We start from the raw sequence: 72,089 nt of genomic DNA, 5'->3' as shown, positions 1-72,089 counted from the left end.
GGTAGACACATTTCTTTTCTAAGTGAAGATAACCTACTTTCCCTCACTGTTTAATTTTGAACATACACCCTGTATTTATCTTGAATGACACTTAATAAATATGTTAAATTTCCATTAATGTGTAGACCTCTCTAGACTCTATTCATCAGTCAATGTCAAACTTCCTTCATTACTAAGCTTTCCTTCATCCAAGGCCATTAATACTTCGATATTTCTGCAGAAATGGCTGGGTAATTTTGTTCTGTGTTAAGCCACTAAATTCCCCATTGGTACACACAGATGTGAACATTGTACATTGAAAAAGGCTGATGAGAAAAAGTGGATTCACTTGCAATATGACATTGGAGGAGAGCTGTATGGCCAGTCTGGGGCTCCAGAAAGAGATGTGGGTCCTAGATCAATTAAGCCTGAAACACCCTGGAGACAAAATAGTCAAAACTGAGGCTGTCCTGGTTCAAGCCCATCATGAGAAGGCAGGGTTCTTAGAAAAAGAAAATAGCGCTGGAAAATATAGAAGGCAGCTGGAAAAGTAGAAGACCAAAATGAAATGGTTTGACCCCACAAAGGGAGCCATAGGCATGAACCCCCTTTTGCTGAGCACAACGGTTGACAGGACAGTGTAGACATCACTCATTCATAGGGCCACCAGGAGTGTCTGAGCTGACCCAAGGGCATGTAGCAACAATTCCACAAAACTGTTACAGTCTGTCATTTTTATTTATTTTTTATAATTGTTCAATTATATTTATCCCAATTTTCCCCTGTTGCTTTCCGCAGCCCCACCCAGGCCCCCTTCAGTCAATCCCCACCTTTTTGTCCTTGTCTGTGGGTCCTTTTTACTTGTTCCTTGAGTAGACCTTTCCCCTCTTTCCCCTGTTATTCTTCTCCCCCGCCCCCCTGGCCCCTGTCAGTTTGTTCCTTATTTCCAAGTGTCTGGTTCTATTTTACGCTTTCATTTGTTCTGTTCATTAATAAAACTTTGTTTACAATTGTGTTTTATTTATAGATCAATTTTATAAAACAATATCTTTAAAATATTGAGTCGCCTTCATAAGCATATCGTCACTATTTGAATTATTTATTTTAAATATTTTAATTATATTTTATAACCTCCATATGTTGTGAGTATCTATGGCTAGATGGATTTTCCTGAAGGCCTGGTACATCCAAAACTTGAATTTTAAACATTCTTTACAGTGATGTGAGGAAATACAACTAATTTTCAGATTAAATATCAATCCTCCATTTCACAGCCCAGACAAGCTATATTACTAATTCTTATAATTTTTCATTTCACTTCTTTACATAGTTTATTCTTTCTACTTTTTAAGTTTTCTTTGTTTTTGTTTGTTCTTTGCTCTGCTCGCTGCAGCCTCCAATGACTTGTTACCTAAAATGGGTGACAGTAGACGTCATTGCCTTTTACATGTTTCAAAGTAAATATCACTAATCTTTTCCAATCTTAAATAGTAAGTGAAATTACTTTTAAGCCTCCAAGTGAAATGCATCTTTTACTGGCACCATTACTGACATAGAGAGAGATGGGGAAAATATAACATTTGCAATGATAAATTTTTGGAACACAGATTCAAGCAACTAAGTCATAAACTTTAACCATTAAATTGCAAAACACCAAACATTAAAAATGAATGTTCACTATTTTTTATTTTACTTGCTAATTGACAAAGTGTAATGCTAATTCTACCTTTCTATCAGACAGAAACTCCATTGAAAGTGAATACCCAATATGCCTGGTTATCAAAAATCTTTGGCAAATATTTTTAGCCTGAGTTAAAAGAGAATATGGAGCAATAATTAATGAAGGGATAAGTACCATAAATAATGATTGTCTTGAAAGAAAGAGAGACTTGATGATTGTGTGATAAAGATATGAGGATTCCTCCCCATATTGGTGCAGAGATTTTCAACTGGTGTGCCACAAGAATTTTACAACATGCAGTATCTGACTATTGAGTCAGGGGCAGTGGCTTATTTTCCTTTATATCGTCAAATAAAAGAAAAAAAAAAAAAAAAAAAAAACAAGACAACAGCCCTGGCTGGCGTAACTGAGTGTACTGAGGGCCTCACTGCAAAGCAAAGTGTCACTGGTTCTTCCCAGTCAGGGCACATGCCTGGGCTGCTGGCCAGGTCTCCAGTAGGGGGCAAGCAAGTAGAAACCACACATTGATGTTTCTTTCCTGCTCTCTCTCCCTCCCTTCCCCTCTTGATAAAAATAAATTAAAAAATCTTTAAAAAAAGTTAGTTAAAAAAAACGTCAACAGCCAACACAAAACCCCTGTTCAGTGTGAATGAATCGAAAATTACATCTATTTTTTTGTCAGATCGGTGGCAAGTATATTTTTTGGTATGCCATAGAAGTTTAGTAATCAGTTTATATGTGCCATGAGATGAAAAAGATTGAGAATAGCTGTCTTACTGTAACAAATCTTTTTTTTTAATATATTTTATTGATTATGCTATTACATTTGTCCCCTTTCCCCCCTTCTATCCCCTCCACCCTGTACCCCCCTCCCACCCACCTTTCCCCCTTTAGTTCATGTCCATGTGTCATACTTATGAGTTCTTTAGTTTCTACATTTCCCGTACTATTCTTGCCCTCCCCCTATCTATTTTCAACCTACATTCTATGCTACTTATTCTCTATACCTTTCCCCCTCTCTCCTCCTCCCACCCCCCTGCTGCTAACCCTCCATGTGCCCTCCATTTCTGCGGTTCTGTTCCTGTTCCAATTGTTTACTTAGTTTCTTTTGGTTTTGCTTTAGGTGTGGTTGTTAATATTTGTGAGTTTGCTGTCCTTTTACTATACATGTCTTTTCTTTATCTTCTTTTCTTAGATAAGTCCCTTTAGCATTTCATAAAATAAGGGCTTGGTGATGATGAACTCCTTTAACTTGACCTTATCTGAGAAGCACTTTATCTGCCCTTCCATTCTAAATGAGAGCTTTGCTGGATAGAGGAATCTGGGATGTAGGTCCTTGTCTTTCATGACTTGGAATATTTCTTTCCAGCCCCTTCTTGCCTGTAAGGTCTCTTTGGAGAAATCAGCTGACAGTCTGATGGGAACTCCTTTGTAGGTGACTGTCCCCTTACCTCTTGCTGCTTCTAGGATTCTCTCCTTCGTTTTCACCTTGGCTAATGTAATTATGATGTGCCTTGGTGTGTTTCTTCTTGGGTCCAACTTCTTTGGGGCTCTCTGAGCTTCTTGGATTTCTTGGAAGACTGTTCCCTTTGCCAGCTTGGGGAAGTTCTCCTTTATTATTTGTTCAAATACGTGCTCAATCTGTTGCTTTTCCCCTTCCAATTCTGGTACCCCTATAATTCGGATATTGGAACGTTTAAAGGTGTCTTGGATGCTCTTAATCTTTTCCTCAATTTTTTGAATTCTTATTTCATCATGCTTTCCTGCTTGGTTTATTCTATCTTCCTTCTGGTCCACTGTATTGTTTTGAGACTCATATTCCTTCCTTTCACTATTGGCTCTCCTCCGTATGTCTTCCTGCATCTGTTTTATGGTAATCTGCATTCTTTCATCTAAATTTCGACCAAAACCAACCAGTTCCGTGAGCTTTCTGATCACCAGTGTTTTGAACTGCGCATCTGATAGACTGGCTAATTCTTGGTCGCTCAAAAGGATGAGTCCTGGGGGACTGATCTGCTCTGTTGAAAACATGGTTTTTTTTCCCCCTTGTCTCTCCTTTTTTTTTTCCGGTCTGGTTGCTCTAGTTACGGTGGGGGGCGGAGCCTTAGGTGCTCACCGGGGCTGGGCACCCCAGTCGCTAGATTGTGACGTTATAAGTGGGGGCGGGGCGGTAGCGGGAGCGGGGCGGGAGAAAACAATGGCGGTAGTTCCGTTCCCCTGGACTCAGACCCTTGTCTGGGCTTCTGGGCCGCGAGCTCTGCCCTGGTCCACAATCGCTGCCCCTCTGGGTCTGCTAGCCGCAGCTTGCGTACTCCGGGATCACTGCTGCCTTCTTGCGCGCCGGATGGCTTTTGCGCCGATTTCGCGCCAAACCTTCCCCTGACCTCCGCGCGCCGCCGACCCAAGCCAGCCCCGCGCCCGCCCGGCTCGTCTTCTCCTACCAGTCCGGCTGAACTCGTCTACTTCAACTTCTTGGCTGCCCGACTTCCATTCAGATAAATCCTCTGCCAGATCTGGGTGTTATTCTGATAGTAAATTATTGTTGTAAATTATTGGTTTTCTAATCTTGGTTGTGCGAGGAGGTACGGTGCATCCACCTATTCCTCCATCTTGCCGGAAGTCTACTGTAACAAATCTTGATGAAAATTGTAAATTCTTACTTTTGGGGAAAATACGGGGCTCAGCATCAGAATACTTCTTCTTTTTTAATATATTTTATTGATTATGCTATTACACTTGTCCCATTTTCCACCCTTCACTCCCCTCCACCTTGCCCACCCCCTCCAACTCACATTCACCCCTTTAGTTCATGTCCATGTGTCCTAAGTTTTTTCACTTCTATATTTCCCATACTATTCTTGCCCCCCACCCCGTCTATTTTCTACCTATTGTCTATGCTACTTGTTCTCTATACCGTTTCCCTCTCTCTCCTCCTCCACTCCCCTGTTGCTAACCCTCCATGTGATCTCCATTTCTGTGGTTCTGTTCCTGTTCTATTTGTTTGCTTTTGTTTTAGGTGTGGTTGTTACTAACTGTGAGTTTGATGTCTTTTTTTTTTACTGTTCATATTTTTTACCTTCTTTTTCTTAGATAAGTCCCTTTAACATTTCATATAATAAGGGCTTGGTGATGATGAACTCCTTTAACTTGGCCTTATCTGAGAAGCACTGTATCTGCCCTTCCATTCTAAAAGAAAGCTTTTCTGGATAGAGGAATCTTGGATGGAGGTCCTTGCCTTTCATGACTCGGAATACTTCTTTCCAGCCCCTTCTTGCCTGCAAGGTCTCTTTTGAGAAATCAGCTGACAGTCTGATGGGAACTCCTTTGTAGGTAACTGTCCCCTTATCTCTTGATGCTTCTAGAACTCTCTCCTTCATTTTTACCTTGGGTAATGTAATTATGATGTGCCTTGGTGTGTTCCTCCTTGGGTCTAACCTCTTTGGGACTCTCTGAGCTTCCTGGACTTCCTGGAAGTCTATTTCCCTTGCCAGATTGGGGGGAGTTCTTTATTATTTGTTCAAATGACTTTTGCACTTGTTGTTTTTCCTCTTCCCCTTCTGGTACCCCTATAATTTGGATATTGGAATGTTTAAAGATGTCCTGGAGGTTCCTAAGCCTCTCCTCATTTTTTTGAATTCTTGTTTCTTCATTCTTTTCTGTTTGGTTGTTTCTTTCTTCCTTCTGGTCCATTCCATTGATTTGAAACCCAGTTTTCTTTCCATCACTATTGGTTCTGTGTGCATTTTTCTTCATTTCACTTATTGTAACCTTCATTTGTTTATCTAATTTGCAACCAAAGTCAACCAATTCTGTGAACATCCTGATCACCAGTGCTTTGAACTGTGCATCTGATAGGTTGGCTATCTCTCATTTGCTTAAAAGTACTGACCGAGGGGCTTTTAATTCTGTTTGAGCCATCTTCTCCCCCCTGCCAGCTCCACTTTGGTCTGGTTGCGCCTGTTATATATGGGGGCGGAGCCATAGGTGTTCACCAGTTTGGGGCACCCTGGTTGCTGCGCTGTGAGTTGTATGTGAGGGTGGGATCTGAGAGAGAACTATGGTGCCTGCTCTGCTCTCTCTAGGACTTCAGTCCCCTCTGCCACTTCCCACAAGCAGATCTAGGACTCTGGGTCTCCCCAAAGAGCTCTCCTGTGCAGCTGAGAGATTCTCCCAGCCTCAACCCCCACAGGTGTTTTCAATCAGTGCTTTTAGGCTTTGTTTCCCAGCGCTGGGTCCCTGGGTTGCACGATCTACATTGCTGGCCATTTTCACCTATTTTATCTGCACACGAATGTGTGACTGTGGAGAGCCAGCTGCCTTGCGCACCTCACTGGGTCTGCTTATTGCCTCCTGCGCCCAGGGTCTGCCACCAGGTCCATCAGCTGCCCCTGAGCTTCTGGGGTCCACCAAGTGCCATCTGCTCCCTGTGTACCTGCATCTGCCAGCCACCACTTTTTCCTGCTGGGACCCCTAGACCCCTGTCCATATACCTCCGACTCCGCCCCTCCTTACTGGTCTGGATGAATGGTCGTCAGACTTTCATTCAGTTCATTTCTCTGTTCTCTCAGTTCTCTCTGTTCTGGTTGTTTTTTTGTTTCTAAACTTTTGTCGTCCTTAGTTTTGGAGGAGGAACAGTGCGTCTACCTATGCCTCCATCTGGGTTGGAAGCCCCAGAATACTTCTTAATGATACTATTTCTTATTGAATCTCAAGAGAAATGAATAGGCACTATAGCTATTTAATTAATCAACATATTTTTTTCTTCAGTAAAAAAGCAACACATTTGTGTATTTCAACAACATATTTTATAAAGAAATTATTTATTGTACATTCTTATTTACATACATTTGCTTTATTAACTGGAATACAATTTTTAGAGTCATTTAAAAATATCCTAAGGTCAATTCTTAAATAAATGATATACATAAAAATATTTACAATCTAAGAAGCAATGAACCAGAAAACATAATTTTTATAACTGACATAGATCTTTACTTTTAAATTTTAAAATATAATTTAATTTTGAAATAAAATGTAAAATACAATAAAATATATTTGTTTACTTATTTATTTATTCACAAATATTTATTCAATGCTTCCAATATGGCAGGCACTGTTCTATTAACATGGTCAAAAATTGTAAAAGTTTCTGCTCTAAAATTTTATTCGCTAATTGAAAAACAGACAAATGTAAACAAGTAACAAACTGACAAGTTGTTATTAATATGTCTTATAAAACTATTTAGTAGGTTTTTATACTGACATATTTTCTTCTACATTTCTTGTTATAGTTGTAAACATTTTTAAATAACAGACTATAAAACAATCTATTTAAAAATTATTTATTTATTTTTAGAGAGGGAAGGGAAGGAGAGAGAGAGAGAGAGAGACCAATGTGCAGTTGCTAGGGGTCGTATACTGCAACCCAGGCATGTGCCCTGACTGAGAATCGAACCCGCGATGCCTGGTTCACAGCCTGTGCTCAATCTACTGAGCTACGCCAGCCAGGGGAAAAACAATCTTACCTAATGAAATCAAGATATGTGGAAATCTGAATCAACAAAAATTGAGTATCTATGTCAGGTAAGTTTATTAACAAATATGTTTAGCTCATTTAAAACTATGCACTCTGACTTCATTGTACAGAGTTTCTTTTGGTAATAGCAGAGTAAGGGGTGTGTAAAAATACAGAAGTTACTTTACGTGTCATGAACTGTAAAGTCCCTTTGATCAATAGCATATTTATTCCCAGTGAAGAGACTGTAATTGTCAGAACACTAGAGTTTATTTCCTATGCACCTTCCGTGAAAGTCAATATCTGTATTACCTCACAGGATAATCAGAAGAAAAGTACAATCAATAAATCAATCAATAAAAAATAGCAAGAAATTTGCCCAGATGTACTCAGGGGATAGCTTTAATGGCATAGTGATGGAATCTTTATGTCAAATTTTGTTACTGAATTTACTGGAGTTGCCTTGGTTAATGAAATTATATAAGTTTCAGGTGCACAATTCTATAACACATCACCTGTGTATTGTAGTGTGTGTTCACTACCCTAAATCAAGTCTCCTTCCTTCACAATTTATCCCCACTTTACATTCTTCTATCTCCTACTACCCACCCCAGGCAATACATTTCATGATGTTACAGATCTTCCTTTGGAAACACGAAAACTCCGCTCGCTCTGATGATTGAAAGATTGGCTTTATGGGAAGATACCCATATATATGTGTATACCTTTGTGCATATATGTATATATGTGTGTGCATGTGTATTATAATGTACATATGTGTATGTATGTATTTATAATATACATAAAATCTTCTAAGCCACTGAGGTAAAATGAAACTAAACAGGAAAATTAGGTAGCTAGGAATTAATGCCTTTTGTTATAATCTGAGCTCAAGACAATTCTACTTCTTAGGAATTTGTCCTTCAAGAGTCATTTATAGGTGAAAGTTTTCTTTATTCATCCACAAAGTCTGTAAAATAATAATGCTTCCCTCATAGACTGATATAGGAAACTAATTGAAGATTTAAGTGGAGAAGTGTAATACAGAACTCAATGCATTATGAGTTCTTCCTGCAAATAGACTCTCTGAGCATATGGACACCCAGTGTGTTGTATTTGACCTTGTTTGACTTGTGTATTTAGGCGTAGAAAATCTGTGCTATCACCCCCTTCTAGCATAAGAATCATAGGCAATACTTTCAATAAGGCAACACAATGCTTTAATTAAAAATAGAAGTTCAATTTCCTTAATTATTGTTCTATTTGATCAGGATATAATTTTTTAAAACACTGCACAATATATGAGTTAGTTCATCCTTCTCATTAATTTCACTCAAGAACAGAGTTGCACTGGAGTTACAGTGAGTCAGACAAAGGAAGAAACTATTCTCCTGACACCCCATCCCACCTCGCCACACAACACACACTTGGGTAAAGGGAAAAATGATAATCCGGTGGTGGGCAATGACCCTTTGGAAATAGGCTAAAAATACAAAGAGAAAGGCAATGTACATAGCCAATTAATTTTCTTTTACATCAGCAAGTGACTTTAAGGTATACAGAAATCAGGAACAATTTCATGATGCAATGTTTGATTACATGCAGCTACATGTGATTATATTTTATTTTATTTCAAGACTGGGAGTTTCTGCCCTTAGAGGATTGACTCCACAATTAAACCCCATAATTGAGTCCCCCTCATTACTCAATTTTCTCCCAGGAAAACACAATAAAAGGGCAGCAAGATGTATTTATGGAGAAGGACTCTCAAATTTTTACCAATAGACAATTCTAATATTCAGTGCATTTTATTTCATTTATGAAGTGATTTTTTTTTTTCTTTTAAGCTCCAACTAAGAGCCACTTAAAGAAAATAATAGTCTACACTGAGTAAGACATTGGGGAAGGAAGCTCAGAAGGTTTTTATGCTGTTATTTGCCATGCTGCACAGTTACCGTGTCTGATACTAAAGTGACGTTAATTCCATTGTGTACTATGTATGTAGAAGTTATTTGGTTCATGTTTAAACACTACAAAATAATTCTGTAAGTATTAACAGGTGTCAAAATATTGTTTACAAGAAATGGTCACTATTTTTGTTTCTTGGGGTACATGAGAAACTTCTGGGAGAGTATGCATAAATTTTGGGGTTGAACAAAAAAACAGTATGGTCTTGGGAAATAAACAATGCATCTGTGTTAAATTTCATACCTTTCAGAGACTGGAAAAGATGACAGCAGGACTATTGGCATCCTTTGCATTTTGGATGTCGGCTGGTAGAGAATAATATATGTATTGCATTTGCAGAAACGTAAGTAGAGGGTGTGGTTGAGACCAGTAATTTGAGGAGCCTGCCACCAGATTTCATAAGGTCAATTGCATCATAAAGTCAAAGGTTTCTCCATGTATCCACTAATTCTCCTCTCTCTTCAATCACTCTAGATGCTATGACATATTAACAGAGGGAGTTGTTTTTCCCATGTGTGAATTATTAACATTAACATTCCTATTCCTTTTTGCAACTTTTAGACAGGAAAATATCTACACACGTATATGAATTGAAGTAAACTGTATTTGTAATACATGACCAGAACAAATTATACTTTGGTGACTGAGTTCATCCTGCTGGGATTGGCAGACACACTGGAGCTACAACTTATCCTCTTCTTGCTCTTTTTTGTGATATACACACTGACAGTTTGGGGGAATATTGGGATGATCCTCTTAATCAGGAGTGATTCCCGACTCCACACACCCATGTATTTCTTCCTGGCTAACCTGTCCTTTGTGGATGTGTGTTATTCCTCCACCATCACCCCAAAGATGCTGGTGGATTTACTGTCAGAGAAGAAAACCATCTCCTTTGCTGGCTGCTTTCTGCAGATGTACTTCTTCATTGCCTTGGCCACAACTGAATGCCTCCTCTTTGGGCTGATGGCCTATGATCGCTATGTGGCCATATGCAACCCTCTGCTTTACCCAGTGGTCATGTCCAGGACAGTCTGCCTGAAAATGGCAGCAGGGGCTTTCACAGCGGGACTGTTGAACTCCATGGTGAACACGAGCTATGTGAGCAGGCTGCCATTCTGTGGTCCCAATGTCATTCACCACTTCTTCTGTGACAGCCCCCCACTCTTTAAGCTCTCATGTTCTGACACACACCTGAATGAAAACATCATTTCCACTTTTGCTGGAGTGAACTTGGTCGGAACTCTGCTGGTCATCCTTGCATCCTACTCCTACATTGTCTTCTCCATCTTTCGTATGCATTCCGGGGAGGGACGACACAAAGCTTTCTCAACCTGTGCTTCTCACCTAGCAGCTGTAATTCTGTCCTACTCCACTGCCATCTATACTTATCTGAGACCTACTTCCAGCTACTCCCTGGGTCAGGACAAAGTGGCTTCTGTCTTCTACATAGTGGTGATCCCCATGTTAAATCCTCTAATCTACAGCCTCAGGAATAACGATGTAAAGAAAGCTTTATGGGGTGTAATGACAAGGAAAAGGATCCCTGCATTCCAGTGATTGTTTGGTAAATTTCCTAAAACTTTCAGACTGTTTAATACGTTTCATAGGTTGATTCAAAGCTACAGTACTTTACTAAACTATTTTTAAGTAATTGTAATCCCCAATGTATACACACACACACACACACACGCATGTATACACATATATACATATATACGCACACATATATATACACACATATATACATATATATACACACATATACATAGTATAAGGAAAATTACCTTAAATTTACCTAACTATAAGGTAAATTACCAAACTTATATAAGACCACACACCTTCCTCTAACCATTCCATATCTTCAATGCTTCCCTGAAAATGAGGTCTGTTTATAATAATACCTTGCCTTGGAAAAGAAAACTATAGACTGTTAGCAATAAAAGTTGCAATATGATACAAAACTAGCTATTGGCAATACTTGTAGTTATTGATTTTGGGGTTAATGCTTTTCCCCAATGCATTATTATTCACCATTTATGATCTGTAACGATGTTATATGTCGCATGTATCAAACTTAATTTGAAAACTATTGAGACTTTAAATTATTATATTAATTGAGATTTTATCATGCTTTTCTGTATTGACATCTTTAGAATATTTATTAAACCCTCCTCTGTGAATGTAGAATATTTTGCCTTTTTGGCACACTATCTGAATAACTTTTTGTTTTTCCAATTCTTCCAGTGTTTTTTTCACTTGAATGATTAATGTTACCACATTCCGTAAATAAGCAAATATCAATGAATGTTTCGTTTTATTCAATTTTTTGAGCAATTTACTTATTAAAATTAGTGAAAGAAGTTTGAAATGTATGCCTTTAAAATATGTTTTGGTCAATATTTTCTTTGGTGATTAAACATCACCAAAGAGAGACTAACTTAAAGCCTGTGAATGTCACAAAGTTGGAACAGTCAGCAAACACATGGAAGGAGTGAAAAATCTCTATTCAAGAATTTCATTGATACAAGCTAACATTTCATAAACTATGACGTTATTAATAGCTGGAGTCCTGCATCAAACGTTTGCATGTATGGGCACTGTGCAGGAAAGGGTTGACTCACTGGGCCTGATCGGCCCAATCTCTGCGTATTCCTAAGGTCTTCAGGACTGGATCTGGAGTGGTTCCCCAGAGAAAACCTCTAAATCTTGGCATGTCCCGCCTGATAAGAGCATCTTTGCATCCTGGGCCCACACTGAACAGTTTATGCTAATCGTGAGAGTCATAGTGAACACCTGCTTTTGTACACCTGCAGCTTTGGGCTAGGCTGTGTCAGTTTGAAATCAGACTAGGGTAGTTGGAGACTAAGTAACCACAGACATGGATGTGAGCCCTCCATGTCTATGTACTGAGTGAAACACTGGACACCAGAACTTGGTGAAGCATTTCTGGTTGGTGACACTTCCTCTGAGCTGTCAGACAGCACAGCTGGAGCTTTAAGTGCTGCCTGTGTGATTCTGCCATGAGGTGACATGTGGAAGCTCAGTCCTGGTTTCTCCTGGGCACAGCCCTGCATACCTTTTTCCTGGGCTACTTTATCTGGTTCTTTAGCTGTAACAAACCATAAGCATAAGTACAATGTAAATGTCCTTCTGAGTTTTGTGAGTCCTGTGAATTAATGAAGCTGATGGTCATCTTGAGAACCTGAGACTCAAGCACTAAATCTAGAAACTTTTCTCAAGTTTTGTTGTTTGTTTGTCTTCATTATTATATTATTTAAAATATAAAATTTCAGCTTATTCTAAAATAAAATATGTGTAAATTAGGGAACAAAATGATTGAGCACATGTTACCTCTCCTCCCCCAGTAGATAAAACACTCAAAGCCTTGCATTGCCATAATGGAAGTCCCTGTGACCTTTCCCATCACCCTGCTTCCTTCACAGTGACAACCTCATTCTGTGTTTCTTGTAATTCCCTAGCTCTTACTTGTAAAAATAAATTGAGCTGCATTTCTATAACTGTATTTTTAGAAAACCTGCTTTTATATTAACAATGTAATATCATACAGGGTGTCTTCTCTGTTGCTTGTTTTCCTTCAGCATTGTTTCTAACATTCTACCGTGTTCACATGTATTTCTACACTATTTAATTTCACACTTTCTTTTTTTTAATAAAGATCTTTTTTTAAAAAAAAGATTTTATTTATTTATTTTTAGACAGGGAAGGGAGGGAGAGAGAGGGAGAGAGAGAGAGAGGGAAACATAAACATCAATGTGCAGTTGCTGGGGGTCATGGCCTGCAACCTAGGCATGTACCCCTAACTGGGAATCGAACCTGCGGCACTTTGGTTCACAGCCTGCACTCAATCCACTGAGCTACACCAGCCAGGGCTGAATTTCACATTTTCATGGCATTCTTTCTCTTCACTATGTCCTGATTAAGTTGTCCATTACCTTCTATTGTGACAGAGGTGATAGGAATGTTAATTTACATGTCATCCACTGCACAGGTAAAGGATTCGTACAGGTATAACTCTGGATGTTGCACCACTTACATATAAGGTATATGCACCTGTTTATGTTTAAAATATAACAAATTGTTTTCTCAATTTTTTGTTTATATTTACACTGTCAACAACAATAGCACATAAGACCTTAGTTTCCATGCTCTTACTAACACTAGCTAGAGTCAGACAATTATGTTCTTTTTCCAATAGAGTAAGCGTGACAGATAAATAAACCTTTAGCACACTTGAGATTATGGTTTCCATTGTACTAGGTAGACACATTTTTTTCCTAAGTGAAGATAACCTACTTTCCCTCACTGTTTAATTTTGAACATACGCCCTGTATTTATCTTGAATGACACTTAATAAATATGTTAAATTTCCATTAATGTGTAGACCTCTCTAGACTCTATTCATCAGTCAATGTCAAACTTCCTTCATTACTAAGCTTTCCTTCATCCAAGGCCATTAATACTTCGATATTTCTGCAGAAATGGCTGGGTAATTTTGTTCTGTGTTAAGCCACTAAATTCCCCATTGGTACACACAGATGTGAACATTGTACATTGAAAAAGGCTGATGAGAAAAAGTGGATTCACTTGCAATATGACATTGGAGGAGAGCTGTATGGCCAGTCTGGGGCTCTAGAAAGAGATGTGGGTCCTAGATCAATTAAGCTTGAAATACCCTGGAGACAAAATAGTCAAAACTGAGGCTGTCCTGGTTCAAGCCCATCATGAGAAGGCAGGGTTCTTAGAAAAAGAAAATAGCACTGGAAAATATAGAAGGCAGCTGGAAAAGAAGAAGACCAAAATGAAATGGTTTGACCCCACAAAGGGAGCCATAGGCATGAGCCTCCTTTTGCTGAGCACGACTGTTGACAGGACAGTGTAGACATCACTCATTCATAGGGCCACCAGGAGTCTGAGCTGACCCAAGGGCATGTAGCAACAATTCCACAAAACTGTTACAGTCTGTCATTTTTATTTATTTTTTATAATTGTTTAATTATATTTATCCCAATTTTTCCCCTGTTGCTTTCCACAGCCCCACCCAGGCCCCCTTCAGTCAATCCCCACCTTTTTGTCCTTGTCTGTGGGTCCTTTTTACTTGTTCCTTGAGTAGACCTTTCCCCCCTTTCCCCTGTTATTCTTCTCCCCCGCCCCCCTGGCCCCTGTCAGTTTGTTCCTTATTTCCAAGTGTCTGGTTCTATTTTACGCTTTCATTTGTTCTGTTCATTAATAAAACTTTGTTTACAATTATGTTTTATTTATAGATCAATTTTATAAAACAATATCTTTAAAATATTGAGTCGCATTCATAAGCATATCCTCAGTATTTGAATTATTTATTTTAAATATTTTAATTATATTTTATAACCTCCATATGTTGTGAGTATCTATGGCTAGATGGATATTCCTGAAGGCCTGGTACATCCAAAACTTGAATTTTAAACATTCTTTACAGTGATGTGAGGAAATGCAACTAATTTTCAGATTAAATACCCGTCTTCCATTTCACAGCCCAGACAAGCTATATTACTAATTCTTATAATTTTTCGTTTCACTTCTTTACATAGTTTATTCTTTCTACTTTTTAAGTTTTCTTTGTTTTTGTTTGTTCTTTGCTCTGCTCGCTGCAGCCTCCAATGACTTTTTACCTAAAATGGGTGACAGTAGACGTCATTGCCTTTTACATGTTTCAAAGTAAATATCACTAATCTTTTTCAATCTTAAATAGTAAGTGAAATTACTTTTAAGCCTCCAAGTGAAATGCATCTTTTACTGGCACCATTACTGACATAGAGTGACATGGGGAAAATATAACATTTGCAATGATAAATTTTTGGAACACAGATTCAAGCAACTAAGTCATAAACTTTAACCATTAAATTGCAAAACACCAAACATTAAAAATGAATGTTCACTATTTTTTATTTTACTTGCTAATTGACAAAGTGTAATGCTAATTCTACCTTTCTATCAGACAGAAACTCCATTGAAAGTGAATACCCAATATGCCTGGTTATCAAAAATCTTTGGCGAATTTTTTTAGCCTGAGTTAAAAGAGAATATGGAGCAATAATTAATGAAGAGATAAGTACCATAAATAATGATTGTCTTGAAAGAAAGAGAGACTTGATGATTGTGTGATAAAGATATGAGGATTCCTCCCCATATTGGTGCAGAGATTTTCAACTGGTGTGCCACAAGAATTTTACAACATGCAGTATCTGACTATTGAGTCAGGGGCACTGGCTTATTTTCCTTTATATCGTCAAATAAAAGAAAAAAAAAAAAAACAAGACAACAGCCCTGGCTGGCGTAACTGAGTGTACTGAGGGCCTCACTGCAAAGCAAAGTGTCGCTGGTTCTTCCCAGTCAGGGCACATGCCTGGGCTGCTGGCCAGGTCTCCAGTAGGGGGCAAGCAAGTAGAAACCACACATTGATGTTTCTTTCCTGCTCTCTCTCCCTCCCTTCCCCTCTTGATAAAAATAAATTAAAAAATCTTTAAAAAAAGTTAGTTAAAAAAACATGTCAACAGCCAACACAAAACCCCTGTTCAGTGTGAATGAATCGAAATTATACCTATTTTTTTGTCAGATCGGTGGCAAGTATAATATATTTTTTGGTGCACCATAGAAGTTTAGTAATCAGTTTATATGTGCCATGAGATGAAAAAGATTGAGAATAGCTGTCTTACTGTAACAAATCTCAATGAAAATTGTAAATTCTTACTTTTGGGGAAAATACAGGGCTCGGCATCAGAATACTTCTTTTTTTAAATATATTTTATTGATTATGCTATTACACTTGTCCCATTTTCCCACTTCACTCCCCTCCACCCTGTCCATCCCTTCCCACCCACATTCACCCTTTTAGTTCATGTCCATGTGTCATAAGTTTTTTCGCTTCTATATTTCCCATACTATTCTTGCCCTCCCCCTGTCTATTTTCTACCTATTATCTATGCTACTTGTTCTCTATACCTTTTCCCCCTCTCTCCTCCTCCCACTCCCCTGTTGCTAACCCTCCATGTGATCTCCATTTCTGTGGTTCTGTTCCTGTTCTATTTTTTTGCTTTTGTTTTAGGTGTGATTGTTACTAAGAGTTTGATGTCTTTTTCTACTGTTCATATTTTTTATCTTCTTTTTCTTAGATAAGTCCCTTTAACATTTCATATAATAAGGGCTTGGTGATGATGAACTCCTTTAACTTGGCCTTATCTGAGAAGCACTGTATCTGCCCTTCCATTCTAAATGAAAGCTTTTCTGGATAGAGGAATCTTGGATGGAGGTCCTTGCCTTTCATGACTCGGAATACTTCTTTCCAGCCCCTTCTTGCCTGCAAGGTCTCTTTTGAGAAATCAGCTGACAGTCTGATGGGAACTCCTTTGTAGGTAACTGTCCCCTTATCTCTTGATGCTTCTAGAACTCTCTCCTTCATTTTTACCTTGGGTAATGTAATTATGATGTGCCTTGGTGTGTTCCTCCTTGGGTCTAACCTCTTTGGGACTCTCTGAGCTTCCTGGACTTCCTGGAAGTCTGTTTCCCTTGCCAGATTGGGGGGAGTTCTTTATTATTTGTTCAAATGACTTTTCCACTTGTTGTTTTTCCTCTTCCCCTTCTGGTACCCCTATAGTTCGGATGTTGGAATGTTTAAAGATGTCCTGGAGGTTCCTAAGCCTCTCCTCATTTTTTTGAATTCTTGTTTCTTCATTCTTTTCTGTTTGGTTGTTTCTTCCTTCCTTCTGGTCCATTCCATTGATTTGAAACCCAGTTTTCTTTCCATCACTATTGGTTCTGTGTGCATTTTTCTTCATTTCACTTATTGTAGCCTTCATTTGTTTATCTAATTTGCAACCAAAGTCAACCAATTCTGTGAGCATCCTGATCACCAGTGCTTTGAACTGTGCATCTGATAGGTTAGCTATCTCTCATTTGCTTAAAAGTACTGACCGAGGGGCTTTTAATTCTGTTTGAGCCATCTTCTCCACCCCCACCAGCCCCACTTTGGTCTGGTTGTGCCTGTTATGTATGGGGGCGGAGCCATAGGTGTTCACCAGTTTGGGGCACCCTGGTTGCTGCGTTGTGATGTTGTATGTGAGGGTGCGGTCCGAGAGGGAACTATGGTGCCTGCTCTGCTCTCTCTAGGACTTCAGTCCCCTCTGCCACTTCCCACAAGCAGATCTAGGACTCTGTGGGTCTCCCCAAGGAGCTCTCCTGTGCAGCTGAGAGATTCTCACAGCCTCAACCCCCACAGGTGTTTTCAATCAGTGCTTTTAGGCTTTGTTTCCTGGTGCTGGGTCCCTGGGTTGCACGATCTATGTTGCTGGCCATTTTCGTCTAGTTTATCTGCACACGAATGTGTGACTGTGGACAGCCAGCTGCCTTGCGCACCTCACTGGGTCTGCTTGTTGCCTCCTGCGCCCAGGGTCTGCCACCAGGTCCATCAGCTGCCCCTGAGCTTCTGGGGTCCGCCAACTGCCATCTGCTCCCTGTGCACCTGCATCTGCCAGCCACCGCTTTTTCCTGCTGGGACCCCTCGACCCCTGTCCATACACCTCCGACTCCGCCCCTCCTTACCGGTCTGGATGAATGGTTGTCAGACTTCCATTCAGTTCATTTCTCTCTGTTCTGGTTGTTTTTTTGTTTCTAAACTTTTGTCGTCCTTAGTTTTGGTTGTGGGAGGAGGCACAGTGCGTCTACCTATGCCTCCATCTGGGCTGGAAGTCCCAGAATACTTCTTAATGATGCTATTTCTTATTGAATCTCAAGAGAAATCAATAGGCACTATAGCTATTTAATTAATCAACATATTTTTCATTCTTCAGTAAAAAAGCAACACATTTGTGTATTTCAACAAAATAATTTATAAAGAACTTATTTATTGTACATTCTTATTTACATACATTTGCTTTATTAACTGGAATAAAATTTTTAGAGTCATATAAAAATATCCTAAGGTCAATTCTTAAATAAATGATATACATAAAAATATTTACAATCTAAGAAGCAATGAACCAGAAAACATAATTTTTATAACTGACATAGATCTTTACTTTTAAATTTTAAAATATAATTTAATTTTGAAATAAAATGTAAAATACAATAAAATATATTTGTTTACTTATTTATTTATTCACAAATATTTATTCAATGCTTCCAATATGGCAGGCACTGTTCTGTTCTTCTATTAACATGGTCAATAATTGTAAAAGTTTCTGCTCTAAAATTTTATTCGCTAATTGAAAAACAGACAAATGTAACCAAGTAACAAACTGACAAGTTGTTATTAATATGCCTTATAAAACTATTTAGTAGGTTTTTATACTTACATGTTTTCTTCTACATTTCTTGTTATAGTTGTAAACATTTTTAAATAACAGACTATAAAACAATCTTTTTAAATATGTTTTACTTATTTATTTTTAGAGAGGGAAGGGAAGGAGAGAGAGAGAGAGAGAGACCAATGTGCGGTTGCTGGGGGTTGTGGCCTGCAACCCAGGCATGTGCCCTGACTGGGAATTGAACCCGCGATGCCTGGTTCACAGCCCGCGCTCAATCTACTGAGCTACGCCAGCCAGGGAAAAAACAATCTTACCTAATGAAATCAAGATATGTGGAAATCTGAATCAACAAAAATTGAGTATCTATGTCAGGTAAGTTTATTAACAAATATGTTTAGCTCATTTAAAACTATGCACTCTGACTCCATTGTACAGAGTTTCTTTTGGTAATAGCAGAGTAAGGGGTGTGTAAAAATACAGAACTTACTTTACATGTCGTAAACTGTAAAGTCCCTTTGAGCAATAGCATATTTACTCCCAGTGAAGAGACTGTAATTGTCAGAACACTAGAGTTTATTTCCTATGCACCTTCCGTGAAAGTCAATATCTGTATTACCTCACAGGATAATCAGAAGAAAAGTACAATCAATAAATCAATCAATAAAAAATAGCAAGAAATTTGCCCAGATGTACTCAGGGGATAGCTTTAATGGCATACTGATGGAATCTTTATGTCAAATTTTGTTACTGAATTTACTGGAGTTGCCTTGGTTAATGAAATTATATAAGTTTCAGGTGCACAATTCTATAACACATCACCTGTGTATTGTAGTGTGTGTTCACCACCCTAAATCAAGTCTCCTTCCTTCACCATTTATCCCCACTTTACATTCTTCTATCTCCTACTACCCACCCCAGGCAATACCTTTCATGATGTTACAGATCTTCCTTTGGAAACACGAAAACTCCGCTCGCTCTGATGATTGAAAGATTGGCTTTATGGGAAGATACCCATATATATGTGTATACCTTTGTGCATATATGTATATATGTGTGTGCATGTGTATTATAATGTACATACTTGTATGTATGTATTTATAATACACATAAAATCTTCTAAGCCACTGAGGTAAAATGAAACTAAACAGGAAAATTAGGTAGCTAGGAATTAATGCCTTTTGTTATAATCTGAGCTCAAGACAATTCTACTTCTTAGGAATTTTTCCTTCAAAAGTCATTTATAGGTGGAAGTCTTCTTTATTCATCCACAAAGTCTGTAAAATAATAATGCTTCCCTCATAGACTGATATAGAAAACTAATTGAAGATTTAAGTGGAGAAGTGTAATACAGAACTCAATGCATTATGAGTTCTTCCTGCAAATAGACTCTCTGAGCATATGGACACCCAGTGTGTTGTATTTGACCTTGTTTGACTTGTGTATTTAGGCATAGAAAATCTGTGCTATCACCCCCTTCTAGCATAAGAATCATAGGTAATACTTTCAATAAGGCAACACAATTCTTTAATTAAAAATAGAAGTTCAATTTCCTTAATTATTGTTCTATTTGATCAGGATATAAGTTTTTAAAACACTGCACAATATGTGAGTTAGTTCATCCTTCTCATTAATTTCACTCAAGAACAGAGTTGCACTGGAGTTAAAGTGAGTCAGACAAAGGAAGAAACTATTCTCCTGACACCCCATCCCACCTCGCCACACAACACACACTTGGGTAAAGGGAAAAATGATAATCTGGTGGTGGGCAATGGCTCTTTGGAAATAGGCTAAAAATACAAAGAGAAAGGCAATGTACATAGCCAATTAATTTTCTTTTACATCAGCAAATGACTTTAAGGTATACAGAAATCAGGAACAATTTCATGATGCAATGTTTGATTACATGCAACTACATGTGATTATATTTTATTTTATTTCAAGACTGGGAGTTTCTGCCCTTAGAGGATTGACTCCACAATTAAACCCCATAATTGAGTCCCCCTCATTACTCAATTTTCTCCCAGGAAAACACAATAAAAGGGCAGCAAGATGTATTTATGGAGAAGGACTCTCAAATTTTTACCAATAGACAATTCTAATATTCAGTGCATTTTATTTCATTTATGAAGTGATTTTTTTTTTATTTTAAGCTCCAACTAAGAGCCACTTAAAGAAAATAATAGTCTACACTGAGTAAGACACTGAGGAAGGAAGTTCACAAGGTTTTTACGCTGTTATTTACTATGCTGGACAGGTACTGTGTCTGATACTAAAGTGACATTAATTCCATTGTGTACTATGTATGTAGAACAGTTATTTGGTTCATGCTTAAACACTACAAAATAATTCTGTAAGTATCAAGAGGTGTCAAACTATTGTTTACAAGAAATGGTCACTATTTTTGTTTCTTGGGGTATATGAGAAACTTCTGGGAGACTATGCATAAATTTTGGGGTTGAACAAAAAACAGTATGGTCTTGGGAAATAAACAATGCATCTGTGTTAAATTTCATACCTTTCAGAGACTGGGAAAGACAACAGCAGGACTATTTGCATCCTTTGCATTTTGGATGTGGGCTGGTAGAGAACAACATATGTATTGCATTTGCAGAAAGGTAAGTAGAGTGTGTGGTTGAGAGCAGTAATTCGAGGAGCCTACTACCAGATTTCATAAGGTCAATTGCATCATAAAGTCAAAGGTTTCTCCATGTATCCACTAATTCTCCTCTCTCTTCAATCACTCTAGATGCTATGACATATTAACAGAGGGAGTTGTTTTTTCCCATGGGTGAATTATTAACATTAACATTCCTATTCTTTTTTGTAACTTTTAGACAGGAAAATATCTACACACATATGTTAATTGAAGTAGACTGTACTTGTAAAAGGCGAAAGATTTATACGATCTGAAGAGAAACCAGAGTATAGTAAACTGTATTTGTAATACATGACCAGAACAAATTATACTTTGGTGACTGAGTTCATCCTGCTGGGATTGGCAGACACACTGGAGCTACAACTTATCCTCTTCTTGCTCTTTTTTGTGATTTACACACTGACAGTTTGGGGGAATGTTGGGATGATCCTCTTAATCAAGAGTGATTCCCGACTTCACACACCCATGTATTTCTTCCTGGCTAACCTGTCCTTTGTGGATGTGTGTTATTCCTCCACCATCACCCCAAAGATGCTGGTGGATTTATTGTCAGAGAAGAAAACCATCTCCTTTGCTGGCTGCTTTCTGCAGATGTACTTCTTCATTGCCTTGGCCACAACTGAATGCCTCCTTTTTGGGCTGATGGCCTATGATCGCTATGTGGCCATATGCAACCCTCTGCTTTACCCAGTGGTCATGTCCAGGACAGTCTGCCTGAAAATGGCAGCAGGGGCTTTCACAGCGGGACTGTTGAACTCCATGGTGAACACGAGCTATGTGAGCAGGCTACCATTCTGTGGTTCCAATGTCATCCACCACTTCTTCTGTGACAGTCCCCCACTCTTTAAGCTCTCATGTTCTGACACACACCTGAATGAAAGCATCTTTTCCACTTTTGCTGGAGTGAACATGGTGGGTGTTCTGCTGGTCATCCTCGCGTCCTACTCCTACATTCTCTTCTCCATCTTTCGTATGCATTCCGGGGAGGGACGACACAAAGCTTTCTCAACCTGTGCCTCTCACCTGGCAGCTGTAATTCTGTTCTACTCCACTGCCATCTATACTTATCTGAGACCTACTTCCAGCTACTCCCTGGGTCAGGACAAAGTGGCTTCTGTCTTCTACACAGTGGTGATCCCCATGCTGAACCCTCTGGTCTACAGCCTCAGAAATAAAGATGTAAAGGAGGCTTTATACAATGTATTTACAAGGAAAAGGATCCCTTCATTTCTGTGACTGGTTGTATTTCTCAAACCAGCAGAGTATTTTATGAGCTTTCATTGACTGCTGAAGCCTACAATTTTTCATTAGAATCTTTTCTAAGTAATTTTGTTTTATAATATTCAAGTGCTTTATCAGACTTATATAAGACCATGAATCTTTCATCTAACCATTCTGTATCTTCACTCAATCCTAAAAATTAAAGCTTATTTATAATGAAATCTTATCTAGTGAAAGAAAGGTATTGACTATTTAGAGAAAATGTCACAATATCACTTAAAACTATCAATAGTATTTGTAATTACGCATTTATTTTTCCTCAGGTATTCTTTTTAAGATTTATGTATTCATTTATTTATTTTTGGAGAGAGGGGAAATGAGGGAGAAAAAGAGGGAGAGAAACATCAGTATGTGGTTGCTTCTCACATGGCCTCTACTGGGGACCTAGCCTGCAACTCTGACTGGGAATTTAACCATTTGGTTATGGGGCCAGCTCTCAGTCCTCTGAGCCACACCAGCCAGTTCTGCATGTATTCCTTTTTTCACCATGTGTAATATCTAAGCAATTACTATCCATCACATGTCAAACTGCAGTAAATTTAAAGTAAATATCCATTTTTAAATATTGAATTATCTCCTGGAAAAATACTTAAATTTCAAGCCTTGAGTTTTAATTGCCACTGTAAACCTTCCATATTTTATTTTCCTCATCACCCCTATGTTCATATGTATTCTAATAAATAAGAATAATATAAACAAAGAAACAAACAAACAAATAAAAATAACCAAAGGAAATGTCTATTGAGCACCCAGATTTTAGTCTCTGGTGTCATTCTTCATTTAAAGAAGTAAGAAAAATCAGAAGGATTGTGGAAAATATTATTGTTTTCCAGTAGCAAAGACAATTTGGGCTGCAAGGACTATTCATCAAGTTTTGGCAGTTTGTACATAAAGAATACAAATAATTTTAGTAATTATTTGGAATAAATAAACACTTGGAATCCCATAAATTACTAATGATACTCAAATTAGAAAATTTAATATAGAACTTACTAAGAGTGGTTGTAATACCACTGGTATTACAGGATGGTATTAAGGATGTAATACCACTGGTACTAAGAATGAATGTAATTAAAGATATTTAATTTTTATTTCTTTTATTTTTCTTTTTCATGGAATTTGTCAGGGTGACATTAATTTAAAGTTATATGTAGTATTGTGTATTCACCAAATTAAAAATATGTGATTTGTATAAACATGTGATAATAAGAATATCATTGTCTGATTAGATTGTACCAATTACTATCATTCTATTTCCCTTCCTTCTCTTCAAAAATTTCCAGTTCTCTTCATTTCTGTCTCCCAGATTGACACACACTCAGTAATCCACATGCATACACATTTAGTTGTTGCAAAGTGTTTAATGCATGAAGACTTCAGTGGAAGAATCTGACACATATTACTTACCATAGGTTCATAGATTTTTTGCATGTAGAAATTCTTTACCGGGTGTCAATAAAAATCAATTTTAATTAATCTCTAGTAAATCTAGGCATTATTAATATGGAGGCAGACAGAGAGTTGACTTAGTAGAACACTGGAGAAAACAGTGTGGTCCAGGGCTTGCTAAGGACACAGCAATGTTTAAAGTTCTTATAGGGAAAATTTCCCACATTTCTCTTACCCTCGCTGCTGAAGTTGCACCTGATAGATGTTGTGATGAACAACTCGTCTGGGATGTGACATAGCAGAACTTACGGTTTGGCACAAAGAGGTCACCCAGCTTGACCATTCACAATTCCCTCAATAGTCCACACAGGTGACCTTGGCCAAACAAATGTTCATGAAGGCATTGGTGTTGTCTGTGCACCTGTGGGCCATGCTCTCACCCCACATGTCATAGCAGTTAGCTGGCCCTGGAGGTCCTGCAGCAGAATGATCAGGCTGTTCTCAGAGGTGGTTCACTGTTTCCTGAGTAGCGCCTACTTTTTCTGTACCAGCTGGCAGCTTGATGGCTAGATTTTTGTGCCTTCCCTGCCTTGTCTATTTATTAGAATCATATATGGGACTAGGATGTTTGACAAATAGAAACTAATATACTTTTTCCATTAAATGCTTTAATTTCCAGTAAAAGAGAAATAGAAACCATGTTTGGGAAATGAATTCGGTTATTCTAAGATTTGGGACTTTAGACCTATCGTACTTTAAGACATGTTCTCTGTTCTCCAATTCAGTTCTCCTACATTTAATTAATCTCATTTAAAAGGTCTACAAATGTTTTCAACTTTGGGAGGTGTTATCATTAATGATGTTTATTACTTTTTAATTCATTGAATATAGGTTTCTTATGTAAATTTGAATTATTTCTTAAATCCATTTATATTTGCAAAAATGTTTTTATCATATTTTCTTGCTTATTGTTTAATGCATGTATGTGAAAAACTTACAGATATTTTTACTCTCTTTTACTTAAAACAATTAAATTACAAAAGCATTAAGATGCTTCTAATTTTTGTATTGAGTGTGATTTTATCATTCTCTTTTTTCTTTAGAATTTGACAATATTTATTAAAAACCTCCCTGTGAATGTAATAATCTTTTTGCCTCTTTGCTATATTATCTCCATTGCTTTCTGTTTTTTCTAATATTCCCAGTATTTTGTTTTACTTGAATATTTACTGTTACTGCTTATCCCACACATACACATATCTATCAGTGTTTTGCCTTATTCACTGTTTTTTGACTAATTTACTTATTAAAATTCATAAAGTTTGAAATGTATGTCTTTAAGCTATGTTTTGGTCAATATTTTCATCAGTGATGAGATGAAGCCAAATAGAGAATAGTTCACTAAACTTATGACAAAGTTGGAAAAGTCAGCAAACAAGTTGGAAGAAGTCAATAAAAGAATCAATATACAAGAACCATGAATACCAAGGCAGTGGGAAAATGGAGACTACTGCACTTGAACAACAGTAAAAAAATAATAAAAGTCATAAAACAACTAAAAATAATTGCTGATAGATGGAGCCCTGCATGTAATCAGGGAAAAAATATGTACAAACAGAAAAACGTTATTATATAAAAAATAGTTTTTATTTAGTTTGTTAAATGTAAAGTGGTATGAGTAATGTAACCTTCATTGGTCTGTTAAAAATGGGAGGACATGCATATTGTAAGTAATAATTAGGTAAAGGTTGGTGCTGAAGTTAAGTGAAGTAATAATTCTATTTAACTTCACAGTAGTCAAATAAAATAAAATATTGTGTGTTAATTCACAGTAAATTTCAGTGGACAGAAATAAATGATATTATATCCAAGAGGTAATATCCAAGGGGTGGAATGTAAGGAAAATACAACCCAATACAAAGTAGTTGAATTGATGTGAGAATATGTAATCTGTAGAAGAGGAATGTGCAAAGAACTATATATTTATGAAAATGTATAGTTTTATTGAAATATATAGTGTTATAGAAACATTGTTAAATAGCTTTATAGAAAATATCTGGACTGTAAGTCAAGTAGAATGTGTGGCATCAGAAAGAAATGTGAACACTTGTTGCTAATTTTTGATATAATTTACTGCTTTGGCTGAGGAATGGAAATGTATTATTTTTAATGTGCTCTCAAAATTTTTGTGATTTTAATTCCATTGTGAAAACATTGTATATTTCCATACACCACCTTTAAATCTCAGAAGAGCCCTTGTTATATTTCAGAGACTTAACAAAACTGATTGCCTCAAGAACTGAAGAAAGAGGTGATGAATATTGACCGAGGTATTTTGAGTTTTTGCAAATGGAAGATCAACCTGATAAGATGTTTGTCAAAAACTCTGAGTTCTGAATTGGGTTCCAAACCCTCAACCTACTGAAATTGTGTGGTTATATTTACCATGAGTCGTTAAACACACAAATTAATAAAATATAATTTATTAGGTAAGTTTGTGTTGAGGGTGTGTCTAGTTCATTAATATACTGGGAAGAGAAACAGAAAGATGGAAAATGTATAGACTTAGGGTATGGAAATAGAAGATTTATTCATAAAGCTGGAAAATAGAAAAAGCAGCATAAAAATGTTAAAGTTGAGGTTTTATTTTACAAATGATGAAATCAACATGCCCAAATCATGTGTTATTTAAGGGGACTGCATAGCAAAAAAAAATAGTGTACTAGGTTTGGTAAGGATTAGTTAAAAGAACACATTTAAAAAGTGAATGATGAAGCGTATCTATGGCTGAGTGACGACGTAGCTTTCTCCTTCAACAGTAGTGCCCAACGGACACAATTAGCATGGGCTCACAGAATGTGCCCACAGAGGTCAAAAGCAGTGATAAGACACAAATTTTATTTCCAAATGTGCCATTACCATTAATTTTTTTCTAGTGTTAATAAAAATCACAAAACACTGTTTTCTGATTTCTTAATTTTCATTTTTCTCTTTAAAAATACACACACATTACAGTTTTGCCTTGAAGACAAGGCTGATAACTTCACAGGAGACTCACATGAAGTAGCTATTTACCATTCATCTGTTCAGATGAAAATAATATACTTGATGTGAAAACACACACACAAACACGCACAGGATTTTAAAGACACTTACATGCTATTGAGAACCTTAATATGTAGAAAAGTTTGAGTCACTGAGACTTTGTCCAAGAGGTTGTTTTCAGTGCACAATTTGCAGACATCTTGTAATTTGTCCCTTCTTTAATTTCAATTTCTTTCTTTAAAATTATTGTATCATTGTTCAATTACAGTCCTCTGCGTTTACCCCCCTCAACTCTTGCCCCCACCTGAGTAATTTCATTGTCTTTATCAAAAATGCAAGCTGTGACTCTCTTCTCTTCACCTTTGTCAATGACAGGATTGTTCACATCAGGAATGTTTTTAGCATGACTCTACCCATTCTCTGGATTCAAATTGATTTCTGATGTTGCATTCTTGCATTTATAAGTGGAGTGGAAAAAAGCACCAGTAGCAGCAACAATGAATTTGCATATTCCTACTGATTATGAGAACTGCAATGCACTAAATATTTTAAAGGAAACTGTGAATTAAGTAGCATCCAAATACACCAGGCTTCATAATGCATTAAGCAACATAAAACACCACTTGTAGCTAAGCAATTTCAAGAAGATCAAAGGTGGAGGCAACACGCTTCCTGATTTCAAATTACGGGGTGGGGCAGGAGCAGGTTTACAGTTGTTCCAATGGGAAGTAATTCAATAATTAATAAATAATACAAGAATAATCTGTTTTGCACATTCACAACTGTAAACCTATTTTTGCCCCACCCTGTATATTACAAAACCTAGCAGTCAAAGTAATATGGTATTGGCATGCAAACAGATACATAGATCACTGGAACAAAATAGAAATTTGATAAATAAACCTACTCATATAAGGCCAACAAAGGCACCAAGAATGCACAAGGGGAATAACAGTCTCTTCAATAAGTGGTACTGGAAAAACTGAATATAAACATGCAAAAATGTGAAACTGAATTCCCATTTTACACCACTCCCAGAAATTACCTTGAAATGTATTAAGGACCCCTATGTTACAACATATGCAAAAATTAACTCAAATTGGATTAAATATTTAAATATCTATAAGGTATCAGTATTCAAATACATGTAAGGAACTCTTACAACTCAATAAGGAAAAACCCATAACCACAGTAAGAAATAAGTGAAGAACCTAAATAAATATTTTTTTCCAAATAAATACAAATGGCCAACAGAAATATTAGAAGATGCTTGACATCACTAATTGTCAAGGAGATGCACATGAAAAACAGTGATCTGCCACTTTATACCTGGTGAAATATCTATTAGCAAAAAGAGACATGAGATAAATGGTGAGAATGTGATGAAAAGAGAACCATTACTGGTGGGAATATATATTAGTGTAGCCACTATGAAAACAGTATAGAGTTTCCTCAAAAAATTAGAAATAAAGGTACTATATGAGCCAGCAATTTCACTTGTGGATATATATGCAAAAGAAATGAAATCTCTGGGTTCTTATTTAAACAGGAGCAAGAAATGGTTCTGGTTGACCCAGGTTTGGCACTCTCATCTCCCACCAAGGTCACAGCAGTCATCTCCTAAGTCATCACCCTGTTTTCCCACTCTTGTCCTCACTGAGGTGTATTGTATTCTTATTTCATATCACCTTTCGGACATTTCATTCACTTCCTAAAATGTAAGTAAACACAGTATATGTCATTACTGATAGTGAAAGATTAAATGACATGGGTGTAAATAATTGAGTCCCTAAAAAGCCCCATGCAGATGTCTCCATTCTTGGTGCTGGGTATGCATCAGTAAGTAAATAAGAAAAATGGCCTGAAATCAAGGAGTTTATGAGAAGGAAAGAAATCAAATTCTGAAATAAAAAGTAAAATGTAATGTCATAAGGGTCAAAAAACAGCATTACATTAGAAATATTTGACGTTGCCTGCAAAAATAAGGGGTCACTATTCATATAAGTGGCACAATAGCTCGGTCTAAAAGATAAACAGGGCTTTGGTGGTCAGACATGTGGCCAGTCCACAAGGCGCAAAGTTTTCTGTGCCTCCTAAACGTTATAGCACAGTGTTGTATATAGTTGCGTATTTATTGAATGCTTCAGTAAACAGAGAACAGCTGATGCATGTACTGGTTCTGTTTTATAGCTTACGAATATTTACAGTGATAATAAAAATTCACTACCTTCTCTCTCCTATTATTTTTAAAGACCTCATAAAGTCATATTCTGATATAGAAACCTTGAGAGTTAGTATACTATATCCTCTTGTCCAAATCCATTTTTTCTTATGGAAATATCTGTAGTCTGCAGCTGAAGATAAATTCCCACAGCATGAGCAGAGAGCCCTAACACATGAACGACCTACATGATGCACGACCTCTAGATCATCTCCACTTTACATTCTTTGAGGTTAAGAAATGGCATGTAACAATTGCAAATTTAGTATCCTTGGATTTCATATGTAGGCACAGACCAACTTTAAGACTGTGACTGTCTTAATACAGTCCTTCCTTCCCAATGGGGAATTGCCTGCATGCTCCAAATATGAAGAGGAGGACAGAAGGTAAAGGGGAGTGGCAGGGAGGTTAGAGCTCTGCAGACATATTCCACAGAGAGCATCTTGCCTGCAGTGCTCATCCAACCAGAGGCAGCCTCAGTTGTGTTCTGAGTGCCCACTTGATAGACAGATTACTAAGTTAAATATGCAGCATGTCCTGGACAGAAGATGCCTTCACAACAAGTTAAGAGGCTATTGCTTACCCAAGGTACACTGATAGATTTAAAACTGAAATATGTGCTTCAGGAAAAATAAGAATGGCTGAATTTATTACTTGAATAGTTTACCAAAAATTTACATTATATAAATCATATCTTTATGAAAGAAGCAATACAAAGTGATTTCTTCATACTATAAACAGGTAAGCAGTATCTTACCTTGCTTGTTTTATGCTAGCATGTGATTTTTTAAAGATTTTATTTATTTATTTTTAGTGACAGGGTAAGGGAGAAAGGAAGAGAGGAAGAGAAAGGTCTATATGCAAGAGAAACATCAACCGGTTGTCTCTCCCATGCTCAAAGCAGGGGAGCTGGCCCACAGCTCAGGCATGTGCCCTGACTGGGAATCCAACCAGTGACCTTTTGGTTTGCAGCATGATACCCAACTCTCTGAGCCACACCAGTCATGGTTGGTAGTACATTATTTTTAAACTCAAATATTAAAAGTCATCAAAGAAAATACTTTCTCCCAACCAGATTAATTTATGAGATAAATCTCCTGAAGTTAAAATATATGTTATACATATAAGTAATCAATTCAGTCTTTCATTTCTAGAACAATAAATGAAATATAAGACAGACATAAAATAACTTTGCTGCTGTGAAGTTTTATATTTTTTAATTTTATTAATATTATTTGGGATATTAAATTCAAAATAACAGTTCCCACTGAATGCTCTATGAAGCCCATTAAATTCTGCTGAAGGACATGGACTCTGCAATAGGAGGGGAGCGTAGGGTCAGGCCAGTGATGCTGCTGCTGAGAGCAGGAGGCTTCCCGAGCAACAACTGCCCCGGACCAGTGCTGTTTCTCCTAGATGCAGGCACACACTGGCCAGGTGAGAGGCCCATTGGTGGGAGGCAGAGCTGCTGTAGGATGTGCTCAAGAAGGCAAAACCAAATTGTTCAAATGAAGCAAACCTAACATGCAGTTGTAACTTCAACAACATGGGTTTGATCTGTGTGGGTCCACTTACATGCAAATTTTTTCAATAAATATATTGGGGAAAAAAAGAATAGAGATTCTGGCATTGCACTGTTGAGTTTAACATCAGCTAGGTCACACCAGCTTCTTGACATTGGGCAAGTTGTATAAGTTCTCTATACCTCTGGCTTTATGCGAAATGTAAATAATAATAGTATCTACTTTATTCAGAATGCAATAAATGAGATAATACTTGAATAATGTAGTTACTACATGATACATTGTTCAGAAACAGTCAACATTAAAAAATAACTTCAAATAATTGCACATCTCTGCTCTCTCCATAGCTACATTAGTTCCTGCTAAAACAGAAAAAAATTGGTATAAGAAGAACTGGGGTTTCCATATTACAACGGCAAAATACTATTAGCTGTTAATGGAAAGAATAGATCAATTTCAGAAAAAATAAACACATCTATCTCTGGGGATGCTTTCATATATTAAATAAGATTTGGGTTAGGTCTTCCAATTTAATTTTGCTTATATTTCTATAGCAAACTCTACTTCCCTCTGTGCCCCAAGCACAGCAAACTGGCACACATAAGAGAAAACAGAAACCCAGGAAATTAGAGTGGTTTTTCCCCAGGTATTACTGCTGGTTTGTACCCACACAGTATAGAATAGCCTGCCAATATTTTTATTTAACCTTTATTGTATTTTTCCATTACCATTTAGTCCCCTTATACCCCCTCCCTCCAGGAATAACCATACTGTTGTCCATGTTCATGAGTCCTTTTTCCTTTTTTTTAATCCCTCCACCACCCCCGCAACTGTCATCTTGCTCTCCATCTGCCAACTTTAAGTTCAGTATTCCTGCCAAAACATGATCCTGAGCATTTTCTCCTTTTTTTTTTTTTTTGATTGAGAAAAGCCTATTTCAGGGCAGGTTAAAAGATGAAACAAGTTAGACAAGAAAGAAAAAATTAAATAAGTTAAATCAATAATGATAAATAAATTAAATGTGATAATAATCATAATAACGATATCCAATAGAACCCAAACTACCTGTTTTACAGCAGGCTATTAACATGGGTTATATCACTTACTCCTCAAAACAATTCCATGAGTTACATGTTATTATTACTGTGTATATTTTTAAGCAAGGAAAATTAAGCACTGATCATTTAAAAGACATATGACCAGAATATATCCAACTTTCATTTTAAGTAAATCAATGCCACAGTCTTTGGTCACTGAGTCTGGAATCTAATTGAATTTTCCTAACAGAAATATTTATAAATCACTCATCTGTATAAACACTCATCTAACTATTAGATACAAAACTAAACAATGATATGAGGAAATTTTTTTCTAGAAAATGTTTTATTCTCTTAAATGAAAAAATATTAAAAAATGATTCTGTGATATTGTAAGATCTGGCAAAGCTCACGGTCATTGTTACTTCCTCAAGAAATTGCCCGGTGCTCCCTTAGCACCTCCTGTTTCTCTCTACATAGGTGCTGCCTGCTCTAGGGTAACACCTGACTGATCTGCCTGGTGTCACCACTAGTCTGTCAGCTTTGTAAAGACAGAAATTGGGCTCATGTCATTTACCATTAGCATCTTTAGTGTTTAACACATTTTGTGTTTAATGCACGCTTAGTATTTATCTACAATAAATTACAGAATATACCATAATATATATATTGATTCAGTTCCTGATATATTTATCAAATGTATCTGGGTCACTGAAAATTCAATTCTGCTTTTGTTGCAGTTGTTTGATTGTAAGGTATGACTTCTGAGGAAAAACACACATACGTAAGGTGTTATAAAATCTTGAAAGTTTGAGAAGACATATAATAGTAAAATGATGACCAAGATGTGAAGAGAAAGAGAGAGAGAGAGAGAGAGAGAGAGAGATTAGAAAAACAAAGAGACAGGGAAAACTTGGAGGCATGAACTCAATTTTAGTTTATAGAACATATTATTTGAATCTGAAATGTCCCAGGTCCTTGATTCCTCCTCTTGAAATTTCTGAGCCAGAGCAGGGAAGAGGGAGGAGGGAGCTTTTATCTTTAGGGAATGCTGTGAAAATTTAACATGAATGTCAGAATGGAGAATTCACTGAACTAAGAAGGGAAGGATTCAAGATTGGTGAGGAGGAGGAAACAAAAAGTAGAAATTTAAGTTGTTCCAGTAGTTTGGGGTTTGTGCAGGGAAGAGGAACATAGGGTCTTAAAAGAAGAAAGGAAGGTTGTATTCTGTAGGAAAAGATGAGTTTAGAGTCTTCGAAATGGAGGAGAAACTTCAAAAAACATAACAATGTAGATTTTGGCATATGGCAATGTGTTAGAAAGGTCATTGGTTAATATTAACGAAAACTGCATGAAAATCACAAAAATGATGTCTAGGATCCAGTACAGTGGAGGACGGACTGAACTTATTTGGTCTACAATGCTTAGTTATTTAAGGAGCTACTTAGGCTAAACCTACACTGCATTTAACACTGTGTTTTATAATGGTTATTTAAATATAAAATCTTAAATATGCATCATGCATAACATTCATAATAGATTGCAGATTATATATTCAAGATTATATAATGCATTACTAATATAAATTTCTATGATATATTAAATGGAATTGTTTTTATGGTGGAACAAGGCTATAGTTCTTCTTTTTCTGACAAGTGTCTCTGTCTGTTTCCCAGGTGGGAAGTGGCCCAGGCTGGCCTGAACTGGCTCTAGAGGGGAGTCTTACTGATGACCTTGCCCTTCAGCAAGCCTCAATGAAGTTCACAGGGGAAACATAGAACCAAATGTGAAAAAATCATCTAAACAGACTGTACACTAGAACGTGCTACGCAGAAAAAAATACACATAAAAAGCAAATAGATAGCAGATAGGTCAGAAGGAGTAAAATTTCTAATGAGAGAATGCTACAGGTTACCTAGAGCAGTTCTTGTCCTGAGACTAAGCTACCTGGCCTGTTCTGGTCTCATTGGATTGTTGTCTGTTTTGCTGTGCTATCCATTTACCCACATCGTTAATATGAACAGGAAAAATTCGATTTAAGATTGTTTTCTGCTTTTACATACTAGAATTTTAGGATATTGGACTTGAAATATACTACCAAAAATACAAAAACAAAGAACAAATTAAAAAAAAGCAGATTATCTATCTCATGCCAGTGAGTTCAAGTGACTTCTAAGCCTGAAATCACTGTGTTCATGTATGGAACCCACAGGACAAAATCTCCCACAGGGGAACCAGACCACATTGATAGGTTTTATCCTGCTTGGCTTTTCTGATGTTCCTGACCTCCAAGGATTTCTGTTTGGGGTGTTTTTGATAATTTATGTGATTATTCTGATGGGAAATAGCCTCATTATTATCATAATCAATGTTGATCCTTCCCTTCGAAACCCCATGTATTATTTCCTTGGGAACTTTTCTTCTTTGGAAATATGTTACGTGTCAGTCATCGTCCCCAGAATGTTAATAGATCTTTGTACACAAAACAGAAATATTTCCTTTCTGGCTTGTGCTACTCAGATGTATTTCTTTCTGGTCTTGGGAGCCACTGAGTGCTTTATTCTGACTGTAATGGCTTATGACAGGTATATTGCCATCTGCAACCCATTACTCTACCCTCTCATCATGAACAGCAGGATGTGCATCCAGTTGGCAGCTGGCTGTTGGGTGACTGGAATTCCAGTCCACATAGGGTTCACCTACCAGATTTTCTCTCTACCCTTCTGTGGATCTCATCAGCTGAATCACTTTTTCTGTGATGTGCCTCCAGTACTTCAGCTTGCCTGTGGGGACACTTTTATGGCAGAGATGTTGATTTATGTGGTTGCTGTCTTAGTTGTCACTATTCCTTTTATGTTGATTTTTGGATCTTATGTGAAAATAATCTCCACCATAATGAAGCTACCATCAGTAACAGGGCGAGCCAAGGCGTTCTCCACCTGCTCTTCTCATCTCATGGTTGTGGCTTTATTCTTTGGATCAGGCATCATTTCATATTTGAGACCAAAGTCGAGTCATTCAACAGGGATGGACAAATTTCTTTCTCTCTTTTACACCATTGTGACACCAGTGTTTAACCCCATGATATATTGTCTGAGAAACAAAGATGTTATGGTAGCACTGAAAAAATTCTTGTCAAAATGGATTGTTCTATGACTTGGCAATGTAACTTCCCAAAATTTGTTTCTTACTTATCATAGTATCCAGACACTAATTTTGATTCTTTTCCAAGATTGCTAGAAATCTTAATTATTCTGGATGGGTTATATCATATTATATCTCACATGAAATAAACTCTGCTGGTATTTTTAAATAGCAAATTAATTCCAAACTCAATCCAAGGTATCATGATATCTGAAACAACACACTGGGGTCATTAAAGTTTGTTATTGCTGTTGTTGTTCCTTTTAAAGACCCCAGAATATTACCTACATTTTCTTTTTCACAACAAGGTGATTCATCTTTGTATTTCCAGAGCTCAACATATTGCCTGAAAAATAACAGGTGTCTAATTAACTTAGCTAAATTGAAAGAATGATTAATAGCAAAGGTGTAACTATTGATGTTTTATTTGCTTATGATTAATAACTCATAATCAGGCAAGCTCATGAAAAGAAAGGAAAGATGGGAATCCAACGACATTAAGTCAATGAATTAAAGAAAAAAATACATTCTATCAGTTTTTAATGGTGATTCTTCAGCTAACTCCCCAAAGATAAATTCACATGTGAAAAAAGTGGGCACACATAGTTCCAGAATTCAGTTTTTGTCTGGAATACTAATTAGTTGCCATCACTTTATTATGGCAATAAGCATATTTTTATTCTTATTTTGTTGTGTAGGTCTTAAGTGCATAGAAAAAAGAATACAAGTTATGGATGGAAGAAAAATAAAGGGATTTGAGTAACTGAAACAAATATTTTTATTTATTTATTTTATTTTTTTAAAGATTTTATTTATTTTAGAGTGGGAAGGGAGGGGAGAGAGAGAGAGAGAGAGAGAGAGAGAAAGAGAGAGAGAGAGGAACCAATGTGCGGTTGCTGGGGACTGTGGCCTGCATCCCAAGCATGCGCCCTGATTGGGAATCGAACCTGCGACACTTTGGTTCACAGCCCGTGCTCAATCCACTGAGCTACGCCAGCCAGGGAAACAAATATTTTTATATAAAAAAAATTAAAATGGTATCTCTGAGTTATGTGGGAATCATTTTTCTTATTTCCAGCTCCCTTTCCTTTCTTCTTTCTTTAAAGAAACTGTATGGGACCTAATGATAAAGAATAACTGTGTAAGAAGATAAAAGACATGTTTGAGTGCTAAAGCAGCAAAATTCAATAATCCTTGTTAGTCATCTCTCTACTCCCTACATTTCTTTTGCTCCACATGATCCTGCATTCCGTAACTCCTGGGACAAACCTTTCCAAGCCTTGGGGGTCTCACTACATTGTCCATGATGTTCCTTTCAAAATACTGAATACCTTTACTAATCTCCACCTTCTCCATCTCTCCTTATCACATCTATCATCAGAGTTTGTTAGAAGGTAATGAGAAAGTACATATAACACAATTTTTGTACAATTTCTTCATGACATTAAAATCTCAACTTAGAGAGAAAGTATGAAAAAAAATTAAGAAACAATTATCAAGGTCTTAATAGTATACAATTATAAGAAAATACATTTTTGTCATTTTATCTCTATAAAAGAGACTATTAAACATCATAAGTAAATACATCTTAGAGATGTTCTTAAATACTGTGCAAAAGAGCCATAAAAATAATAGGAGATTACTTTTTAATATTTTAGCTATGTTCTCCCTAATAAGATCAGACTGTCATGTATAGAATACTAAAACTGAAAGATCTCTGAAGTAGCAGAAGACAAGGTGGTACTGGTTTACACCGTGCTGCATTTTAAGTTATGTGTTCAGTCAACATATGAACATCAAAATTCTATTTCCTTTTAAAATGTATAACCTTAGAATTTCCTATCAGACATTACATGTGGAAATCCAGTTGGACTAAGATGGAGGAAATATGAATAGTATTATAGAGGTGCCATAAAAGTGGTGAAACCCTTGTGTGGTCCAGGGGATTGTCCTCATCATGCCAATGCAATGGAGAAAGATGGACTTCTTTGCATCAGCCTGACTCCTTGGATAAGAGGTGCAGGTGTGTCACAGGTAGGTCCCACATGAAGATGAGCACTTGAGCTGCAAAACACTAAATAGTTTTTATAGACATAAAATGTTAATTTATGGGCAGTTTTACCTCTGCTGACTCCAAAGGACAGTGGGAAGAAGGAGAAATAATTTGCCATATTGGAATTAAGAAAGCCTTTGTAAATTTTCCCAGCAGAATGAGTAAAGGCAGATCAAGAAGTTGTACTTACTTACTTTTTGAATACCTCTCATGAAGGCAAAAGTTAAGACAGGTTTATAGAGTACATAAAGTTGTGCATAAGTAATGTAGACTGTTTGGTTTAAAAATGTATAAGCTAAAATAAAACCAATACATAAAGTAAAACAGAACCTTATAAAATCTAAATAATCTAAGAGTTTAAGAAAGAGGAAATAAAGAATCAACAAAGAGGAGACAAATCAATAAAGTTTTCTTTAAAAAAGGATCTGAACAACAACACAAGTGCTGGTGAGGATGTGAGAAAAACGGAACGCTCATGCACTGTTGGTGGGAATGCAGACTGGTGCAGCCACTGTGGAAAACAGTATGGAATATTCTCAGGAAACCAAAACTGGAACTGCCTTTTGACCTGGCAATTCCACTGCTGGGGTTATACCCTAAGAATCCTGAAACACCAATTCAAAAGAACCAATGCACCCCAATGTTCATAGCAGCACAATTTACAATAGCCAAGTGCTGGAAGCAACCTAAGTGCACAACATTAAATAAGCAGATCAACAAACTGTGGTACATTTACACAATGGAATAACACACAACAGGAAGAAAAAAGGAGCTCCTACCTTTAGTGAAACCATGTTTGGGCCTGGAGAGCATTATGCTAAATGAAATAAATTATATCATGAAAGACAAATACTATATGATCTCACCTATAAGTGGAACCTAATCAATAAAACAAATAAGCAAGCAAAATATAACCAGAGACATTGAAATAAAGAGTCAGAACCACTCTGACAGTAACCAGAGTGGGAGGGGAAGGGGCATAATAGGGGAAAAATAAGAAGGGTTATCAAGGATCATGTATAAGGGACCCATGGACAAAGCCAAAGGGTGGTAAGGTCGAGGGTGGGAAGTGGAAGCAGGTAGGTTAGCAGGGAGTGGCAGCGGGGGATGGAGAGAACTGTGCTTGAACAACAATAAAAAAAGAAAAAGAAAGATGAGACTAATTCCAAACATATCTAAGTCCACTGAATTTTCATTAATAAACTGTACAATTATAAAGCAGAGAATACTTTACAAAGACAGAATCAAATACGTGCTATCTACATGAAACACACTTTAAAGCTAGAAAATATTAATTAAAAATTAATGAATAGGAAAACTTTACCATGCAAACAGTAAGCATAAAAAAACTTGAGTAGCTATTGTATTAAAGAAATAAACAGGTATATTACATTGACATGAAAAAGGTTAATTTATTAGGAAGACACAAATATCATAAATTTGTATGTACCTAAAAACAGAATCTCAAAATACAGTGACTGAGACTAAAAATAATTACTTGGCAATACTATAATCATAGCAGGAAATCTTCACATTTATGTTTCACTCACCTGTGGGAAACTAAAAAAATCGGTATGGAATAAACTGTGTGAATAATATTACACACGAAATGCATATTATGCACGCTTTCAAGAGCACTAGGTGCATTTACAAAGGTAGTCCATACGCTGACTTGCAGAGCAGTGCTTGTAAGTTTCAAAGGTTTGGAATATTTTCTCTGAATACACTAGAATTAATGAGGACACAAAGAAAACAAGATATTTCTTTTAAAACCTCAAATATTTATTAACTAATTGACATATTCTCAACAAATAAGCAAATAAACTCCAAATGAAGTAAGGGAAAATAAATTAAAATTGCAAAGAAAAAAAGTGGTTGTTTTGGTAGAGTTGATTTTTTACCTAGAATATCTTAGCGTATTCACAAAACAACTCCTGAAATAATTACATGACTTGAACAAGGATATGCTGTTAAATGTTAACATCATTTCAACTGTTTATATGTTACTAGCAATCAGCTGGAATGTAAAATTATAAAAATCAATTCATATACTTAATAACTAAAAATATGGAATATTAGGAAAATATTTTGGATAATATGATTGCTCTGTATCTTAACCATAGCAATGGTTTCACACATGTATGTATATGAGGTCTATCAGGAAAAAGTCCAGCCATTGTTAATATAAGGAGAACTGTTTGTGCAACATCATGCTACTGGCAGCCAAGGAGAGTGGTCTGGAATGAACACATGTAAACACTGACAGTTTCACTGTACTAGTCAGTGGGGATGGTAGACGCCACTGAATGGGTGTGTATACTGTGTGGTCATCGCATTCAAAATGACTAAGGGAGTAGAGCAACAAATCAGCATCAAATTCTGCATTAAGCTTGAACGTTCCTCCATGGAAACTGTTTGATGATTCAGAAGCTGCAGCTATGAGCAACTGGTGATTGGCAGCTTCATCACAACAATGTATCTGCTGATGCATCACATCTTGTACAGAGTTTTTGGCAAAATATCAAATCACCCAGATGACTCAGGCCCCCTACAGCCCAGATGTGCTGCCCTGTGACTCTGCCTTTTCCCAAAACTAAAATCACCTTTGAAAGGGAAGAGATTTCAGACCATCAGTGAGATTCAGGAAAATACAGTGGGACAGCTGGTACTGATTGGGAGAACTGTGTGAGGTTCCAAGGTGCCCACTTTGAAGGGGACTGAGGCATCATTGTCCTATGTTCAATGTTTCTTGTATGTTGTGTCTTCTTCAATAAATGTCGCTATTTTTCATATTACATGGCTGGATACTTTCTGGAAAGACCTGATATGTGTCAAATTGCATCTTATTTTAAATCTCATTGTGTGCATTTTAAAGATTGACCTTTAATTTTTATAAATTATGCTTCCATAATGTTGCTAATTTAGGAATGGAAATAATAATATTTCATTAGACACAAATATATCTAAAAACCAACTAAAATACATAGACATGTACTACTCATAATGATTCTGTTCTATATATGTCATATTAAAACTTAAATCTAAAGGTGTATATGTTACAGCATGCTATAACACATTGTTAGTGACCAAAAGGGAGGGCTGTGGCAGAGCCTGGCTTGATGCTCTCCAAATGTATTTCTGTTTCTTTGATCTTCAGCCAACACCATTCCCTGACACTCTCATAGCTACGTGAAATCACGTGATTAGTTTCTCTAATAGCATGTGGGTACAAGTAATGTGTTGAAGCTCTTCAGAGTGGGTTTGTTTCCTTATTTCCTGTGTGTCTTTAATGCCAAGCTCTTTGAATGCTAAAAATGTAATATGGAACTGTGAAGAAGAATGAACTAGAGAACAGTGGGATTCTCAGATGAAAGAAACCAGTTTCCTAATTAGTGACACCAAGTTGGACTGTAAGATGTGTCCTTATTTTGTTCAACCATGGACATAGCTGAGGAACTACTTGTTTTTAGTTATTTTTTGAGATAATGGTGATACTTAATTGAATAAGGAAATCTCTAATTCTTTGTCTTAATAATAGAATAGAGATTAGATCAGTGTCCTCTAATGGGGGATGAACATTCAAGTTGTCCCAGCTTGTAAGTAACTGTCAAACTTACTTGAGGCCAATCATGAATGCAGTTCTCATTTATAAATAAAAGTGAAGGAAGTCTGACACTGAAACAGTCATAGGAAAGAGTACAAGGGCCAGTGTGTGAGAGGCATGCTGTCGTAAACAGGAGGAGGCTTAATATAGAAAAAGGGATGCAGTTCTAGAAACACACTGTCCAACAGCCAACGAACCCCAGAACAGAAACAAATGCAATTACAAGTAGAGGTGGATATTGGGATTCTTAAATGTGATAAAGTTTTATCTCTGTACGTGCCCAGAAGTAGCTGAAATCAGAAAAGAATTTTGACACAAAAGTTTCTTTTTTCTGTCTTAGGTAGTCTTGCTTAAAATGCTTGTATATTTAATTGCACTTCACACTTGATGCTTCCCATATATTGAATTTTTAAAATTTTCTTTATATTTTATTTTTTTAATTTAATTTATTGGGATGACACTGGTTAATGATTATATATGTGTCATGTGTATAATTCTATGATACATTGTGAGTATATTGCACTGTATGTCCATCCCCCAAAGTCAAATCTCCCATCATCATATATTTGGCCCCCTTTAACCTTTACTACTCCTCCACCCCTTCCCTCTGGTAACCACCATGCTGTTGTCTGTGTCTATGAATGGCTTATATTTTGAGTCAGCTAAATATCTTCCTGGATTCCTGAGCAGGTGCTATAACATGATAAAACTGTCTAGAATTTTGCCAGCACATATATCCTGCTGTAATTTTGATAAAAATTAGTCTAAGGACAGAGCATTATACTTCTGAAAAGGGATCCTACCACCCCGCATTGCATATTGAAGAGAAAAAGCGTGCCCTGTCCCAAACAATACATGTGATACAGTTTTCTAAAGGCCTGGATGCTCTAGATCTGGATAAATTATGGAAATAAAATGAAGGAAGGTGAATCCACACCAATATATAAGGGTCTTAAATATAATACATGGAAAGGTTTTTTAACTTCATCTTGAAAGTGATCCTAGACAATTAAGTGACATTTCTTCACCCAGGGACTATCCCACTGTGGGGAGCTTTATGCCAAGAAGGTGCTGCAGAGGACAGGTGACCTACAGAGAAAGCAATTTCAAATCATAATCCCAGATGATGTCAAAATAGAAGCAGCCATCTGGAAATTAAATTCATACATGAGAGAAGTCCCCCAGGGTGAGCATGGCTAGCTACTTCCAATTTAAGAGCATCTGACACTAAAGCTACAGGAATATTGTAGAATTACAATGGCTTCCTGATACAAGAGACCTTAAAAAGTTTATGGGTTAGAAAACACATTCATACAGACAGCTTCAAGCAAATCCATAAAGGTGAGTTGTCATTGTGTTTTTAGCCTATTTTATTTAAAGATGTTCTAGATTTGAGTATCAACATGCAGAGAATAAAATAGAGGAACATGAATTCTGAGAACTTCATCTAAAAATGAATAACTACTTAAGATAAATCATGTAGTTCTTAAGTTTCTTAATTATCAAGTAAAATAAAATTAGCAATGGGTGAAATAAAAATAATGATATTTATAATAAAATTATGCCCATAAGGTAATATTTCAAAAAAGTAGTGATAAAAATAGAGAAATATGAGAGAATATTTGTCGTTTTAGTTTTATTTCAGAGTACTATTGAGGCAAAAAACAAGTGATGGGTTTTGAAGGAAAGATAGTTGTATTGGGTTTGATGAGATCAGAAAGCATATTTGTTTGGAAAGTTTCAGACAACTATTAATAAAGTATAATAGAAAAGTCAGGCTGTGCTGACTGTCTGAGACTAATGACTTTAATATGAATGGAGGCAAGACTGAGTATGTGAGTGTTGATGTGTGTCTATGTATATGTGTGTGTTTAGTTTCATTTATATGTTCCAACCATTTACATGCACAAAGGAAAAAAATAGTAGGGTCTACTCAAATTAAGCTTTATTAGCCAAAATTATGAAGGGAAAATAAAGTAAGAGAATTGTATTTGGTTACAAGAGAATTATATGACAATGGATCATAGAATCTTACATAAATAAGGAATTAAATATAAAAAAATACTGTGAATGAATGAGCCATACTTCTTCACTGAGTTAAAGGTTTATTGATAGTTATTACACACTGCATATATTATATAGGAAGTGTTAATAATGAAAGTTATTTAACAAGATGATAGAATTCTATTTAGCATAAGTGACAGGAGTGATACATAATGTAGAACATTAATATAGCATTTATTTATTCCCTAACTTAAAAAGAATTATTTAAAATAACTGATTCTTACTGAAACATAAATGGGAGGACTTCAAACTCATTTTGAACAAGAATCAAACAAAACTTTAAGAGAATAGCTTTGAATTGAAAGAGGATAGAATAAGCCAATCAATACAGAAAAATAAAATGATGAACCCAGACAAAATATATAGAAAAAGCCTGTGTCATAATTCCACTCTGAATAAGGCTGCAAGAGATATTAGTCTTGCACAATAAGCTCTAAATAACAAGGCACACTTTCTCAGGTATCATCACATCCAAGTATAAAAGATGCATTAGAATTTTATTTCTTGATTGATTTTAAATGCACATCAGCTCATTTCTGAAGTTTCCAATCATATTCCCTAGAAACAGACCAAGGCAATGATAAAAATAATTTTAGAGTTTATAGAAATACCTTCATGCATTTAATCCAGTTTATAGGAGAGGAGAATGTGGTTCAAGAACATTAATGAATAAACCATCCTGAATTTCCCATATTTGCAGATGAAGAATAAATTAAAAACAGAAAAATCGAATGTCACTACAATGATGGAGTTTGTTCTCTTGGGGTTTTCCGATATTCCCAATATCTGGTGGATTCTATTTGGGATATTTTTAGTCATCTATCTGACCATCCTCATGTGCAATAGCATTGTTATACTGATAACAAAAATTGACCCTGCCCTCCAAACACCCATGTATTTTTTTCTCAGCAATTTTTCCTTTCTAGAAATCTGTTATGTAACAGTCACTATCCCAAGAATGCTCATGGACCTTTTGAGCCAGAAAGGAAACATTTCTTTGCTCGCTTGTGCAACACAAATGTGTTTCGTCCTTATGTTTGGAGGCTCGGAGTGTCTCCTCTTGACAGTGATGGCTTATGACCGCTACGTGGCCATTTGCAACCCTCTGCATTACACTGTAGTGATGAACCAGAAGGTCTGTGTCCAGCTGGTGATTGCCTCCTGGGTCAGTGCAGTTCCTGTTGTAATCGGGCAAACATGGCAGATTTTTTCTCTGCCCTTTTGTGGATCTAACACAATTAATCATTTCTTCTGTGACCTCCCCCCAGTACTGAAGCTAGCTTGTGGGGACACGTTTGTGAATGAGATAGCAGTCTACATAGTTGCAGTGGTATTTGTCACAGTTCCATTTCTGTTGATTGTTGTCTCCTATGGCAAAATTATTTCCAACATTCTGAAATTGTCATCAGCCAGAGGCAAGTCTAAAGCCTTCTCCACCTGTTCCTCTCACCTCATAGTTGTCATCTTATTCTATGGCACAGCTACCATCACTTATTTACAACCCAAACCAAATGAATCTGAAGGAATCGGAAAACTGATCTCTCTTTTCTACACCATTTTGATCCCGACATTGAATCCCATCATATACACCCTGAGGAACAAAGACATCATGGTGGCACTGAAAAAACTACTAACTAAGTCATTACAATGATTCAGACACTTGAAATTACAGAAGACTTTGTTTTTGTCTTGGCCATATAGATACAACAGAAAATATATAGTTTTGTTATTGTATGTTTAAATGATAATCATGAATATCATGATAGGAACTTCACATTATGTTAAGGGGTTTTAGTTTCATAAGGTTAAGGAAAGAGTTTCTCTATAATGAGGGCACAGATAATCTCAATTGTAACAATCTAATCTGAAGAATTCATCTTTCCTCTCATTACGAACTAGTGAATTAAGGAGATTGCCCCAGCAATACATTGTTAACTGGGTGTGTTACATAATCATGGATTAGAGTTATGTTCTCTGATGTAATTTCTGTAATCTTCCCACTCCTTCAGATATGGTTACTGACCTGCTCTGCACTGTGATTGGATTTGGCTAATAAGAAAAACCAGCAGCAGCCAAGACAACAGAAGCAGGGGAATCTTAGTGTTTCTCTTGCATTTTTCCTCATTTCAATCTGTTGTTGCTGTCCATGGCACTTTATGGCTACAAATCCGGAGGGAGCCCCCTCCACTATTATCTCAGCACTCTGTTCTGTTATTACATCATCCCCTCCCCTTGTAGGTTCAGGTTTTGCTTTAGTCATATCTATTTAGTATTAGGAGTATCTGAAATTTTTACTGTAAACTATCCATATCGATGTGTATCTGGTTGAATGTCGGCCCCTTTAAATATATGTTCATCTAGAGCCTACAAATGTGGCCTTTGCAGATTTAAGAGAATGAGATCATCCTAACTTAAGGTGGGCACTAAATCCTATGAACAGTGTCCTTATGAGACAGAAAGGCACAGGAAGTTTAGGAAACAGATACAGAAGTACAGAGAAGAATATCATGTGAAGATAGAAGCAGAGGTTGGAGTGATGCAGCCAAGAATCATGCAACCCAGAAAGTCAAGAACCACCAAAAGCTGGAAGAAGGAAGAATCATTCTCCCTTACAACCTTCAGAAGGAGTAAGACCCAGCCGATGCTGTGATTTTGGACTCTGAGTTCTAGAACTGTGGTTAAGATCTACTGTCCTACCTGCTTTCACATATGCAATACAGTACTGTCACCTAAAGTCACCATGGAGATGACATCCATATGAATTACTTATTTAACAACTGGAAGCTTGTACCTTTCGCCCACATCATCCACTTTGCCTACCCACTGCCCTGCCTCTGGCAACCACCAACCAGTCTGTTTTGAGTATTAGAAGAAAATATTGGCCTCTTCACAGTGACAGGATTTCAAATAATTTATGATTTTTAATTATTTTTATTTATAGCTGAGATTTATAAGAGAAAATATAATATGTAAATTAAAAGAAGTAACTCCAGTAAATATAAAACTACATAGCAAACAATATTCTTCCATTTCACCCTTTCTGACTCCTATTAATTGTCTTAAGGATATTCAGCACTTGGCAGAGAAATTTCAATATCAACCAAATTATCTTTGATTTTTGAAAGACACAACAGATTTTTTTGTGAACTAAAAGGTATCAATATATAACATTAAGACTCTTTTTTTAATTCAATGTATTAGGTGACTGGTTAACAAAATTATATATGTTTCAAGGGTTCGATTCCATGATACATCACCTGCATACTGCGTTTAGTGTTCCCCATGCAAGGTGAAGTCACCTTCTGCCGCCATATATTTGACCCCCTTCACCCTTTACTGCCCCCTTCCCCCTTCCCTCTGGGAACTACCTTCCTATGGTCTATCTATGAGGGTTTTTCTTGTTTATTTGTTAACTTAGTTTTATTTTCCACAATGAGTGAAATCATATGGATCTTAACTTTTTCTGTTTGACTCATTTGGCTTAGCATAATATTCTTAAGGTGCATCCATGTTATCTCAGGTGGCACTGTTTCACCTTTTCTTATAACTTTTTGTATCCCACTGTATCCATGTACGTTATCTTTTAAATAAAAACAACTAAAAGGCCTTTATAGTAGACATTGAGGTGTAATATTATTATGCTAAGATTATTAAAAATGAACATAGTTGAAAATAAATGACTGTAAGTGAATATTAAATTATGATAAATAAAAGAATCCTCAAAACAAAAAATAAAGAAAAATGTCAATAGGTATTAAATGAGTGAAGAAGTTCTATATTTGACAAATGAGAAAGATAATTAACAATATAAAAATTATACAAATAATGACATTTATGAGTTTCTGGTCTTGTACAAATCAAAATGAACATAGATGACCGTGGTACATTCATAAATTGGGCCTATGTCTCTTTTTTAGTACCAAAAATATGTATTAAATGCTTTTCATATGTTGCTAACAAAAATAATTCAAACAAATTAAAAAATGACAAAGTAAAAAAAGCAAAACTTAAATATGTAAGACACTAAAAACATTGAGAATTAAAGCACTAAATAAGGCACATGGGAAATAACTAAGATAATTTAAATCTATTCAAACTTAATGACAATCAAACAAATGTGTTAACATTTTTGAGACTTCACTATATCAACCCAATTAGGAAAATATTTTCCCTGAACATGCCAAATAATTGATCAAACAAATATTCCCTATCCATGAAATGCTCTTATCAAACATGTATATGGAGCACACAGAGGTAACTTGGGGTCATGTGAAGCCTCTGGGCCACTCTGCAAGTGCATTTTCTCTGACGCAGGCACATATGAAAGGTCTGAAACACACTCAGCAGCTGGAACTTCTTAGGATTTTATTTTTTGTATCCCCTGAATGTGTTACTGCAGGCTTACTTGGAATTGAATGAAGTGTGTAAAGAATCCAGGCTTCTGGAGAGATCAGAGGACAAAAGGTGTTGAGGTGAGGCTGCAATTTCTGTCATACAATGGATTGTAGCCAGGATTGTCAAGCACCCATTATGATGGTTGAAAACCATCAGTAAATAAATAGGTTTGAGTATCCACAGTAGTTTTGTTACATCTTACACAGCAATTATTATTAAAATAAATGTTTCTTACATATACATGCAAAAGCACATGTACTTAAACTGTTCCAAGAGGCAGGAAAAAAGCAGGTATAACTAAATCTGGAGGAGAATGTGCACATTATTTTATATCAATCTGAATTGTTGCATTGACATTTTAATTTATTTTAGAACACTAAAATTCTGAGAAACAAAATTCAGAAGACACCATGTTAAAGAAGACATATTTCAGCTCAAAATCTGCACTGAAATCAAAGCTGAAAATTTGGACTTCTCACTTTTATGATGATATAGGAAATTAAAAACTGAAATGGTACTAAAGCACTGTAGAGATCATAAATACAAAAATACATAAATACAGCATGTTTGTGTGAATAATTAATCAGGTAAATAACTGAAATTTATTTGGACCAAATCCTTTTTAATAGGAACAATACTGGTTTATCTTCATTTATGGGTGCTTCTATGCCTCACCATAGAAAAAGTTGTATGCTGCATTAAGGGAAATTAAATCTCTGACTTTTTTAACATAAAATATATTTTAGAAGTGATTTTCTTATTAAGAATACTCAAATTAAGGTAGTATACAAATATAGGATCTCTCATTTCTTTGTCACCTTATTTTTCTCTTTGTACTTTTACTTGCTTCAAAACACATACAATTTTATTCTTTCCCAAATATTTTCCAAACCACCTTATTCATTTTTGAGGGGAGGGGTTCTGTTATCCTTAAAAATAAAAAGACAAAGTGAGAGGTAACAGCATTTAATTTAGATCAAAGAATAGCTATTTGGGTAGCACTGATGAAGGCAGAAATCCAACAAGTGTTTGTGTTCTGGGATGGAGGCAAGGAGTATTTATGTGAAAGGGAAGGAAAATAATTACGTGAAAAGAACGAAGGACTTTCTATGGGAATTTATAAGCCAAGGAAGAAATCTCTATAGGTGCACCCAAGCTAAGTTAGTCTTTAGATACACATAATGGTGCTAATTCTAAGGATGTCTTTAATGTTCAGTATTGCAGTCAGGATGTCTGCTTCCCTGTTAGTTCTGAAATCAGTTGGAATACAAGGCTGCTTTGGCCCAGTGAAAAGGTTATTTTACCCAAACATTCTGAAGGCTTGATTGAGAAGTAAGAAAAGCAAGGCCCTGCACCTGGGATAGTGGCTCTGACTCCATTCAGAAGTTGTTTTTCCATATTAGTTTCCACAGTTCTTTCTACCTTCAAAGGAGAACTACAAACTTGAGGCCAATTACTTTAGGACTTGATTTTGGGGAGCAACTGCCTAACAATTATATTTCATAATTTGGATTTCTATATGTATCTCAGATAATTATTAAAATAAGAATTGTTTTAATGAGAACAGCTAATCACAGACAGCAAGATACATCAGGTTATATGCACAAAGCAACTTTCCTCTAATATTAGCTATGCAATTTACTTCTTATGTTCATTGCTAGTTAAACAATGTACAGGTCAGAATACATTTATCGAGCCTCTGCTGCATGATGGGATTGAGTCAAGGAAAGCTCTTGAAACATGATGCCTGGTGATAATGTCATGTATTTGATTTTGATACATAAGTGAAACAAGAATAAAATTCTGGGGAAAAGTTCGTGCAGAATCAGGAAGAGCAAGAGCAGTGTTACAGTTCAGGAATGCACATGCGCTGCTTGCCAAAGGGCAGGTGGAAGCCTCCTGGGGCCAGAAGCACAAGGCAGAGCAGTATGGCGAGCTCCCCACTGGGAACTGTGACGGACGCCAATCATTCTGCTGAAGGACTCTGTAGTATGTGGGGTAAAAAGACTCACTTTGCCCTGTCCACAAACAAAAGCTAAAAATGCTATTTCCAGAACCCTTTGATCGCATTAAAATGCCAACTTACTATGTATTTCATTGTGTCCCTATATTTAGCTTTAGCATGTGTTCACCATTGTATTCAGTTTTTCTCTTTAATATTATGATGTAAAAGGCTGCCATTTGAATGGAAATAATGACTTTATACATTAATTCCTCAACCTCCTCTGGGCAAAAAAAAAATCAGAAGGGTAGATGACTAATGTCACTACTTTTACAGATGGAACACCAAAACATATCAACCAGATGCAAATTTCACTTCAATGATGGAATTCGATTTGGGGGAACTTTATTGTATTCCCAATCTCTGAATGATTTTTTTGTGACATTTTTCTTGTTTGTGTAATAGTGCTCAAAGGAAAAGACATCATTATCCTCATAATCAGAGCTGACCAGGCTCTCCAAACTCCAGAGCAATTTTTTCTCAGTAATTTTTTCTTCCTGGAAATCTGTTATGTATTTCTCACTCTTGGTAGAATACTTATAAAAATTTAGACTCACAAAAGAAATCTATCTTTCATTGTTTCTGTAACAAAAGTGTGTTTTATCTTAATGCTTGGGCACATGGAATTCTTTTTACTGACAGTGACATTCTGTGACAGCAGTGTGTCCAGTTGTGACATTCTGCAGTGTCCTCTGGTTAGGAAGTGCGAGCTCTGTATCTGGCTGACAATGACTAACTGTTGAATGAGTAGAGGTCCCGTCAAGTTGAGGAAGACATGCCATATTTTCTCCCTGCCATTTTGTGGATCTAACTAAGTTATTCACTTCTTCTGCGACCTCCTCTCAGTATTCAAACTGGTCCATGGAGACCCTTTCCTGAAGGTTTCCGTTTTTACAGTTCCTTTGCTGTTTATTATGATCCCCTTTATGTTGATATGTGGTTCCTACAATAAAATTGTCTCCACCACCCTGAAGTTGCCATTAGCAACAGGATGAGCCCACACTTTCTCTACTTGCTCATCTCACAACATAGTCGTGGCTTTGTTCTGCTATTCAAACATTCATGACCCAAATCCGAACATTCTTCCAGGACAGACACATTTCTCTCTCTTTTCTATACCATTGTCACCCTGATGTTTAATTCCAGGATACACATTCTGAGGAATAAGGGTGACAGTATGGCCTAGAGGAAATGGTACTTAATGGTCAATGCATCAGCCACTGATTTGAATGTATTTTCTGTTTTCCCCTTTAATTCTGCTTTTGTCTGATTAGAAGTTAGTTTGTATTTTCTTTTTCAATCCACAGTGAATTGATTTTCCTTGCTTATTCTTGAAGCTGCCATTTTTGGCTCAACTTTTTGCTATCGCAAATGGTAATATTTCCAATAAGAAACTAATATTTCAGAAAATCTTAGGGGTAGTGGACTAGTCTCTGTCAGCATAAATTTGCTGCTCATTTGAAACTATTTACACAAAAATATAATATCTTCTATCTAGGAATTCATGCCCCAATATTTCCCTAAAATTCATAGTGTATATTTTAGCTCCTCTCTCCATTCATTGTTGTTATTTAGTTAAAAAGAAGTCAGCCAGTAAAAAATGCTGTATATGGAAAGCCTTTCGAGAATAATTGCTGAATGGCTGCAAAACATGAACACATTGGAATATGTAAAAGTTTGCAGTGTAGAAAAGATGGCATTTTAATAAGTTACATTAATATAAATTCATGTAAATGTGTAAAAAGTGACCCTTGTTTCACATAATTTACAAAAATATTCAAATAATCTTTAAGCCTAAATATTAAATGCAGCATGACTCTCTTTTGAAAGGTAATATATTTTTATGGCCTTGGCTGTGATAAAATAGTTTTAATAAGATCAGTACCCATAGTGGAAAGCATTGATATGTTGAATGGAATTGACAAAGAAGTGTTCTGCATGCAAAGAGGCCATTCAGAGTGAAATTTTCAATGCAAAATGCTTAATACACCACATACAAAGAACTACTCTAAATTCAAAACAGAGAAAACTTGAGAGAAAAGTTGACATGAAACCTGAAGGGGCATTTCACAAAACAGGGTAATCCAAATGACCAAGACAATGAAAATAACTCATCAGTAACAAGTAAAAGGCATATTAAAATCAAATGAGATCTATGACACACTCCTCAACAACACACAATTTTTTTAAAATAAATGAATCAGTACTAACCACGCCATAGGTGTAAAAGGTGTGGACCAATGGGAGCTTTATGGATGCAGGAATGTGCACCGAAACAGCACCTTAGCCAGCAGTCTACTTTTATCTAGAGAATTCTTTAATTTTGTTTTACTTTATCTTTTAATTAAATTTATTGGGGTGACATTGATTAATGTGATTATATACATTTCAAGTGTACAGTTCTATGATACATCATCTGCATATTGCACTGTGTGCCTACCACACTATTCCTACCACCCAATTTAAATCTTCTTCTTTCACAATTTACTTGACCTCCTTTACCATTTACTACTAACCCACCCACCCTTTTCCTTCTAGTCACCACCACACTGCTGCCTGTGCCTGAGTTTTTGTTTGTTTGTTTGTTCATCTGTGGTTTTCACTTTCACATCCCACATATGAGTGATATCTTATGGTTCTTGACTTTTCCTGTCTGAAATCGACTGGACTTTAATACGGAACACAAACTCTGGGCAGTGGCCCACATCCTGGCCCTAGTGCAGACAAGATGGGACTTTCTCCATGGTGAGATGGATGAACATGGAACGTCAGGAAGTCAGGAGGGGAACCCCCTTCATTGTACCTCATAAAGAAACCATACCACAGAATTCCACCCTCCCATGCCGGTCTCAGGAAATTCTTTTCCTTTAGACATTGCAAGAACTTGTTTTCCTCAAGGAACAATGCCACACTTCTATTTTTCCTGAAACTATTTCAGGAAAATTAATTGCCCTTTACCTCAAAAAATAATCAACAACATACATATATTCAAGAGTGGTGATACTACTGAATTGTTTGGGGGAAATGAATCAAACCTATGCAAGGACTTACTCCAAACCAAGCCACATATATTTTCCAACAAATAAAGAAATAATGTCCATGACCATTTAAGGTCACTGGTCATGGCAAAGCAGTCTTCTTATTGCAAGCACTAGGGAAATTTGCATAAATTATAAAACTTGTATTTTAGACACATCAGAGAGCTCTGGGAGAAACAAGGATATGTGACAATATCGAAATTAAGGTCCATAAAGTCAGAAAGTGATCGCCCATGTGATATTTTATACTTAGTTGGATGACAATCTGCAGCTGATGTAATATCATGTTACTGAATAACTTCATATGTCTGCAAATTTTACTGATTGATTAAAAAAGCAAACACAATTCTGATGCTGATCAATGGTGCCTGCTTCCTTCTTATATACATAAAATGCACAGGGAGTGTCTTGTTTTTTAACTAATTGCTTGTTCAAATTAAAATTTAATTTTTTATAATTGAAGTTGAGTGTCTAAATGTTTAAAAAATTACGTTCATATCTTTTCTGTGAAATGTTCCTTCATCTGTTTATTTATTTTTTTTTAATTTTGGACTGATTCTGAGTATTTAAGAATAAGAGCACTTTATTTGAGATATTATTTGTAATTATTTTCCATTCTATCAATTCTATTTGACTTCACATTGGAGGTTTGTTTCTTTTTATAATGCAGAATTACTTATTTTGCAAAGATTTTTTTCAATTTTTGTGTCCTGCTTTCTAAATTTTGAGGTATAGTTAAATTTCTTACTCCAAAATTATTTCAAAATTTTTCATAGAATACCCTTATCATTTCATTTTGTAAAATATTTACACTTGTATATTATTGGGAGTTTTTCTTGCTATAGTATAAGGGATTAAGAAACGTTTATTATTTGTTATTTTTTCTTGTAAAGCTGCTAATTTCTTCCAGTAGTATTTATTTTGTAGTTCATAACTTGCCAATTTGGTAAGCTCTCTTTGTTAAATGATACATTCTCACTTGTATTTGAGTCTTTTTCCAGAATTTATACTCCGTGGCACCAGGAGATCTCTCTAGCCATGCATGATACTACACCGTGCTGATTAAGAAGCTTAAAACTCCATTTCAGCTGAGCTACTTGGATGCACACCTGCAGTAGTCAGCCCTGCCTGCTCCTCATTGTGGTGCTGTGCTGTGTCACATCTTGGTCCCCTGAGGTGTCTCACTGCCCACTCCTCCCTGGCCTTCCCTGATGACAAATGACTCCTGATATTTTGTAAGAAACTCTCCTAGTCACTTTCCGGTGTCACATGACTATAGGAGTTTCCTGTCTTGTAAATGTATTTTCCTCATAAGCATAAACCTTTAGAAATCACCATTCACTAAATAATAGGAAGCAGCATGCTGTTTTTGTCATGAGAAATTGATTCCAACCCAAGATTCTTTTTTTTTTTTTTATTTCAATCATTGTTCAAGTACAGTTTTCTGCCCCCTACTCCCGTTTCAGCCCCTCCACCCAACCCTCCCCCCTTCCCCCCATTACCCCCCACCCTTAGCTTTTGTCCATGTGTCCTCCAAATTTGTTCCTGTAATCCCTACCCATTCCCCCCTGAAATTCCCTCTTCTCTCCCCTCTGGCCACTGTCAGACTATCCCCTATTTCAGTGTCTTTGGTTATATTTTGCTAGTTTTTTGTTTTGTTTTGTTTTGTTGTTTAGATTCCTGTTAAAGGTGATATCATGTGGTATTTGTCTTTCACTGCCTGGCTTGTTTCACTTAGCATAATGCTTTCCAGCTCCATCCATGCTGTTGCAAAGGGTATGAGCTCCTTCTTTCTTTCTACTGTATAGAATTCCATTGTGTAAATGTACCATAGTTTTTTGATCCATTCATTTACTGATGGGCATCTAGGTTGCTTCCAGCACCTAGCTATTGTAAATTGTGCTGCTATGAACATCGGGGTGCAAAGGTTCTTTTGTATTGGTGTTTTAGTGTTCTTAGGATAGAGTCCCAGCAATGGAATTCTTAAATAATGTCAGCATTGAAAACAATGCATCTTTCCCATAGTTGAAGCCTGTTCGTTTGGCATCTTTCCTATTATCTCAACTGGACTTTCACCATATTCTCATTTCATTAGAAGTAAAGTTTGAAAGTATTCACAACTTAAAGATATTAGGTAAATTTGGGAAAAGATGGTGATACGCTTCAAAAAAACTTTCTCCGTATTAATATTTATCTTGAGTTAAAATTTTAAATTTTGAACTATGTTTAATAAATACATTCAACAGTTAAATCTCAGGTTTGCTCAGGTGGTCATGAAGAAACCGATGCATTAGTTTTGTATATATAAATAATATCCGTCTTCAGATCACTTATTACAACGGTTACATGGGCCAGCCTTTAATAATCAAGAAACCTGTTAGAAAAGAATGTTTTTTTAAAAAAAACTAAACAATTTTACCTTGGCTGGTGCAGCTCAGCAGATTGAACGCCAGCCTTCAAACCAGAAGGTCATTGATTTGATTCCTGGTCAGGGTACATGCCTGGGTTGTAGGCCATTTTCCCATTTGGGGACACACTAGAAGCCACCAATTGATGTGTCCCTTGAACATGGATGCTTCTCCCCCTCTTTCCCTCCTTTCCCATCTCTTTAAAATAAATAAATAAATGAACAAACAAACAAATAAAATCTTTTTAAAAATCCTTCTAAGAAAAACAACTTTAAAATTTCCATCTAATAGGAGCAGAGGTTTCCTGTAGAGCATTTATATTAAATGAGGTAAAAATTGAATGTGTGTCAATACTGGATGGCCTCAAACAGTAGTGCTCAGCATGCTCTTTACATGTAATCAATAAGGTTCACTGAACACTCCATTCCACAGAGAGACTGAGGAAGGGGGAGTCTGGGTGAAGTGAGAGCTTTCAGGGAAAAAATACACACAGCAAATCAGACAGTGCCAAAAGTATTGTTTTAATTAAAAATTTAAGTGTGTCAGGTGGAAAAGATCCCTGGGGCAGAGATGACAACTTTTATTTAAAGAGCATCTTATGTTTAGAAAGAACACACTATTTTAAGGTGCATGAAACAAGCGATTTCACCTACATTAATTTAAATATTTAAACCTTCTATAGTGAGAAAAATCGGCAACATCACAAATAAAAAAGGTAAATATGACTACCTTATACTGATATTAAGCTTTAGTACTTGTTTTTAAGTTTAAAATTAATATTTAACTTATAGTAGGGTATGTGTCATTGTAGTGAAGCAACTCCTGCATATTGAAATTCTGTTAAATACAATGTATACTGAAATGATAAGTAATGATGTGAAATCACTTCAGAATTCTGAAAACCATAATATTGAAGAATATTTTCTAGGTATGGATAATATTATAGAAAACTTCATTTTGAGCCAATATGTGACCAATAAGTTTAATATTTATGCATTCAGCTTGATATTGTAATAAGAGATTTGAAGGGAAACAATCCATGAAATAAATGTCCAGCCATTAGGGAATCCAAAGAACATGTATTTTAATGGGAAAAAAGACAAAATTAAGTACTTTTAAATATAAAATTTTAAGTATTTTATTGATTTCAAGATTTAATTTGACTTTTTATATCAAATATATAAATACAACTGAAGCTTAGGTAGCTTCTTATATGTAACAAATTAAAACATTCCCTTAATTATTTGGATTTATTCAAGGAATGAAGGGTGGAATTTAAAATAAAGCTATTAAAGATTGAATTTGATTTCCTTGAATGATAAGAACTTAAACATTTACAAGAAAGAATAGTAATTTAGATAATCTTGTTAAAGCACCAAAAAGTAAATCTATTTTTTCTACCTTGTTTTGCTCTAGAGAAAACCATGCACAAATTTTGCATATTTTATGTTATACATTTATGATTTTATCACCAAAGATTGGGTTTGTGCCATTACAAAGTATAGGTATATATCTATATATATCTATAAGATATATATCTATATCTTATATATATAATAAAGATATATATATAGATATCTTTAGCAACAGAAGTCACTTTATTGAAGTAATAAGCTAAATTACTTCCATTAAATGCTACCATTCATAAATATGATACTTAAAAACTGGATTACACCCTGGCTGGTGTGGCTCAAGGGTTGAGTGCCAGCCTGTGAACCAAAAGGTCACTGGGTTGATTCCAGTCAGAGACATACCTGGGTTACAAGCCAGGTCCCTGGCTGGGGTGTGGGAGAGGCAGCCAATTGATGTTTCTCTCACACATAGATGTCTCTCTCTCTCTCTTTCTCTATCCCCCCACAATAAAAATAAATAAATAAATAAAGTCTTTTCTAAAAGTTGGATTATATGGTATGTTCATTCTTTTCTCCCTTGTAAGAATAATGGTTTCACTTAAAAAGTGTTTCATGCTTTACTTAGTTTTGGAATCAGGCATATTCTAAAATGTATATTGGTCTCAAGTAGGAAAATAGTCACAGTCCTCATCTCTCAGATCATTTAGTGATAGTAAGAGAAAAGGCTTCCAAAAGCAAGGAGCCAGATTGCAACACTAAGGGCTGGATAGTGATGAGTAATCTTAGAATTAGGTCCACAGATCAGAGATAAGAATACAAACAAAAAATATTGGCAGAGAATTCATGGAGAATTTTATAACACTCTGATGTTTGCTTTAAGATCTCATTCCTGTCCTAAATTAAACATGTGATGCACACATAAAGTAAGTCAGAGGGTAATTTTTCATGCAGTTTAGAAGACCACAGAGGAAAATTTAGAAAAATAAAATTTAGTTTGCAATAAAAACAATAATAGCTAGTATTTACAGATACATTTATAAGTGTTAGGACTTCTTCAAGTTGCTTTTGGATACATTAAATGAATTAATTTATGTTACAGTCCTAAGTATTTATATGTTGGTTAGCTAATTATAAACTCGAGTGAACTATGGCACAGTGTATTAAGCAATGTGCGAGAGGTCACACAGCCAGCAGGTAGGGAAACTATAATTCAAATCCTGTCCATCTCGGTAGGATTACATTCCTCATCCATGACGCTATAGTTACCCTCTGTTTGGAGGACATGGTTCAAACACACCAGGACACAGAAATGAAAAGCAGTGCTGGGCCACATCTTGAGCCAAGAGATGCTTGGGATGCAATATCTAAGGAGGACCACACTTTCAGGATGGTACAGGGCAGAATCAGCCACCCTTGAAAGTGAGTCAGTGCCTCTCAAATTGTATACCCAAGGATGTCACTCACTTTACTCCAGTCCTGGAATGAATGGAAAACAATGGGAAAAAGTAATTACCAACAGAAGAAACTGAATAACCTTACTAAGTACAATTTTACTAGGCAATGTGTTACAACCCTGAGGGATAAAAATTTAGGAACATAACTCATATTCATAGTTATAATTATGAAACCATAAGCAATACCAGATTAAAAGTGATAGGCAATTTTACCTACTACATTATTGGAAGTAAAACTTAGAAAATGTAAGCAATTGCTTAATTTCACAGAGTTTGGAGTTAGGATTCACACTCAAGTCCAATAATTAAGAAAAGAAATCCTAGGCTCTGACTTGACATCATAAAACTTTTTTTTTGCAAATGCACCAATTTTCTTAAGCTATCCAAATTAAAATAGCAATACATTGCGAAAAAAAACTTTTGTGCAAATGATCAAAGTATCTGCCATTAGTCAGTGTCAGTATCTTTATGTCTAAAAAAAAGGGAGTTTAGAAATGCTTACTTAAAGTGTTGTTTCTAAAGAACTACAGAGATAGTGGAGGGGCACTCAGCACATGCGGTAAACATCCCAGGTAAGACATTTCCCCCTGCCACACCCGTGCACACAGGTTGGCTCCCACATTCTAGGCCAGTTCTGTGTGTCCAGGGTTTCCTCTTTCCTGCTTCTCTCCGTATCTGTGATCCCAGGCAGATTTTCCAGAATAGAACCCTCTTATATTCCCCACTCAGTTTTCTACTAAAAATAATTTGTTTTATTCTACTATGTGCTATAAAATTCTCTCTCTCTCTTTTTCTTTCTCTGTGTGTCAACTACTAATAATATGAACTGTATAAGAAGGACATGTATGTTCAAGGTAATCTAATGATGGAAGAAAAATGAAGGTTTACAACAGACAGTTGAAAAAATATAAGGAAGGCTTTTTTATTTCTTTTTTATTAAATACTTTTGATTTGTATTGTTGTTCAAGTACAGGAAGACAATTTTAATACAGAGCTGGATTGTCGAGAAGCATAATTCATGAAAAGGGAGATTATATGGCCAAGCTGTGGGTCTGTCTTCAACAACTCCCAGTTTCTCCAGTGTCTGTGTTGAGCAGGACATAGTTTGGTTTATTCTGGGTTATATTCAGAAAGTACAAACAATGATCTTAAAAATAATTTAAGGGAATTTTGCAGTGATCATCTGTAATGTCTGCACTGAGAAAATGAGAAATGTATTAATTAGAAACCATTGCAGTGACCGTGAAAACCTATCTTCACCTCCAGATACAATTTAAAGAAGAGGCACTCACCCATGAGGGTAAAAATAAAAGCACACTGTTCATTTCCTCTGTCCACAGATGAAGCACCAAGAAAAGCCACCAGAGGGAAATATGACTGAACTGATGCAATTTGTTCTCCTGGACTTTGCTGATGTCCCCCATCTCCAGTGGTTTCTATTTGGATTATTCTTAATTGTCTATATCATGATATTGATAGGCAATGGCACTGTATTTCTATTAACAAAACTAGACCCTGCTCTCCAGACCCCAATGTATTTTTTCTTGGGCAATTTTTCCTTTTTGGAAATCTGCTATGTGTCAGTTATTCTCCCCAGAGTGCTCACGAATCTTTGGACCCAGAGAAGAAGAATATCTTTAGTTGCCTGTGCTGCACAAATGTGCTTCTTCCTCATGCTGGGAGCCACTGAGTGTTTCCTTCTGGCTGTGATGGCCTATGACCGCTATGAGGCCATTTGTCACCCTCTGCACTATCCTCTAGTTATGAACCACAAGGTGTGTGTCCAGCTGGTGGCTGGCTCTTGGATGGGTGGCATTCCAGTCCAAATAGGGCAGACATTCCAGATTTTCTCTCTGTCCTTTTGTGGTTGTAACCTCATCAACCACTTCTTCTGTGACATCCCCCCAATAATCAAGTTGGCCTGTGGGAATACCACTGTCAATGAAATGATGGTCTACATAGTTGCTGTGCTGTTTGTCACAATTCCATTTCTGTCGATCCTTGTCTCCTATGGCAAAATCATCTCTACAGTTCTTAAACTGCCATCAGCCACAAGTCGGGCCAAAGCCTTCTCCACCTGCTCATCTCATCTTGTAGTGGTGACACTGTTCTTTGGATCAGCCACTATCACTTATTTAAGACCCAAGACCCAACACTCAGCAGGAACTGACAAAGTGCTTTCTCTTTTCTACACCATCGCGACTCCCTTATTTAACCCCATGATATACAGTCTAAGAAACAAGGATGTCATAATGGCACTAAAGAAACTGCTATGTAAATAATCTACTTCACTTATGAAAAATGAGCCTATTTACAGGAATTGATTGATGTCTCGCAGATCTTTAATAAAATTTCAACAGCTGTTTATCTTAAAATCAATTTATCTCTTTCCAAATTAAAAGTTAAAACTTTGAGAGACTTTCTGTCTTCAGTTGAAAACTTGTGTATATGTCTAGAAATAGTGATTCACTCTTAGGTAAGTAAGTGTTATAATTTTATTGTGAAATGTTCCTTCTCATTAAGAATTTTTGACAAGGATCAATGTAATGGATTCAATTGTAATATGGTCTCTGCTATACCTTATATTGAAAATTATGTCACTCATTTTCATAATTTGTCATAGAAATCTTTAAAACCAGATTGGTAATGGAATATTAACTAACATTCTATGTCTATTTAGGCCTAGCAATGACCCGATAGAGAAATTATGTTGTTAAAGAGAAAAATATCTTTCATTAGGAATGTAGTTTTCTACAATAAATGATATTGCTATGAGGATACCAGTATTAGGCAGGGTTTATGTGTATACAAATTAAATGTCTTATATAATATAATCCACTGATATCATAGAACAACTATTGTTATTAAAATATTTGCATATAATAAGTAGAGTTTTGAGTAGTCATGGGAATGTTCACAAGTTACTGTTTTTAAGTATATTTTCCTAGAGATGGTAAACAGAAGAGGAAATCTAAGGCAAAGGAAATAAATGTGTATGAAAGTGAGCATCTCCTATAAAAACACAGGTATCACACTCATACTTTGTGCACCAAGTATGCACACACATTAGAAGTGATCAAGAAGAATATAATCATCAATGTTAACTATGAGAATCTCAGACTAAATCATTTTATTAATTTTCTTTGTTCAACTGAAATTTGGCAGTCTATTACAATAAACCTGTGGTATTTATGCAATCATACAAAGCAGACAATAAATTTGATTCATTGTGGGTGTGTGTGCCATTTTTCTGTGGATGTTATTTTCCAAATCGCGTGCTTGGCTAATGAGCCCTTGACACAGACAGGCAACAGGTCTCTGCAGGACCAGGATCTGTCACCAACACTCAGAGTTTAAAAGAATGTGATGAAGCTTGCAAAGTTCTTAAAGTTTTTTTTCCCCATTAAAAAATGTCAATTTTGCTTACATTTACATGGGAATGACTCCCTCCACATAAGTAGACCAGAGCAGTGTTACTTTCTCCCTGGAAGAAAACAGCCAGATGATGTATGAACAACCCTGGTAGAAACCTAGGAAAAGAATCAATTTTGGCTGAGAGCAAAGCAACCAATTAATGAATCACCAAGATTCTAAGAAAATGCAGCTATCAGAAACTATAAAAATCTAATGGAACTCAGTGCATACAGGGGAAGAAAAACAATGTAATAACAACAAATAAGTCCAAGAAAATTTCCAAGCAGAAATTGCATAACTCTGAAACTATCATAGGTGGGAAGAAATGAGACAGAAATTGAAAAGTCCTTCATTTTCATTGTCCTTCCTGTGTAATATAGAAAAAGTGTTTGAGAGAGAAGCAATAACTAACAAAAAGAAAAACATTTTAAAATATTAATATCTCTAATAGATACTTCTTATTGTTGTTCAAGTACAGTTGTCTCCATTTTCATCCCACCACAGGCCCCTGCCTTACCTGTCCCTGCCTCCCACAATCCAATCCGCCCCCTTCACTCTGCACATGTGTCCTCCATACATGTTCCTTGATGGACCTTCCCGTATTTTCCCCCATTATTCCCCTCCTCCTTCCCCTGTAGTGACTGTCAGTTTGTTCTTTATTTCAATGTTTCTGGTTCTATTTTGCTTGTTTGTTTTGTTGACTAGGTTGCACTTTTAGGTGAGATCAAATGGGATTTATCTTTCACTGCCTGACTCATTTCACTTGGCATAATGCTCTCCAGTTCCATTCATGCTGTCGCAAAGGGTTGGAGCTCTTTCTTTCTTTCTGCTGTGTAGTATTCCATTGTATAAATGTACCATATTTTTTCTCTCTTTTTAAATTTTATTTTAATTGTTGTTCAAGTACAATTTCCTGTCTTTTACTCCCATCCCAGCCCACCCACTCAGCCGTCCCCAACTTTCTCCCATTTCCACTCCTGCTAGTTTTTGTCCATGTGCCCTTTATACTTCTTCCTGAAGACTCTTCCGCTTTCCCCTGGAATTCCCTCCCCTCTCCTTCTGGTCACTGTCAGACTGTTCTCTATTTCAGTGTCTTTGGTTATTTTTGTTTGTTTGTTTTGTTGTTTAGGTTCCTGTTAAAAGTGAAATCATAGTACCATATTTTTTAATCCACTCAGTTACTGCTGGGCACTTAGGTTGCTTAGTATTTTCTTACTTTAAAAATCTCTATAACTTTGCTAGTAATATCCTTACTTTCATTCCTCATTTTAATAATTAGTGTCATCTGTGTTGTTCTTTTTTATTTAATATTTTTAAAAGATTTTATTTATTTATTTTTAGAGAGGGAAAGGAGGGAGAAAGAGAGAGAGAAACATCAATGTGCGGTTGCTGGGGGCCATGACCTGCAACCCAGGCATGTGCCCTGACTGAGAATTGAACCTGCGACACTTTGGTTTGCAGCCCACACTCAATCCACTGAGCTACGCCAGCCAGGGCTTTCATCTTTCTATTCTAATCATTATTTTATTCCTTCCACTTGTTTTTAATTTAATATTTTCTTCTATTTATTATTTATTAAGGTGAGATATTTTTCCTTTCCAGCATAGGAATTCACAGATATAAATTTTCCTCTGGGGACTGCTGTTTGCTCATTCCCTTAGTTTTGGTGTGTTGTATTTTCATTCACATTTGTCTCAAGATATTTTCCTATTTCCTTTGTGTTTTTTCTTTGACACATTGGTTGTTTAACAGTATGTTGCATCATTTCTACCTATTTGTGAATTTTTCAGTTTCCTTTCTGTTATTATTTTCTAATTTCATTCCTTTGTGGTGAGAATAGATACCCTAGATGATTCAGTCATTTTAAATTTATTGAACCTTGTTCAGTGACCTAACCTGTAGCTGAGCCTGAAGAATTTGTCATATTCACATGAGGAGAACATGTATTCCAGTGTGTCTGGGTCATATATATTTCAGTTCTAGTTGGTCTATAGTGTTGTTTAAATACCCTATTTATTTCCTTATTGATCTTATTTCTAGTTATTCTATACATTATTGAAAATTGGATATTGAGATCTGTAACTCTTATTGTAGAACTGTCTAGTCTCCCTTTAATCTGTCAATTTTTACATTTTTGTTTATAATGATATCTGTCTTTTATGGATTGATAATTTTATCATTACATGTCTTGCCTTTTCTCTTGTAACAATTTTTGCCTAAAAGTCTTTTTTTTTTTGGTCTGATAATAACATAGTCACTCCATTTCCCTAGTTACTCTTTACATGTAGTCTTTAAATTAAATAACAAAGAAAATGTTATGAACCAGAAACACCAACATCAGCTGTGAAGCACCACCAGGAAGGGTGTCTGAGCCCAGAGAATGCACCCCAGGCACAGCTGCAGGCTTTCACACTGGAGGCCTCCAGAGCGGGCAGAGCCAGGGAGACAGGGACTGTTTAGTTATTCTGTGAGGGGAAATAATTTAAGAGTGTCAGAAAAGGTAGGTTTCTTTCATCACTTGAAAATACATTCTCAAAATCTTAGTGGAAACGTCATCTCAAGGTTGAGATGCTGTTTTTTTTTTTTTTTTTTTTAAGTTAGTAGAGATATGGCTGTTATTTATTGTCTGTTTTTTAACTGGTTAAATATTTGATCTATTTAATTCTCTAAACAATGGTATGTATCATTAGTCCCATTTTGAAGATGAGAAAAATTGAGGCTAAGGAGGATTACTTAACTTATTTCAAGGTAAGAAAGCATGTACATGGCACAGCTTAAATTAGAGTAGATTTGCATTATCCAATGTCTGTGTGCTTTAACTAAGCTGTTACTCATGTTAGTGAGCCAGTTATAACTGGGGTTTCTCAGTTGTTTGATGTGTCATCAGTCTTCTGCTCAAATAATTTCTAGCTAGTTGATAGTGACAGTGAAAGTGTGCAGTGTACTTGAGTATATGTTTGGAAAAGTGCAATAGATTGGGTTAACTCATAACAGGGTAGAATCACAAATGTACCAGGTGGGCCCACACAGGTACCTTGTGCACAGTTCACCAAGAGATGCAGCTCAGCTCAATTCCCAAATTTGTTAATCTTCCCATACCCTCTCTTACTTATCTAATGTAGACCTTGGGTAATTTTTTTTTTTTTGGCTTCAGCTTCCTTACTTCCTTCAGAATACCTTCCCTGAACAATCTACCTCCATCCCTATTTATATTACAAAGACTTAGAACTCTTGATTGTTTTATAGTGCTCTCCACATTCTCTTTTCTAATTAATTGAGTGCTTATAACATGAGAGCAGGGACACCATCTGGGCTGTAGGGGACTATTTGTGTTTAAATTTCAGTCCTGCCATTACTCACTCCTGATCCTGGGTGATTTACCTAAACTCATAGTGCCTCAGTTTCCTCATTTGTAAAATGGGAATAATAATAGTACTCATCACAAAGGGTATTATTATTATATCATGTGTTTAACACAGGGCCTAGCATATGTCACTCAATAGTTATTTTTATTTTTACCATTGAACAGCACTGCCTGGTACTCTTAGATGTTCAATGAACATTTATCAGAAAAACAAAGAAATGAAGAATCCAGGTTATAGCTCTAGTCTGATGATTATCCCAGTCTTGTAGATGAATTCTAACCCTTGTCAAAATGTGAAGGGAGAGGTAGTTGGTTGCCATCTTGGCAAAGACTCTTTAGATTAATTTCTCTTCCCTGGAGGAAACAGCACAGAGGTGAGTTGTCCACGTGAGTAAAACTCAAGTCTCTATGTTGTGAGAATTAAAGGAGTTGAGGGGTGGGACTGAGAATTTCTTGGCAGAGTGAACCACAAAGGCAACATCTCTCCCTGACTTTTCTGTAGCTAGATGTGAGCTTCTACACAAATGATGGGAGAAGGCAGGGCAAGTCCCAGGGACCAAACTCTGAGGCTCAGCTCTGAAAAAGGCTTGAAGAATTATCTTCAAGGGGTTCCTTATGCAAGAGATCTTTAATCAGCTGCTGATGGTTGGTAATTGAATTTGCTTTCCTAGCTTTAGAAATACTGATTATGTTCTTAGGAGCTGTACCAAGGCTATCACATCAATTTCTACATAAACATTTAAAATACTTAGATTTGTATGAGTGCCATGAAAATAGAAATGTGCTAGAGCTACTGAAATCTTTCCCATTTCTCCAAAATCAGGTTTCTTTTAAATAAGACATGCATATGTCTACTATCTGGGATTCTTAGTTGAACAAGCAGTCTGGGATGCAAAGTCTTAGACAAACAGGGTGTGGTTAGCATCGGTAAGAAGCACAGTTTTCTTCTTTTAGGTTTTACTTCAGCATTTCCATTTCTGGAAACACTTTGATTTATTTACAGTAAATTTATATAACCATGATTCTGGATTAAAGAAAATCCTGATGGATTTTAAGTATTATTGAATCAGCAAAGAATCAACTCATAACAAGACAGTAGTTTATAACCATCAATATTGAGTTGTGCCAGAATAATTTCTTTTCCTGACTAATTTGTAAAAGCAAACTGTGAGTTATTTATTTGTCAGTATTTTTTCCTGCTATTTAGCCTAAGAGCCACAATTAACAATGAGTTTGATAGAAAGTTTGGATTTCAAGTACAACACTTGTTGGAAATACTATGACACACCTACTTAAAAATTTTTCTTAAATGACTAAGAAAGAGTCATTTTCTCTTCCCCCCTTTTTTCTCTTTTCGTCTCTTTGGCTCACCTTTCTTTCTCCCCTCCCTCCCCCCTCTCCTCTTCTCCCATCTCTTCTCCTCTCCTTCTCTCTTGTCACACCCCCTTCTTGCACTCAACAAATGCTTTATAATATCTAATACTGGCCAGCATTATGGATATAAAAATAAATCATAAAACTAGTGAGGCACAACATTCTACAAAGCATTGATTTGAATAATGCACTGCGTTTAAATTAAGTTTCCTGTCTCCTGGAGAACTCTACCCTCAGTCACTGAAGTTTAGAAGGAGTAAGTTTTTCATACATTGGAATATGTCTTTAGCAAATGAGTAAATGAAATGTATGGACAATAAATCCCACAAAACAAACAAGCAAACTAAACAATAATTTAATCTTTATATTAAATATTTTTAATAGCTTGCGTAATTTTTTTTAATCTAATGGCCTTTTTGACACTTATTCTTGTTTCCCATGTCCTCCTTGTCTCCTCACTTGGTTCCAGTGACTTCTCAGAACGCTTGCCTTAAGAGGCAGTTTTTGAAACTTTTCTTAATGATTCTTGCATAAGAACAGTAAATTCACATAACAACAGTAACATTTAAGTTTAAAATGATTTAATTTTCACAACAGTCCTAAATGTAGAATATTTATCCCTCCTTTTAATAGGTCAAAAATTGACACAAAAAGAGATGAATTAATGTTATGGTTAATAAGGAGTAGATTCCAGACTCCCAAAGTAAGTCTTTGGATTTTGTCTGTTTCTCTTTCTTTGCTTTTTAATGCATTTCTACTTCTCCATTTCTCATTTATATCCTCTTCCATAGTTTATTCTCTTTTGCCTCCTTTTCTTTTCCTCTCACTTGATGAGTGATGAGTGACTATTATTATTATTATTATTATTATCTTGACCAGCACTCAGGACACAAAAATGAATAAGTTTGGGACAAGGTGTTGAGCGCTATAATGAACCGTCACCACAGCCTCTGAGATTGGAAGGAGGTAGCAATGCCATTTTTTGGTTTTAGGGAGCAGAGAAGCTTCCAGACAGGCAAAGCAGGGGAGAGAATGGCTCATGAGAGGATCTTTATGTCTTTAAGTCTTTTCATATGACTTAAGACTAATAGAACAAACTGCATTTTTCACAGGTAAATATATCCAGCAATTTTGGAGTAAAATACAAGCATCTTTGGGTGTTTGTGAATGTGCTTTATATGTGTCCCCATCATCAACCAGCTCTTAAAATTTGAGGCATAATATTTTTCTCTTCTTATTTTAAAAGTTATACATTTTATCATAGAAAATTAACAACAAACCAGAAATTATAAAGAACAAAATGAATAGCACCTATATTGTTATCTATATTAATAGATGTGGATATAAAAATAAATTGGTCATGAAACTGGTAGGTCTCCACTTTGCTCCTTTGTCCTTACCTCAGAGAGTATTTGTCTATGTCTGTACTCATGTGACCAGCTTTTTTCAGAAATTGAAATGATGGACTCAAAACATAAACTACATACATGAAATGGTTCTCCATCCTGTCAGTAACCTGAAGATGAACAATGCTGTGTGAAGACAGACCAGTGTAACTGACTAGGAATCATGATGTTGTAAAGGCCATTTCACTTTTATTGTTGTGAAACACAAACTAGAAAATATTTATCTAAATAATTCATATACAGTTTTCTCTCTCATCAAGATGTTGATTTGCCATTTGTTTGTTAACAGGACAAATTCTTCTGGCAATGAATATTTTGGGTCTCTGTTTACAATTAAGGTAACCAGAGGGGAGGGAGGAGGGGATAACAGGGAAAGAAGGGAAAAGGTTGTCAAGGAACATGTATAAAGGACCCATGGGCAAAGGTAATGGGGGGGATTGAATGTGGAGGTGGGGGTGGGTAAGGCAGGGGGCAGTAATAAGGGGAAAATGGGGCAACTGTCATTGAACAACAATACAAAAAGATTCAGAGTTCTTTATGTTACAGGACATTCATATTCATTTTGAAATTCCCACCAATTTGAAAGGTAATATTTTTATGAAAGACAGATGAATCAGATTTCCTTTAAGCACAGCCAGAGCTGGTAACGTGGGGAGTCTGATGTCCAGTGATGCTGCGTGTGTTGAGCTGCTCTCTGTGTCCACAGAGATGGCATCAGTGTGCAGAGGGCAGGGAGAGGCTCCACAGCCCAGAGCACGAATTGAATGGCTCTCTCGTTAAAAAGGTAACTCAGGAAGTGCATTCTTATGCACGATTCTGAACTGGGCTTTGGTGGTGTGAAAACTCAATCTTTTAAAAGTTCTCCTATGTAATTCTCGTACTCAGCAATGTCCTTTGGATTACCAAAAGGTGTGGGACTTAATTCAGTTCTGTAATAGTCTGATGAATATTTTCATATTATAAAGATCCATAATAATGTTACCATTTTATCAGTATTCTTTTTTAATGCTAACTTTTTAATTACAGTTTACATTCAGTATTATGCTATATTAGTTTCAGATGTACAACAAAGTGGTTAGAAAATCATGCACTTCAGTATTCTTGGAAACTAGTTTTAAGTATAAATGTTTGGGCATATTTTAATAAGCAGATATTTCTGTCTCATGACAGATTCAATTTATATACTTGCTAAACATTGTTTATCAGTTATTAAAAATGAGAGGAGACTGTAGCGCCTATAGAACTTGATTGACTTTCAAAAATTCAAGGCTTTGAATTTCCTTCCTTCAGGCTTCCTTCAGGACTTCCTTCAGGAAGGAAGCTCTTCAATTTCTATTTTTCTGTGTGCAGGTGAGTTTCAGCATCTTATCCTTCTTTTGCCACGACTATTGATTCTTCCTTTATTTGCCTGTTTATGTGATTTACCCACTTTGCTATTGGTTTGTTCTTTTTTCATTTGTTAATTATTTACTGTTCTTTGTTTATTTTAGATATGTCATCTAAAATATCAATCTTTTTCCCAAACTACTTTTGTATTGAGTTCATCATATCTATTCCTAAATCCTTAAAACAATTTAATATGTCTCCTTGGAATGTCAATGATAAGATTCTCTCACCCCTAGAGTGTAGAAAGTCACCTCTTTTATTACTAGAAAGTAAACATAAAGTAAATCTTGCTTTAGTTTTTCATTAAACCTTTATTCAGTTTTTATGTCTGTGTAAAGTATAAACCATATGTATACTTTCATTAGCTTCAGATGGAAACCCACTTATTTTATGTCTTCTTTTCCCACATGCATCCCTAATACTTGCCCCTCCACGAGTCTGTAAGATTGCTGAGGTTAGGGACCATGTTTTAATCAACTTTAAATTCTTATAACCTCAGAAATTCCTGCAACATAATAAGTCATGATGCCTCTTTGTTGAATGAATAGACAAATTGTCTTACCATTTCAGGAAGTCATGAGTAATAATTATATTTGCAGGTAATTTTGTCCTGAACTCTGCAATCAGACATACACAAAAGACCTATGGAACAAAGGACCAATGTGACCGAGTTTGTCCTCTTGGGGCTCACTCAGAGCCTTCAGGGTCAGAAAATATTGTTTGTTGTGTTTTTGTTCATCTACATGGTGACACTGGTGGGCAACCTTCTCATTGTTGTGACTGTCATGGTCAGCTCAGCCCTGGGCACCCCAATGTACTTCTTTCTTGGCTACTTGTCATTTATGGATGCAGTTTATTCTACAACACTTACCCCAAATATGATTGTACACTTACTCTATGATATCAAAACCATTTCCTTCCAAGGTTGCCTGAGCCAGCTTTTCATGGGACACTTATTTGGTGGTGCTGAGATTTTACTCCTTGTGGTCATGGCCTATGACCGCTACGTAGCCATCTGCAAACCCTTGCATTATTTGACCATCATGAATCAACGAGTGTGTGTTCTGCTGCTGCTGTTGGCCTGGCTCGGAGGTTTCTTACATGCTGTAGTTCAACTCCTCTTTGTTTACAACCTGCCCTTCTGTGGCCCCAATGTCATTGACCACTTCATCTGTGACATGTTCCCATTATTAAAACTTGCTTGCACTGACACTTACATTATTGGCCTCATTGTGCTTGTCAATGACGGGGGCATCTGTGTGGTCATCTTTGTGCTGTTACTCATCTCCTACGGGGCCATTCTGTACTCCCTGAGGAATCATAGTCAGGAAGGGAGGCGCAAAGCCTTATCTACCTGTGGCTCCCACATTACTGTGGTGGTCCTCTTCTTTGTCCCTTGTATTTTTATATATGTGAGACCTCCTTCTACCCTACCCATTGATAAATCCCTGACTGTATTCTATACTATTATCACCCCTATGTTAAACCCCTTAATCTATACCCTGAGAAATTCAGAAATGAAAAGTGCCATGAAGAAACTCTGGACCAAAAAAAGAAAATGAGGCAGCAGATTTATGTGTCACCAATTTTTAATGAAGAATTGATCCTTCCAGGAAAACCACGTGTGGTTATTTAACTACAGTAAATTCTTCCTCAGGTTTAATAACTTGGGCATGATGAAAAACATTTATTAGGTGAATATTTTCAATGGTCAAAGTATATTTTTAAGATTTTCATAATTTCTTAGAAAAGTGTTATGTTCAAATTTTATGTATAAAATGTCTCTCTTAAGACTATAGATTTATGTACTATGTGATGAGTTTGCTGTAGTTTATACTATAAATTTCTTTTAGTTAATGGAAGATTTTTTCTTGTTTTCTTCTAAATAATGTAATCTTTTTCAGAATCAATACTGTGGATTACAGATTTAAGAAAATAAAATAAGACATAAGAACTTGGTTCACTTCTCCACATATAAAGATAGACCATATTAATATTTGAAGTATGAATATTATTTTTATACCTACAAAATACTTTAAATATATAATTTTTATATTTCTTAGCATATGAAGGTTGAAGAATAATAGTGCTTCAGAGTTTTAACATTAATATAGAGGGGCCTAAGTATTATACAGTGGCCAGCAGAAGTAACGCCTGCTTGAGTATAATTGGTAGGGCAATAATAGGGAAGTAATAACTTAGAGTTTTAATTTGAACATTTCACCTACAATGTCGTATGGTGTGCTTGACTATGATATTGTTATGTGACAGAATGACATGTTTGTGATTTTGTAAAAAAAGATTTTGTAATAAAAAAGAGACATTATTAGTACTAGATCCTGTATATAAAAATAATCTGAATGAACAAGGCACATATGTGAAAAAAATAACTAAATCTTACATACGCATTTTGCTGATTGGAAAATCTTATTATCTACTCATGTGGATTACATTTTGATGAATAGGATCCATTAATTTTTCCAGATAATTTAGAATATTTGATAACTCGCCTGCACTTTTCAATATTCCATCTCCTTTTTGCTTGCAGTGTTTCATAGTCTTCTATAGGGACCCAGGCTCTGCCTTATACACAATATATAACTAGAATAATCCTTAATCCATGAGCTTCAAATATGCAATACAGAACTTGACTAGATATTTCGGGTGATACCATTGTTAAGAAAGATGTTGACAATATGTGTTATTCCTACCCTTTTAGTTATGGAATATAGATTATTAGGTAATAAAGAGACCAGAATATATTATTTTATATGACAGAGACCTCAATCATAACATCCTCTGTATGAACTGGGCTAGAAACAAAATATTATTTGTCTCTGAGATGGTAAGAAAGAAGTGTTCAAAGAAACTCATGATTCTGCCTCTGTATTTAGTCTACATTTATATAAGGAGCTAAGGCGGGGAGGCAATGGGTCCTTTTCTAGGGTACATCACACTGTATTGCAACCTTGTATCTTGAGTTAAACCCCTGTTCTTATTACATAGAGGTCTCTTATATCATCTTAAATTCTTCCCAATCATAGCACTATTCATTAAATAATACCAAGCACTTGATTTTATCAGAATTTTTATAATTAATTCTGTCAAATTAACACATTTTTATAGACTTAATGTATGTGTTCCATGTCTACCCCCCCCCATTCATGACTTACATTTTTTCTTAATGTGGTTGTGTTTGGAGATGGGACTTTTGGGAAGTGATTTGGTCATGAATGTGGAGTCCTTATGAATAGGATTAGTGTAATAGGATTATTACAGAGACCCCAGAGAGCTTTCTCATCCTTTATGCCAGGTGAGGACCCAGGGAAGATGGCTGTCTGTGAACTAGGAAGCAGGCCCTCAGCAGACACTGCAGCTGCCAGCACCTTGACTTTGGTGTTCTCAGTTTCTAGAACTGTGAGAAGTAACTGTTCATTGTCTACCACCCAGTTTATGGTATTCTGTTATGGCAGCTCAAAAGGACAAAGACAGGCATTTAGTTAATTTTGATATTTGAATAGTTACTTCCTGTGGTAAGATAAAAGTCTTGGTTAATTGTCTGCATTCAATGGTCTCTGTGAAGTCAGGGAAACCTACTTCACTGTCTTTGTGCTCCCTGTTCCCCGCACAATGGCTGGGACATGGAATCCCCTCCATTGACTTTGTCACTTTTATTCTTGAATTCTTGATGAATTGGAATGAGAATTTTACTGATGAATTTTGATTAACTCATTCTAGATTAAGTTTATATGCATATTTGCTACAAATATTTGTTCTTCTTTGATATTTGCTACAAATATCTCCCTTATGTTATTTATGCTATAATTATGGGTATTCTTACATAAATATGCTATCTTTTAATGTTCTTTCACTTTTTGATTTCTTGTATCGTATCACTCTTGGAAAATTTCACTTTCTTCTTAAAAGATTTTATACCTTTTAACATCTTACTTTTTCTAAATGACTTTCAAAAAAATTTTAACCCATATAGGATTAATTTTTAGATATAAAAACTATCTAAGCTTATTTCTCCCAAA

At 36.1% G+C, this 72,089-nt stretch overlaps 5 protein-coding genes and 1 long non-coding RNA gene across 6 annotated transcripts; all 6 read left to right on the top strand.

Moving 5' to 3' along the window:
• The first annotated feature begins 9,694 nt into the window (after window positions 1-9,694).
• Window positions 9,695-22,638, top strand: LOC114490195 (olfactory receptor 5F1-like). Its single transcript, XM_028504122.2, has 2 exons — window positions 9,695-10,349; window positions 21,390-22,638. Exons 1-2 carry the CDS (start codon window positions 9,759-9,761, stop codon window positions 22,332-22,334), a joined length of 1,536 nt encoding a protein of 511 aa, XP_028359923.2. The 5' UTR covers window positions 9,695-9,758; the 3' UTR covers window positions 22,335-22,638.
• Window positions 22,639-33,793: 11,155 nt separating this feature from the next.
• LOC114490214 (olfactory receptor 10AG1-like) lies at window positions 33,794-34,952 on the top strand. The gene has a single exon (XM_028504138.2). The coding sequence runs from the start codon at window positions 33,794-33,796 to the stop codon at window positions 34,748-34,750; it is 957 nt and encodes a 318-aa protein (XP_028359939.1). The 3' UTR covers window positions 34,751-34,952.
• Window positions 34,953-41,701: 6,749 nt separating this feature from the next.
• On the top strand, window positions 41,702-45,317 carry LOC118501356. The gene is made up of 2 exons (XR_004903995.1): window positions 41,702-41,736; window positions 44,469-45,317. It is a non-coding gene; the product is annotated as an uncharacterized LOC118501356 (long non-coding RNA).
• LOC114490211 (olfactory receptor 10AG1-like) lies at window positions 43,115-44,120 on the top strand. The gene has a single exon (XM_028504135.2). It carries the CDS (start codon window positions 43,160-43,162, stop codon window positions 44,108-44,110), a length of 951 nt encoding a protein of 316 aa, XP_028359936.1. The 5' UTR covers window positions 43,115-43,159; the 3' UTR covers window positions 44,111-44,120.
• Window positions 45,318-54,930: 9,613 nt separating the features above from the next.
• Window positions 54,931-59,460, top strand: LOC114490213 (olfactory receptor 10AG1-like). The gene is made up of 2 exons (XM_028504136.2): window positions 54,931-55,017; window positions 58,449-59,460. The coding sequence occupies exon 2, from the start codon at window positions 58,449-58,451 to the stop codon at window positions 59,388-59,390; it is 942 nt and encodes a 313-aa protein (XP_028359937.1). The 5' UTR covers window positions 54,931-55,017; the 3' UTR covers window positions 59,391-59,460.
• A 9,236-nt stretch (window positions 59,461-68,696) lies between these two features.
• LOC114490190 (olfactory receptor 4A15-like) lies at window positions 68,697-69,948 on the top strand. The gene has a single exon (XM_028504117.2). The coding sequence runs from the start codon at window positions 68,697-68,699 to the stop codon at window positions 69,612-69,614; it is 918 nt and encodes a 305-aa protein (XP_028359918.1). The 3' UTR covers window positions 69,615-69,948.
• Window positions 69,949-72,089: the final 2,141 nt, after the last annotated feature.

Source organism: Phyllostomus discolor, chromosome 6 (assembly GCF_004126475.2).
Source record: "Phyllostomus discolor isolate MPI-MPIP mPhyDis1 chromosome 6, mPhyDis1.pri.v3, whole genome shotgun sequence".
In the NCBI taxonomy this organism is placed as follows: Eukaryota; Metazoa; Chordata; class Mammalia; order Chiroptera; family Phyllostomidae; genus Phyllostomus; species Phyllostomus discolor.
This window is presented reverse-complemented; position numbering and strand designations above follow the sequence as displayed.

Bases quoted from the DNA above. Each gene is read 5' to 3' on its own strand.
- LOC114490211 (XM_028504135.2), top strand. From the start codon at position 43,160: ATGAAGAATAAATTAAAAACAGAAAAATCGAATGTCACTACAATGATG.
- LOC114490213 (XM_028504136.2), top strand. From the start codon at position 58,449: ATGAAGCACCAAGAAAAGCCACCAGAGGGAAATATGACTGAACTGATG.
- LOC114490190 (XM_028504117.2), top strand. From the start codon at position 68,697: ATGGAACAAAGGACCAATGTGACCGAGTTTGTCCTCTTGGGGCTCACT.
- LOC114490195 (XM_028504122.2), top strand. From the start codon at position 9,759: ATGACCAGAACAAATTATACTTTGGTGACTGAGTTCATCCTGCTGGGA. The intron at 10,350-21,389 runs ATCATTTCCACT...TATTTGTAATAC, and splicing joins ACACACACCTGAATGAAAAC to ATGACCAGAACAAATTATAC.
- LOC114490214 (XM_028504138.2), top strand. From the start codon at position 33,794: ATGGAACCCACAGGACAAAATCTCCCACAGGGGAACCAGACCACATTG.